Below are 66130 nucleotides of genomic sequence, written 5' to 3'. Positions count from 1 at the left end.
TGTCCTGCTCGGGACAGTTCCTCACGACATGCCCCTCGCTCCCACACCTGAAACACTTCATGGACTCCGAAGTAGCGAACACGACGTAGTCGGTATTGTCGATCTTAAATTTAAAAATGACGTTAAGATCCTCATTGATGTTATTGAGGATCATATACAGCTGCCTTCGGAAGGACACGACGTGTTTCAGTTGCGGGGCTTTGCAGCCCAGCGGGACCCTCTTAATGCCGGACATCAGCTGCCCGAGCCGGTGCGGATGAACGGAGGGACGTTAGACAGCGTTACCTTCCGGGCAGGAGCAGCGAGCGGCAACACCGGGGTGAAAGTGTCGTCTAACACTGTGCCATTAGCCACTAGCTGATTGAGCAGATCAGTGGTTTTTAAGAAGATAACAATGGCAGCAGACTTGATATTTTCACACCCTGCTACCTCCCCAACCGCTAACACACACTGCTCTAGGGGGCAGAACTGCACCGGAGCGATCTTGACTCCATGGCGTCGGGTCAGTTTTTCAAAAGACGCATTCAGGGGGTCCGACCCCCCGACCCGGGAAGAACTACCGGTACTCCCCCCTCCCCTCCCCTGTTCCCCCACAATAAGAAAAGCACTGAAAACAGAAGACAAAATAAACAAACTGAAAAAAGTAAAGCAACAAAAAAACGCAGCCAAAGGACAGAGCTCTCAGCAGCACTCCCGCTCACTGCAGACCCCTCCCACACACTCCCAGCTGAGAGAGAGAGAGAGAGAGAGAGAGAGAGAGAGAGTTAGTGTCTGTCTGTCTCTCTCTCTCTGTAGATGCATCATAGGGAACATATGTAACAATCTCTCTTTTTGTTTACCAAAAATGAGAATGAACGTATTTCAAGTGGGTGTTGCCTTGGTTGGAAACGTTTTAAGATTATTTATGAAGTGTAAAGTGGATTTGTCTCAGTTCTCCGTAGTTTTCAATGTATGTGCCATTCAGTAGCGTTCATGTTACAGATGTGCCCTATGCAGTGGTAGGGTCAATAAAATGTCAGTAAAACTTTATTTTAGCAATTATGGAGGGGAAGAACTGCAAATAGCGGGTCCCCACTAATTATCTAACTTACCAACAACGTTTAAAATTAGGTCTTGCGAAGCTGCCAAATAATGCTGTATAATCGTATGTGTCTTCATACACCGGCTGCTATAGTCTGATAGCTTTGATTATATATATATATATTTTCTCGTGAACCACAAATGCTATTTGCTTGATTTTTACAGAGTATGTTATAAATACCATTGTTATGAAGCCTGACAAATTGTATGCTGTAATTATGAATATTTTCAAATCATTTGTTTGTTTTTCCTAACATGTTACAAATGTTCCCTATGTGAAAGATGCATTATATCTTAATAACGTCTAAACAATTAAAGATATACAGATTATTATTTTCGGTAAAGTTATAACACATTGCTATTAACTATGTGTGTCAGTAAAAGTTTAAAAAATCCTAATAATTTTTTATTGATCCTGCAAAATAGGTGTTTAGGGAACATTTGTAACATTAGGGTTACGATTTGCCATAGACGCGGAATGAGTTTGATTGTGATGTTAAATGGGGTTTAAAGACGCAGTCGCCTCGGTGCTGATTACTATTGCTGTGTTTCTCCACTTCTACTCCATGCTTGGGAACGCCCACATCCAGTGACGTCAAAACCGGTGGAAAAGCGGGCCGGTTCAAAAAAGATCAGCTGGATCCCAGGCCGAGCAGCAGCTCCGGCTCCAGCACCGGCACCATGTCGCTGGAAAAGCGCTAAGTGAGCTCACAGTGAGCTCAGTGTAATGTCTGCTCTGGTGAGCTCACAGTGTGACCTAGTCGTGAGTTCACGTCTTCACTGGGTAGTCCATGACAACTTAATTGACTCAATTCTTGGGCTTAATTGGTCAAAATGACCATTGGTTGAAGGTACTCAGGGACTGATGTGTAGAGAGACTTATTAAACCTGCAGGATTGTGGTTTTCCCAGAACAGAATTAACCAGTGTAGCGTTATGTTGGGTGTATTCTGATAAGAGCATTTTAGCTCTGAGCTGAAGCACTGATCTAAAGAAGACCTCTCCCCCCCAAATTTATCAGATTTACTTAACTCATCAGCATGTGAACTGGTTTACATCAAAGTGACAGTCTTGGGAGGATGGCACCGAGAATGGGCCAAATAGCTTGGAATCCCTGCTGTGAGATGTCTGGGGAAGGGGGCCTGTAGGAAATAAAAACTCTTTGAAATGGACGAGAGCCGAAATCCCAACACAGAGCTACGAACCCGTGCCAACCGGCATTTCCAAAAGATGGCATGGATTGACATCAGTCATAAATCAAGCCCCCCTCCAATAGGACATTGGGGGCTGAAGCCGAAATCCAATCTCACAAACTAAAGAACCAATCACCTATTGATCTGACAGGTGTATAAAGGGTAACGCATGGCATCTCTCTCTCTCTCTCACCTAAACCAGTAACTCGCTGCCACAGCTCAACTTGTATCTCTGTTGCCAGAACCGGAACCAGAAACCAACTAAGTCTTTACCAGCAACAGAAGGGTTAAACTGGGAGAAGGAGATTGAGCCGTACGAAGAATTCTTTTAAAGGACTTTATTAAATAAAGAACTTTACAGACTGCGCTGCCCGCCTGTGCCCAGCCATCCAGCTGGACAATTGACTAAGTCGACTGAATACGAAAGTCATTTAAATAGCTATTTGAGTCTTAAGAAACTTGACCCTTGGAACGAACAGGGCCCTGCTTTCCTCAAAGACTTTGTCTTCAAGTAACTACGGTGGAACCCTGCTTACAAAGAAGATTTTGTGCACAACCTTGGAGCCTTCAAACCAGTGGAAAATCTGTTTGGAAAAGACTCTACATTCGCGAAACCCCAACTTCCAGGTGCATCGACTGAGTGGAAGTTCTTGGACAAAGCCGAACCGGACTGCCTTTGTTCCAAACCACACGGACCTCGTGCCGTGTGCTGTTATCTGAGCCCGAAGGCAGAGAGGCCTCTCTGTGACGAAGTTCACATAAGTTTAACAGTTTGGAGTTTGTTATTCATGACATTTGAGAAATGTTAATCTGTGATTCATAACTCTAGAATGTGTTATATCATTTAGTTTTCTTAAATATAAATGTGTGTTGCATTCAACTGTTTTGTTGATAATTTTAGAAATAAAATCTGTCAACACCGAGAAATATCTTCTCATTCCTGTTTAACTGTTTAGTCTGAAATTGACACAAGTTAATAGACACCAGATTATAGGTGGCCCTGCCTATCCTTAATCATTGAATAATAATCAGTTAAGGGAAATTGTGGTAACAAGTAATGATAGGATCTTTCTCTCCACCTAAACGTTAATGAGACTGATATATATATAACGAGAAGTTACCTGACATAAATACTAACCTGCATAGTTATTGAATGTCTGACTAACAATACTAATGAGAGACTCACCTTCGTCTTACTAACCGGTATTGTAGTCAATGTGTTTATAACCTTTTTTGTTTAATGATTTGTGTGTTATCATATGCGATCCCATGGTCTTTGATTTGGTCACGGAAGTGATTTGTCTTTGATTTGTTGATCTAGAGTTGAATTTTAATTAGTTTTTCCCTTTTGTATAATTAATGTAGTGCTACATTTAGTCTTTGTTTTTGAATAAATTTGACAATTTATATCTTTGGAATTGGTGTCTGCGTCCAATTATTACAGAAATTGAGTTCTACAAGATTCCAGGATTCGTGATAAGGTGATACTATAAATTCACTTCTTTAATTGAATTTTATAAGTGTACCTTACGCTACACCTTTGACCACCACGTCTTCCTCCTCCCACTGCTTGACCTCTATTGTGACCTGGATCACCTGCCGGCTCCATGTTATCGCTGTGTTGTTGAGGTGGATAGCACTCATTTCACTCGATACTCGTACCACAATGTGAAATCAATCATCAATAACCAGTTGGCAGTATTGGAAAAGCAATTACAAGGGCCTGCATACATACAGTAATGTCAAATCTGATGTGGAAGAACAATTCCTTTATCCCTCTGTTCTCCACCAGGGTTGTGCTGTTCGCCTCGATTGGCAAGTTTGCAGTGTGAGGAGTGGATCCATGTCGTCGTTCCTAGGCACTTCACAGCTGTGTGGGTGGTCAGGAGCACCTGGTAGGGCCCTGTCCACCTGGGCTGTTGGGAGGACTTTCTCTTGTGTGCTTTGATATACACAGTCACCTTGCTGGAAGGGGTGGTAAACCTGCTGGGATGGTTCAGTCTGGGCGGCTTTCATCTGTGAATGGACAGCTTCGAAAGCACGTGTTAGTCCCATACAAAAAGACAACATAGCATCATCCATCAAGTGGATGTCCATTTCCCTTACAGACAATGGAGGAGTGATGGAGAGTCTCATAAGTCATCCCATAATAATCTCACACGGAGAAAGACCTGTTTTTCTCAATTTGCTGACGATTTCATTGTCATTAGGACTATAGGAAGGGGATCTGGACGTTTGAGTCCTGTTTGTTTGCATATATTAGACAGCTTATTCTTTAATATCCCATTTTGTTTCTCCACTGCTCCAGCTGACTGAGCCTGATGGGGCAGTGAAAATGTTGTTTACCTCGCAGGGCTTTGCATAGTTCCTGCACTATTGTCCCAGTGAAGTGAGTGTTCCTATCACTGGAAATTTCCCTGGAATGCGAAATCTACATATAACATCCCTTAACTGTATTTTTGCTACTTTTACTACTTCAGCCTTCCTACGGGATAGGCTTCAACCCATTTAGAACACCTATATATTATTACAAGTATATATTCATATCCACAACATTTAAGCTTTTGAACACAATCTATTTGCATATTGCAGGATTATGAGCTTGACAAATGTGGCAAGTTCTACAATATTGCTAAGCTGTTACTATAAAACCTGGGGCAAACCAATTTAAAAGACTGATGCACACATCCCCCCTTTGCCCGTGTGGCCAACACCATGCGCCACATGGGCAAACCAGGGAAAGAGTGCCTGTGAGGCAACCAATGCATTAGCAAATGTTTGAGCTCTCTTATGGAAGGTGCAGTGGCCAGTTGCAATTTCCTGGAGCTTTTACAGTGCATCTCAAATTAAATTTCATCCAGCCCCAGGTCATAAAAGTCAAACCCTAGTTACGACATACATAACACATACATTTTGTTGCTTCAAAGAGAATACAAAAGTCAGCAAAACATTCTTTTTTACAAATTCAGTTTGTAAACTGTATTGTACATATATTTGTTGCGTTTTGATTTATAAACATTATACATTGTACAAATCTTAAGTGAAGGGCAATGGACTGATTCTGACTTCATGGCTGTCATTCTATTCATTTGAATAATGTGACATCTCCACTAATAGTACATTATAAATTAAACTATCAATAGAAGAATATGTGCTACTGCGGACGTCATCTGAGCAGTTTCACAATATATTGTAGATTCCTATAATCTGGAAAACCTTTAATTATAGTATTTTAACTTATTTCTCCACTGAGTCAAGCATCACTTCAGCGTAGTGGACCTCAGCATTGGTCTGTTCAAGTTGCTGTGAGGCTGTCTTTAAAGCCGCGCCCTCGGCCTACTGTGTCTCAACAAGAACACCAGCATCTTCTCCATATGGGTCAGACATCGGTTCCTTCAGGACACGATTCATAATATGCATATCTGCCATGTGGAATAAATCAGTCTGAAGACACAATGTGTGGTTCACACAACATCAGAGATCGTCCTTATAAAAGGCATCTCTATCACATTAGTTGACATTCGCACAATCTATAAGGTTTCTAGTAAAGGGACAATTCAAAATAATAATAATCTTGATTCCAATTTATCTCATTTATCAAATTATTTCAGTACAGCACTCAGCTGTCGTCAGCAGCATCATATCTCCTGTGTTTATTGAATCAGCTTTACTTCCTAGTGTAGATACTCTTTTTGTGTGGAGTTGTCAAAGTTTCAAAACAATGTGCTTATCTTTGTCCTTTTATCTAACTTAAATACCTGAGAACATTACAATAACGATTACAGCAGCTCCTTCAACACCATAGTTAATAGTAGTTGGGTAAATGATGGCAGTTATTAATCTTTGTTTCTCAATTCATTTTTTACCAATAAACCATAATTTGAAATTATTTCCATACTCCTATTATTCCTATTTTCATTATTATTAGTTTTATGCGGTTGTCATCTAGTATGTGATGTATTCGTCTGTATCAACATCAATATTATTATCATTATTAATACAAGCAGTGTAAATTACCATTCATTACACTCTTGCTCTGTTTGTAATAAGTTATGAACCCTTACACGTACTTACAGTCTCTGCCTTGTCTCTGACTTCTCTCTCTCTCTCTCTCCCTCTCTCTCTCATCTCAGGCTGCTTGTCTGCTCAGGCGAACAGGGGGAGCAGAGGAGCACATACGGCCCTTGCCCCCTGCCCCCCTCTTCCTAATTGATAGGGTATTTCTGTTTGTGAAAGGACTATTTCCAAACAGTTTTATAACTTGCCATGACTATGTTTCATTAAATTAGTTATGTTACACCTTTAGTTATACCTGTAGTAACTTCATTATTTTCCCTCATATTCCAGTCAATCACCATCAGAGTCTCTCGTGGCAGTACATTTGTCTCACACAGAACAAACTCTCCTTTCTCAACCGCTTTCAATTTTGGATAACATCGCACTGCATCCCAACAGCTGTTCTTTCTCCTATTCCTAATTTCTTACAAGAAAATGCAAGTTATATTTGATCGATTTGTATTATTACTATTTATATACATTTCACTACATTATTGTAGTTAATGAATGTATTTAATCTTTGGAAAATAAGCCTTTTCATTGATCTCAATAATGATGTCCAGGTACTTCAGGAAAGCACATTTTCAAAAAATGTGTCCAGTCAATGATTTCCCCAACTAAGAACCTGCGTGGGCACTAAGACTGTCCTCCTGCGCGGCTCATGTCTTTATTGTGTCACTTCCTCCTATTGAAGTCCAATCTACACCAGTACAGGTTCAGAAGAACTGTTCCCGAATCCAGATTGAACTGATCAATAGTTAATTTCTTACCTACACATTGTATTTAGGGATCTATTTCTAGGGATTTAAAAACTCTTCATTGTGGAACTCATAGCTTCCAAATGAGCACATCGTTAATTTCCTGGAGTATCTGGTTATCTATTTATCAATATGTAAGAAACCTTCACCGAATGTTTGTGGTTGCCTCGGATTCCTATTTCTAAATTTGGCTCTAATTCCATTTCTAACATGTTACTTTTAACTTCTGTATTCGTAAGACCTATTTAAATAACTTAATTTTGTATTATTATTTCTGTTTGCAATAGCATTCTGTGTACAGTTAAATGCTGACTTTCTTGTAGGTCTGTTATTACAACATATTTAACTGGCGTTTTTTAGCTATCATTCTGTAACTATTTGTGACTTATGACTCTCTTAGTCATATTCTGGACTATACAGTACATGAAAAAGTCAAAATATGGACATTTACCTTGCGCAAACTGAAAACGTACAAACATACAAAGAGACACATATTAATTTATATCCATAGTAAATTCAGATACCATGGTTTTGGTTGGCATGTTATATTGACCTGCAGTGTCTCAAACTACCCTTATTTATTACTTATCTAGTAATTTTCCTTCAGTATCTTGAGGACTGTCATTTATACTGAAAAACATATATATATATTTTTAATTTGTCTTCGGGGCATTCAGATTGAATTATGCCTGTTGTCTTTTCTTTCTTTTCTCTAACAAATGTTTTAAGATAGCTAGCTTTGGTTTCTCATTTCTTAATGCTTTGTATTCCTATTTTGCAAAACCGTTTTTAGGTGCTCAAGTCTATCTGAATCAAAAGTCCCATCTTCTGGAAACCTTAATTTTCTGTCACCTATTGTCCAGTCAAACGCACCGCTTCACTCCATAGTTATCATACATGTACCTTACATGTGTACCTTTAAGTGGCGGGTCGCCCGTCTTACTAGAGCTGTTCCCACACAGTAACACGTTTTCCCATTTTCTATGTATCGTTTTGTACACAACAACCAAGGCGTGCAAGCCCGCAAAATAACAATAAACGACAGGGGAGAAAACATAGCAAAAAACAAGAAAACACAAATAATACTAAATCCTATATAGGAATAACAACAAACATGCTTTTCAATGTTTGCATTTATAGAACTTGTATATAACTTAATGACTTTTCTTCATTTACCATAAACACTATAAACTTCTATAAACTATAAACACGTTATTTTATATTATCACCGGCGTATCAGATATTGAACAATTAATTAGCGCTCCTTTTTTTTTTTTTTTCTAATAGTAGGTCAAACCTACGCTGCAGTTTACAAACACACTTAAGCCTGCGGGAACCCAGACAGGAAAACACAGTCCTGTTCCTTCACAAACAAGAAGACACAGTCAAGTCTATGGTAACCCTAAGAAACCATGCTCCTCGGTTATTGGTGTCAATGGATCTCATTATCCTGAAACTTTCATGATCGAAACATGGAATACTGTTTGTCAGTTTCCATAAAACTATGCATTAAGAGTAATGCAACAGTCACTTATCATTTTGAGCAGCTGTATCAATTGATAGTTAGATCTTTGTAATGAAATGAATAGACAGTGATCTCAGATGTAATGTGTGAATTGCATTTTGAAATGGTAATACTTTGATGTTAAGTTGTGTCATTTTAGTTCAATGAACAAATGATCTGAGGTTGATGTGTATTGTATCCAAGCAATTGTAAAAAAGTGTTAGAGTTTTGAAAAATGTGCATTTTGATCATCGGGTGTGAGTTTAGTGTCTAGAGTTTTGAAAAATGACATCAAGGTTCTGAAATGAGTGCCAAAGTGATTGTAAAAAAGTGTAATATCAGGGGACAGTGGCTATTAGTGATCTGGCCTTCCGTGGCCTCTGTATTAATGTAACAGGTCACATTGTATGTGTACACTGATACTTGATAGTATAATATAGTACAAGTAAAAAACATACATAGGTATCATAGAAGTATTTTGCAGAAATGATTATGGATAGTTATCAAAATGGAGAGGAAATGCTAAATCCAGTCTCCCCAGGCTGAGCTTCTATTGCTGCACCTGCTAAGTGGCTGCTGGCCCCACTATATGGATAGAGCCACACCAAGTACAAGAGTCTCCCCATTGCTATTTATATCTCCCTATCCAGTCTTCTATAGGTGTCAGGGTGGGGTGCCTATTCCCCTGCATGCTTTGAAACCTATAGCACCTGGGACGCACACTTGGGATCCGGTTCCTCTGCCCCTCACATACACATGAGGAATCCCAGGTGCTCAATACGTCATACTGTCTCTTTCATCTCATGTGTAAACTATGGACAAATACATGACTAAACGTGTTTAGTTGCTTTTCCCAGAATGCTTTGCGATATGCAAATAACGGGGATTATGATTGGCTCCCTGACATTACCCACACTGCGACTGATGCTACCCATTTCACTACCCAACAAAGACCCATAATATGCGTGTGTCTGTCTGTCTGTCTGTCTGTCAAAGTATGTGTGTGTGTGTCTGTGTGTGTCTGTGTCTGTCTGTCTGTCTGTGTGTGAAAGTGTGTGTGTGTCTGTCTGTCTGTCTGTCATGTAACTTGCACATCTGTGAGGGCACCACTAATGCCGAAAGAGATGTACACATATTGTTTATTTTCCATATATATGTATGTATGTATGTATGCATGTCCAATTGCTTTGACAATACAAATGAATTGAATTGAGAGGGAGAGAGAGAGAGAGAGACACAGACAGACAGACAGACAGAGAGACACACATACACACACACACACACACACACACACACAGAGAGCCAGCCAGCCAGCCAGCCAGCTCAGTGATGACATGACGAGCCTCTCTCAGCTTACTGCTATGACAGCACAGAGCACGTACATTCCGTTTAACAAATCGTTAAACAAAAAAGGTTATAAACACATTGACTACAATACCGGTTAGTAAGACGAAGGTGAGTCTCTCGTTAGTATTATTAGTCAGACATTAAATAACTACGCAGGTTAGTATTTATGTCAGGTAACTTCTCGTTATATATATATCAGTCTCATTTACGTTTAGGTGCCGAGAAAGATCCTATCATTACTTGTTACCACAATTTCCATTAACTGATTATTATTCAATGATTAAGGATAGGCAGGGCCACCTATAATCTGGTGTCTATTAACTTGTGTCAATTTCAGACTAAACAGTTAAACAGGAATGAGAAGATATTTTTTTCTATTTATTCTATTTATTTCTAAAATTATCAACAAAACAGTTTAATGCAACACACATTTATATTTAAGAAAACTAAATGATATTACACATTCTAGAGTTATGAATCACAGATTAACATTTCTAATTGATTTCTCAAATGTCATGAATCACAAACTCCAAACTGTTAAACTTATCTGAACTTCGTCGCAGAGAGGCCTCTCTGCCTTCGGGCTCAGATAACAGCACACGGCACGAGGTCCGTGTGGTTTGGAACAAAGGCAGTCCGGTTCGGCTTTGTCCAAGAACTTCCACTCAGTCGATGCACCTGGAAGTTGGGGTTTCGCGAAAGTAGAGTCGTTTCCAAACAGATTTTCCACTGGTTTGAAGGCTCCAAGGTTGTGCACAAAATCTTCTTTGTAAGCAGGTTTCCACCGTAGTTACTTGAAGACAAAGTCTTTGAGGAAAGCAGGGCCCTGTTTGTTCCAAGGGTCAAGTTTCTTAAAACTCAAATAGCTATTTAAATGACTGACACTTTCGTATTCAGTCGACTTAGTCATTTGTCCAGCTGTAAAACTCCACTGATCAGGTGGGCACAGGCGGGCAGCGCAGTCTGTAAAGTTCTTTATTTAATAAAGTCCTTTAAAAGAATTCTTTGTACGGCTCAATCTCCTTCTCCCAGTTTAACTCTTCTGTTGCCGGCAAAGACTTGGTTGGTTTCTGGTTCCGGTTCGGGCAACAGAGCTACAGGTTGAGCTGTGGCAGCGAGTTACTGGTTCAGGTGAGAGAGAGAGAGAAAGAAAGGCCGTGTTTGTCCTTTATAGTCTGTCAGATCAATAGGTGATTGGTTCCTGAGTTCTTGAGATTGGATTTCGGTTTCAGCCCCCAGTGTCCTATTGGAGGGGGGCTTGATTTATGACTGATGTCAATCCATGCCATCTTTTGGAAATGCCGGTTGGCCTGGGTTCGTAGCTCTATGGCGGGATTTCGGCTCTCATCCACTTCAAAGAGTTTTTATCACCTACAGGCCCCTTTCTCCAGACATCTCATAGCAGAATAACAAACTATTTGGCCTCTTCTCGGTGCCATCCTCCCCAAAACTGTCACTTTGATGCAAACCAGTTCCAAGCTGATGAGCTAAGGAAATCTGATAACTTTGGGGGGGAGAGGTCTTCTTTAGATCCGTGCTTCAGCTCAGAGCCCAAATACTCTTATCCAAATACACCCAACATAACGCTACATACCCCCTTTCTTGAATGGGACTGAGGTCGACTAGGACGTTATCCCCTTCAAGACAAAATAAGACGTTAAGCATTTATCTCAAAGTTATGTAACAGAATTCAACAGTGGACTTCACCATTCATGACCCCGAGAAATCAAAGAAAACAAACTAATAGTTCATTATTTAAGCAGAATGTATTCCAATCAAATTGACAATCCTATACTAGCACATATACAGGTTACATATTATAACACAAGTACATTAAAACAAAAAAACAATTGGTATTACTCAGTATTGAGTATGGTTACTGACGGTAACCAATAGGTGGAAGTTGATTAACAGAGGGAGGTGACTGGGAATTCAGGTGTTATTCAGGCACCTGACCTTCACTATGTCTATAATAGTTGGTAGGGACCTGGGTTCGAATGGTTGGCTTACATGGTAAGCCGGTGCCCCCTTTAGGGACATGCACAAAAAATGGTCTCATTGGGAAGTTGTACCTTGGTGGCTGTATCATATCTGTCATTCAATTCCACTGGCTTTGGTGATTCAACTTGAGCCCACAACCTGTTCAATAGATCCTGACCAATGATCAACTTCTCTGTTTCAAATTTGGAAATATAAACTGGATGAACCAACTTAATCTTCCCAAAGGTGAACTCTAACAATGCCTTTTGAGTGAGCTGTGCCTTAGTCTCTGTGTAACTTGTAATGTTCACACTACAAGCTTCCACTTTCAGTCATTGGTCTGAGGTTTCCATAATTTGTTTCAGGTTGCCCATTGTGGTGGCAGACATTAAACAAATTTCAGCCCCAGTGTCCAACAAGGCTCCTCACTCCCACACATTCTCAATGGTCACTTCTATGTAAACTTGCTTGGCTCTGCCTCTCTGTGTCAGATCACCCAGTAACATCACCAAAGGTTCAGCTTGCCTGCAGGCAACTTCCCCCACTGGGAGGTCCCAGTGGGCTGATGTGTCAGAGAAACCCCCCTGCTGTTCCTCACATCCAATCAAAAACACAGAGGCGGGGACAGGGGGTGGTTCCAGAGCTAGTCATTCCTTAGGTGGCGAGTCCGGCCCTTTACCCTGGCTACTAACTTCCAGTTTGGGAAGAGGGGGCAAAGGGAGCAGAGCTAAGCGTAGCAGTAGCTCAGAAACTGCAACATTGCTCAGAGACTGAGTTAACCCACCTAGGCTAGGAGCAGATTTCTTTTTTTTATTGTAAGCCTGGGTGTCTTGGATTCCATCCTTGGGAGGTTCTTTCCTTCTTTGAATCTCTGTCCCCTCTAACTCCAGTGGAGAAATAGGGCTCTCAGAGCGCCTTGCCAGTACTTGGGTGCTTGAATCTTTACGATCAGAAGTGCTATTGTACTTGCTTTCACAAGCTTTCTGTGCCATTTTTTCGAATTTCAGCTATGTTCATATACATTGCGTCTGCATGTAATATGATCATTTCCTTAATCGTTGGGAACAAATTAGCAACAAACAACCCTTTAAAGCTCACCTCTTCCTCGGCCCCGGGTCGATCTTGACCCGCAAAATAGGTTTTCCTAAGCTTTTCATAGTAATCACGGGGGGACTCATGCTTACCCTGTTTGATCTGGTGTGCGGCAGTCACTGCTGCCACTGGATCAATGAACCTGGAATAGTCCCTAACTAATGCTCTGCACAAGCGTTGAAACCTATCGCAGACCATAGACCCTTGCCTCTCCATCCAAGAATGGACTTGGCGAGAGGTAGTTTTGCGGATTAGGAGAACCTTTTCCTTCTCCGTAGCCTCAGGATAGAAACTCAAAGCATACATAATGTCCTTAATATACGCTTCCACATTTCCTTCCTTGTCTGCTGGGTTAAAGGTTTCACAATCTTTAGCCAGTTCTCTCAACTGGCGCATGTTAACCTTTCGGTCTGGACTCTCGGGAGAGGAAGTTCGTCTGTGCGACGAGCTTCTTACCCTGGGTGGAGAAAGACTACAGGGAGGGGTACGATCAGGACGAGGCAACCCGGGGCCTAAATGTGGAGACGGTGTGCGACTCCGTGCATTGGCCGGTTCCGGCTGTTCCTTTATGCTGTCAGGTGTCAGCTTTGCAGCCCACCAAGAGGCAGCTTTCAGGGCCCCTATTTGTTGCTTGAGACGCTCATTTTCAACTTCAGTTGACTTGAGTTCTCCCCTAAGCACCTGATTTACTCTCCTCATTTCTTCACTGTCCCTTTTTAAATGTATGACCTCGCCTTCGAGTATCTCCATTTTTACAGTGCCCAAATCTTTCTCCCTGACTGTTTTGCAAAGACGCATTTCCAAAACATCCCGGTCCTTCAAAACTATCCTTTCATTTTCAACCGCTTTACATCTGTCATTTTGCAGACCTTTTACTTGGATCAGAGTTGTTTCCAATTCAACTTGACATTGTCTTAAATCATTTCCTAATTGCTCTCTCTGTTCAATTAAGTCCTCTTTTTCAGCATTCAACACAATGACTTGTTTTCCACAAGTATCTAGCTTTCCTTCAAATTCTAAAACCATTCCATGCCGTTTGGCTCTTTCTTCTTTCGCTTTAGCATACTTTTCTCCTAGCTTTTTCAGTTTTTCAAACTTGCTTATGATCCAGTTCACTACCCTTGAGCTCGCAAGTGCTAAGCTAGCCATAACTTTCATCACCTCTATCGACTCTTTTTCGAGTTGCGTCGTAGTGTCGTTTACCAACTGAGTTCGACGCGACTCTACTTCAAAGTCCAAACTGCCTAGGTGTCCAAGGAATTCAGGAATCTCTGTTCCTGGTACCTTAACAATCAATGCTTCACATGGGGACATTTGGGTAATCATTGTTTTGGCTATTCAGTAACAACCCAACAGAACAGTACTCGATTAATCACCTAATGACTCTAATGCCAACGCTTAGGATATCAACAATTTATCACAAGTAACTAAAACAGACTTAATCTTTTGTGACTTTGGATTTATGACTGATGTCAATCCATGCCATCTTTTGGAAATGCCGGTTGGCCTGGGTTCGTAGCTCTATGTCGGGATTTCGGCTCTCATCCACTTCAAAAAGTTTTTATCACCCACAGGCCCCTTTCTCCAGACATCTCATACCAGAATAACAAACTATTTGGCCTCTTCTCGGTGCCATCCTCCCCAAAACTGTCACTTTGATGCAAACCAGTTCCAAGCTGATGAGCTAAGGAAATCTGATAACTTTGGGGGGGAGAGGTCTTCTTTAGATCCGTGCTTCAGCTCAGAGCCCAAATACTCTTATCCAAATACACCCAACATAACGTTACACACCACATCCCAAAGATGCTCTATTGGGTTGAGATCTGGTGACTGTGGGGGCCAGTTTAGTACAGTGAACTCATTGTCATGTTCAAGAAACCAATTTGAAATGATTCGACCTTTGTGACATGGTGCATTATCCTGCTGGAAGTAGCCATCAGAGGATGGGTACATGGTGGTCATAAAGGGATGGACATGGTCAGAAACAACGGGCCGTGGCATTTAAACGATGCCCAATTGGCACTAAGGGGCCTAAAGTGTGCCAAGAAAACATCCCCCACACCATTACACCACCACCACCAGCCTGCACAGTGGTAACAAGGCATGATGGATCCATGTTCTCATTCTGTTTACGCCAAATTCTGACTCTGAAATCGAGACTCATCAGACCAGGCAACATTTTTCCAGTCTTCAACTGTCCAATTTTGGTGAGCTTGTGCAAATTGTAGCCTCTTTTTCCTATTTGTAGTGGAGATGAGTGGTACCCAGTGGGGTCTTCTGCTGTTGTAGCCCATCCGCCTCAAGGTTGTACGTGTTGTGGCATCACAAATGCCTTGCTGCATACCTCGGTTGTAGCGAGTGGTTATTTCAGTCAAAGTTGCTCTTCTATCAGCTTGAATCGAGTCGGCCCATTCTCCTCTGAGCTCTAGCATCAACAAGGCATTTTCGCCCACAGGACTGCCGCATACTGGATGTTTTTCCCTTTTCACACCATTCTTTGTAAACCCTAGAAATGGTTGTGCGTGAAAATCCCAGTAATTGAGCAGATTGTGAAATACTCAGACCGGCCCGTCTGGCACCAACAACCATGCCACGCTCAAAATTGCTTAAATCACCTTTCATTCCCATTCAGACATTCAGTTTGGAGTTCAGGAGATTGTCTTGACCAGGACCACACCCCTAAATGCATTGAAGCAACTGCCATGTGATTGGTTGGTTAGATAATTGCATTAATGAGAAATTGAACAGGTGTTCCTAATAATCCTTTACGTGAGTGTATATGTATGTATGTATGTATGCATGTCCAATTGCTTTGACAATTCAAATGCACTGAATTGAGAGAGAGAGAGAGAGAGAGAGTTGTAGTCCAGACCACTGCAAAATTCCTGCTGAAGTGATCTGGATCACCACACAATGGCCCAAGGACCACTGCAAACTTGGATTTCAATGTATTTGTGTAATCTGTGTTGCAATAGCACCTACCATGTTCCTTTGTGGTGATCTGGTTAATTCTGATCTGGGAAAACCACAATCCTGCAGGTTTAATAAGTCTCTCTACACATCAGTCCCTGAGTACCTTCAACCAATGGTCATTTTGACCAATTAAGCCCAAGATTTGAGTCAATTAAGTTGTCAAGGACTACCCAGTGAAGACGTGAACTCACGACTAGGTCACACTGTGAGCTCACCAGAGCAGACATTACACTGAGCTCACTGTGAGCTCACTTAGCACTTTTCCAGCGACATGGTGACGGTGCTGGAGCCGGAGCCGCTGCCCTTAGCCGGTGGCTAACCCACCTCTATGTTACAAATGTTCCCTAAACACTTATTTTGCAAGATCAATAAAAATCCTTTAGGAAATTTAAACTTTTACTGACACACATAGTTAATAGCAATGTATTATAACTTCACCAAAAATAATAATCTGTATATCTTTAATTGTTTAGACGTTATTAAGATATAATGCATCTTTCACATAGGGAACATTTGTAACATGTTAGGAAAAACAAACAAATGATTTGAAAATATTCATAATTACAGCATACAATTTGTCAGGCTTCATAAGAATGGTATTTATAACATACTCTGTAAAAATCAAGCAAATAGCATTTGTGGTTCACGAGAAAATATATATATATATAATCAAAGCTATCAGACTATAGCAGCCGGTGTATGAAGACACATACGATTATACAGCATTATTTGGCAGCTTCGCAAGACCTAATTTTAAACGTTGTTGGTAAGTTAGATAATTAGTGGGGACCCGCTATTTGCAGTTCTTCCCCTCCATAATTGCTAAAATAAAGTTTTACTGACATTTTATTGACCCTACCACTGCATAGGGCACATCTGTAACATGAACGCTACTGAATGGCACATACATTGAAAACTACGGAGAACTGAGACAAATCCACTTTACACTTCATAAATAATCTTAAAACGTTTCCAACCAAGGCAACACCCACTTGAAATACGTTCATTCTCATTTTTGGTAAACAAAAAGAGAGATTGTTACATATGTTCCCTATGATGCATCTACAGAGAGAGAGACACAGACAGACACTAACTCTCTCTCTCTCTCTCTCTCTCTCTCTCTCTCTCTCTCTCTCTCTCTCTCTCTCTCTCTCTCTCTCTCTCTCTCTCTCTCTCTCTCAGCTGGGAGTGTGTGGGAGGGGTCTGCAGTGAGCGGGAGTGCTGCTGAGAGCTCTGTCCTTTGGCTGCGTTTTTTTGTTGCTTTACTTTTTTCAGTTTGTTTATTTTGTCTTCTGTTTTCAGTGCTTTTCTTATTGTGGGGGAACAGGGGAGGGGAGGGGGGAGTACCGGTAGTTCTTCCCGGGTCGGGGGGTCGGACCCCCTGAATGCGTCTTTTGAAAAACTGACCCGACGCCATGGAGTCAAGATCGCTCCGGTGCAGTTCTGCCCCCTAGAGCAGTGTGTGTTAGCGGTTGGGGAGGTAGCAGGGTGTGAAAATATCAAGTCTGCTGCCATTGTTATCTTCTTAAAAACCACTGATCTGCTCAATCAGCTAGTGGCTAATGGCACAGTGTTAGACGACACTTTCACCCCGGTGTTGCCGCTCGCTGCTCCTGCCCGGAAGGTAACGCTGTCTAACGTCCCTCCGTTCATCCGCACCGGCTCGGGCAGCTGATGTCCGGCATTAAGAGGGTCCCGCTGGGCTGCAAAGCCCCGCAACTGAAACACGTCGTGTCCTTCCGAAGGCAGCTGTATATGATCCTCAATAACATCAATGAGGATCTTAATGTCATTTTTAAATTTAAGATCGACAATACCGACTACGTCGTGTTCGCTACTTCGGAGTCCATGAAGTGTTTCAGGTGTGGGAGCGAGGGGCATGTCGTGAGGAACTGTCCCGAGCAGGACAGGGAGCGGGAGGAGGAGCGGGGCGACGCGGGGAGGAATAGAGACACCGGCCCGCAGCCACAGATGCAGCGGGCAGACAGAGATCGAGCCCCGGCGGAGGAGACAGTCGCCGGTCGGACCGATGGTACCACTGATGCCGTGACGGGGGAAGAGCTGCCCGGAGGCGATGACGCACAGCTGGGGGACGGGGTCGAGGCAGCGGGGGATAGTGACGACCGAGACGCCGGGGGGAGATGGTGTTGAGGCGGTGCACGGGGCGCTGGTTAGTGACGAGGAACAACCTCAGCAGCCAGCAGACGGGCGGACAGACACACAGGGTGTAGCCGAGGAGGAGGCAGGGCCAGGCTCGGCGGTACAAGCCGAGGCGCCGGGTGGAAAAAACGCACTAAGAAGGTGCTGGGAGGGAGCACGGACGGTGTTGGTAAATAGTGGCAGTAAAAGAAGTGGTGGCACAGTAGTGAAGCTGGGGTAGCGAGCGGCTTGGTGGGGAAAGGTCCGGCTACACGCTGGAGCATCGCGGCAGCCACCGGGGACGCCTCGGGCTCGGAGTGACAGTGAGGGCGGCTTCACGGATTCCTCTCTCGCCTCCTCGTCCTCGGTGAGTCAGAGCTGCAGTGAAGGATATCAGGAGGTTTTTAGAGAAAACGAAGGGAAAGAGGTCTGTTGTAGTGGAGCAGTTTTTCCCAGATCGTGCACGCCTGCTGGCCTCTATTAAGTTTTTACAGAAACCCTGACCTATCAATTTGTACAACACTCACTGAAAACCATGGTTGGGGTCAATTCCTGTTTTTCAATTCCAATTCCTCCTACAAATCAATTCAAAATTGCAATTACTTTTTGCATTCACAGAATATTCTTTATTGGAATTGAATTGAAAAGGGAATTAAAAATTGAATTGGAATTGACCCCAACCCTGTTGAAAACAAAACAAAAAATACAGATCTGGTTCTTCAAATCTTCACTCTGGTTTCATTCTGTGTCGTAGTTCATTTATCTTGCTGTTAATTGCACCACCAATTACACTCTTTGGGGTACTGGGCAATTTTTTCAAGGTAGCCCCTAAAAAACATGTATCACATAGATTTAATGACTTGCACATAGATATATAAAAATCTTTTAATAAACATACCACATATCTTTGAGAAGGGTTCATTAGTTACATATTGCCACAGTAAATCAACATTTTTGTGTGTGGGTGTATTTAAACGTTTTGGTGTATGCTCTTAAACTTGTCTTACACTAGTTCATAGTAAAATCTGTACTTGGCGAAGCAGCTATGCAAAGGCAGTCTTTTCTCCATTAATACCTTGCTTAAGCATTACATTGATGTGGCACAACTGGACTGAAATGTGAAGTATTTGCTCAAAAGTCAAATTTAAATGAGACATGAAAGTTTATATTGTCAAGGATCCCATGGCACTATTAATTATTATTATGTATTAATATGTCTGAAGCATTAATCCAAGGTGATTTACAAGGTGTTGTTGAAAGAGTGACGTGGCTGAATTCTAAGTCAGGCTTCCCTCAATCAGGTCCAACAAATTTGTTATGACTCCACCTTTACTGCTGTGTAGTAATCTGCTGGTACAAAATGGCTGCACCCCAGAGGGTGGTGGGTGAAGTGAGTCTGTAGAGCACTTTGGGATCTTTCCAGCTGCTACATGTAAGGTATTATTATTTATTAATAAATTAACTCTAGTCTCTGAAACTAAAACAAAGGCCAAAGGAACATTTCAAATGCTAACCCTTTGTGTTCTATACAGTTAAAAAGGAGAGTTAGAAATTTTGTACAACAGCATTTACATACCATATATGGCTTCCACCTTTAAGCGATCCAGAGGTGTCTTTTTCTCCGAAGTTGGATCTCTCTTGCTGCCACCACCACGAAGATTGCTCTTTAGTAATGTTGGAAAGTCAAAGACAGCAACCGTCAGGGTTCTTGCATATGACGTATTCGTGCTGCACCTCTCTGCAAGGATCCAGGACAGTTTGTCAATGTAAACTCCAGTGCCTGGGAATATTTCCACCTAAAAGACAATGGTAAATAAAAAACAAGTTTATCCCCAAACTATTCTTATATTATGTTAAGTGGAATACATTATCAGTAAGGCTGTGATTTTGTTACAGAAATGTGTTATTAAAGACCACAGTATGTCTCAATTCTAAGTTTATTAATTTACAGACATAATAAAGTCAGTGAATCTGTGACACCCACAATTCAATTACATTCTTATTATCAACTATAACTATGAATATAACTGATAATGTAGCATCATTAGATTGTTTACAACCAATATTTGTTTTCAATATATATATTTTTACCTTGTCTTTGTAATATTGTAGACCAAGAGTGTTATACCTGTTTTGGTGATTCTTTGTCAGATTCAGAACAATTTGCTGTGGGGCTGTCAGAACCACTTGATGGTGACACACTTTTGTCTTCATTGCTGATAAATGTGGCTTTTGTTACAATTTTTTTCAGATTGTCCAAAAGGTCTGGAATCTCTGGAGAAAAAAACCTTTGTATTAAATGATAATCATTTCTAGTAATATATTTAATGCAAAGTGAAAACAAAACCATCAATGCCTGCAATTATACTTGAGAGACTTGCTCTATGTTATTGGCAAACTGACCTTTTTGTGGGTCATTAACATTAGCTACGAAAAAAATAAAAAAGATAAAATACAAGAATTTCCAGGTCTAATGTAATGCATATAGTCATTAATGTAGGATTATGAAGTTATGTTGAAAAACTTTATTTAATAATCAGTATTATTAAACTATTAGACAGTGCACATTAAGAGTCTGTATTGTGGTTCTAGATTACTTCAGTATGATCAACTATAATACATTACTCTGGAATCTAAATTACTGAAGAATAACATTTATCAAGGTAAGGAATTATTTGCTATAAATAAAAAAACTTACCATCAACCATACGGTTTCGAAGACATTGGTTTTCATTTTTAAGTCTTGTGTTTTCCTTTTCGAGCTGCTTAACGTTTTGCTGTAGCTCAACTTCACTGGACTCTTTAAATGTCTGTAGAATATGACGGGATCTAATTCTTGAAGCTCCATCGGTTTTCTTTCTTATTTTGTGCTGTATTCAGAGAGGAAAAGAGTTTAAAATGAAAATATATATATATATATATGAATATGATTAAAAAAAAACAATCCTGCAATACATTTATTTAATATTTGCAGTAATTATCTCACCGGTAACTGTGGTTCATCAAGGTCACTATCATCTGAAATTTGAAGTTTTTTGTTTGGTTTAGGTACTCTCTTCATTTTAGGACAGGGCATTTTTGTTAGGTCATTAAGTTTTCTTCTTAGTTCGCCTTCTTTTCCTAAAATAAAAATAAAATAAATAAAACCCTGCATTATGTCCACAGATATTTGGGGATTATATTTATTTGTCATAAAAATACTGTGCTTTGACCATACAAATTAAGATGAACAGCCAACACTGAATCAAAACTGAAGTTAAATTATATCTGGTTTAATTTACTTTGTGATTTGGGGGATTTTATTGTAAAGCACAACACACAATAAATCGTTCTTACAAATGCCAGTCAAGTATGACGAGTTTTTAGCGCCCTCACCACCATCTACCATGTTATAAGAGTATGTTAGAAGTACAACACATTAATAACTTAAACATTCATTTCAAATATACTGTGATTGTATATATCAAATAGCATGTAAAGACTTTAATGTTTTTTTTTTTTAAATAAACATTGTTACCAGTCATAATGATCTGCGCTTCATGGACAGGCCATCCACCTTTTGGAGGTTTGTTCGTGTCTCTCCACTCTGCTCTGAAGTTTCGAGTCGTCTCTTCGTCATCATCAGCAATGCTGAATAAATCAAAATTGCGAAAGCAAGCAGTGGGAATCACGCTGTAAGAGTCTTTGTCGACCCCGCTTTCCCACTTCACCAACGCGTGCATCACCGCCATACTACCTTCACCTTCTCGTCCGTTTTTTCTGCGCCTTTTTCCCCCGACAAGTCACGGCACAAAAAACAGTCCCGCTCTGCATTCTGGTACTTGGCGTTCTTAATAACACCAACAGGGTGTAATCGCATAGACCACTCGAGTATAAAGTACTACATATCCCATCTGTTACAGTTTTTTTTCTTCTTCTGAAACTGCAAGCGCACTACATAAAGTTTGGCAAATGAAGAAATTTGGATGATGAGTTTACAATCTTATAAACAGTATTTAAGTAAACCTAGATATGCAATTCCAAAAAGAACAGCATCGAGATGGAGAAACAGGATACAAAAATAATAATACAATGTTTATACTTTTTGTATTTTAATTACAGTATGTAATTATTGCCTTTTGATTTACATTTACAGAAAAAGAACGGCGGCAAACGTGGACTACCCAACAAGAAGCAACAAAGTTACTAAAATATCAGATTCTCAGGTAAGCTTCATGCAGCCATACATGTATAATTATAAAATCAATCCAAAAAATAGACCTTGTTTACCCTACAACTGATTTGAGTGTTAATTCTATTTAAGATATAAAAAAATATTTTATTTTCTGAACTAATAATCTGTGAACATTCTATTATCTCTATAATTTTAATTAATACATTTATTTTATTATTGGTGGAACATTATATTTTTCAGCTCAGATGATTTCACGTACCATCAATTTTTCTGTTAATAAATGTGCAAAAACAAATCAGATGGATAGGCCCCTACATATGAACATTAAGTTAAAGGCCTAGAGTGAGTGTTCTTCACTTCCAGTCATGGCGGGCCACAATCCCGCTCTTTGTAACTCATCAACAACCAAAGACCTGGGAAAAGGGTTAAATGGCTTCAGTTAAGCCAATTAGGTAATTAAGAGCTCAACTGGAAAAAAAACAGCAGGCATAGGGGTACTTTAGGACCACAGTCACTGATATAACCTACAATGTTGTTGTAATGAAAATCAGCAGACAGTGGGCCTCCTCCAGGACTAAGGTTGAGAAGCACTGGTCTTGAAGACCACAATAACAATCGACCTCAAGGGCTAGGGATATTCGAGGTGATGCTAAACCAGTCCTGAATGTTTAAATATAATGTTATTTTCTTGTAGTGTGCCGTTGCTGTTAATGCAACCAGTTATATTGAGCCATCAAATACAGAAGCTGACGAAAGACATCAACATGTAAATTTAGTTGTAAATTTAAAGTGTGTGTGAAAAGTATTTTGTATATGGAGATTAACCCATAGTTTCACAGATACATTGTGGACCAGTGATATTCAGGATCTTCAAAACAAGTCCTGAATGCTCAAACTTAACACTTCTTTTTTTAGAGTGTCGTTGCTGTCAATCCAGCCAGTGATGTGGAGCCATCAGATACAGAAGCTGATGAAAAACAACATGTAAATTTCCTAAATTAATATGGTGCATCAAAATACTTATTTAGCACTTTCAACTGTTTCTTTGTGATTCCTAAAATTACTTTACAGGCTGGGGCTGGGGGAAGACACTGTGCCCGCCTGGAGAAGCCTGTACAAGCCCCCCTCAATAAGAGAGCTGGCAATCTGCAGTGGAGGGTGTTACACACCATTATTGCTGTCAATTCTTTTATTACTGTTCTTAACCCTGCTGTGTCCGACGCCTGCCCATTCTGTGCTCAGAGAGAGACCGTGTTTCACTGTTTCAGCACTTGCTCTCGGTTGTCACCCATTTTTAGTCTTTTAACTCGTCTTTTTACTGATCTTAACCTGATTTTTAACACAAAGGTTTTTATTTTAGGGGCGCGATACACCAGAAAGACCAAACATGTGGACCAGCTGGTAAACTTCTTGCTGGGCCAGGCTAAAATGGCCGTCTATAAGACTAGGAAGAACAGAGTGTGTGGGGAGGGCAGTGAGGATGCAGTGAGAGTGTTTGCCATGCTGGTCAAGTGCAGAGTCAGACTAGAGTTTAACTATTACAGGCTGATGAATGATTTGGAGAGTTTTGAACAGGTCTGGTGTATTAATGATGCCCTTTGTGAATTGTATGACGGGGAGTTGGTTTTTATTATGTAATTCATTTATAGGGTTTAGTATTTGATGGTTGTTTTGTTGTGTGTATTGGGTTGCTTTCTTTAAAAGTGTACAGATCAGTGGCGGAGTTAATGCTTGTTGGGGGGAGACAAACAAAGGGGAACACTATTTTTTATTTATTTATTTATTTTCTTTTGTATGAATTATTGCGTGTTGCAAACAGGCAATGAAGTCTGATAAAAGTCAAAAAGTCTCTCTCTCTCTCACACACACACACACACAGCCAGCAAGACACACAGAGCCAGCCAGCTCAGCGATGACATCACAAACATCTCTCTCAGGTGACTCCTATGACATCACAGAGCACGTACATTCCGTTGCTTGCCGTCTGTCAACCACTCAGTCACTGCCAGCCAGACTGGCTGGCTGACTGGATGGTGGGGCTGCTTGCTGCTGCTGCGTACCTTAGCAAGCTTATTTGCTTGACCGGCCTTCCTCCTCCGCCCACATGCCCACCTATGTCCGATCTGCTGTTCACCTGGATCACAGCTCCGCCCCAACAAGGCAGAGCCTCCCAAGAATGGTACAAACTCACCCACGATCCCCTCCACGGAAAGCTATAGCAAAAGGCAAAAGCATTATACGTAATGAAGAGGAACCCGAGTCCAAGACGCATCCGACCAGCCATACATATTTGTGTGTATTAAAGATCACATTTTATTACATTTAGATTTTCTGTACTTTATTACATCTTTTTGTGATTTTTAAATGTATTGTTTCTTTTCCTTATATATGTATGTATGTATGTATGTATGTGTGTGTGTGTCTGTGTGAAAGTGTATGTGTTTGTGTGTCTCTGTGTGAAAGTGAGTGTGTGTGTGTCTGTCTCTGTGTTTGTGTGTCTGTCTCTGTGTGAAAGTGAGTGTGTGTGCGTGTGTCTGTCTGTGAAAGTGTGTGTGTGTGTGTGGGTGTGACAGTGTGTATGAGTGTCTGTCTGTCATGTAACTCGCACATCTGTGAGGGCACCATTTTTGCAGAAAGAGATGTACACATTTTGGAGCAACATATGCTGCCATCCAGACATCGTCTTTTCCAGGGACATCCCTGCATTTTTCAGCAGGATAACGCCAAACCACATTCTGCCCAGATTACAAGCGCATGGTTGCGTAGGCAGAGAGTGCGGGTGCTAGCATGGCCTGCCTGCAGTCCTGACCTGTCTCCGAATTGAGAATGTGTGGCGCACTATGAAGTGCAAATTAAGACAACGAAGGCCCTGTGCAGTTGCGCAGCTGAGGAAATGCATAATGGATGAATGGGGGGAAATCCCACTTGCTAAACTTAACCAAGTGGTGTCTTCAGTGCCCAAGTGCTTAATAAGTGTTATTAAAAGAAAAGGTGATGTTACATAGTGGTAAACAGTCGACTGTCCCAACTTTCTTGGTTTCTTTTCACTGCTAATGAGATGCTGTAGAGTGAGTTAGTTATATTGCTTTCAGGAGCTCTAATCGTATTGATGAGTTCATGCAGCATTTGTAATTGAATTTCAAAAAGAAATCCTTGCTGTCTGGCCTGTGTGTATGAGATGTACTCTGTCAATCTTTGGCTAACAACTGAAACATTGGTAGAACAGAAATGGCAACATAAAAAAGAAAAGTACATTTTAAAAGAGCACATTAAATAGGATGAATATACAGTTTTTTACAATCACTTTGTCACTAATTTCAGAACCTTGATGTCATTTTTCAAAACTCTAGACACAAAACTCAAAACGGTCATCACTTGTAACACAGGCTGTCCAATGTTCAAAACATTGCATTGTGCATTCATATCTTTAAAGAAACCTTGCACTTGCAGACTTGTTGGTTCAAATAATTCATTTATCATGAAATACCATAGTAACATTTATTTAGATCACCCACACAGAAGATACCGATAGTTTCACTGTGTAGTTGTTCGTACAATCATTAAATATTGTAGTACAAAATATGTGATACATGTTTCATTATGGTACTACACATAAATACATCACTGTAAAAGGACTAGTAGAGAGAATACTACAGACACAGTGGAATCATTGAACAAAATCTGAAATGTATTGATGCAATACAATCAAATCACACCATAGGTTTCTTTGAAGCCATGCAACAATAATTAGCTACAAAAAAGAACAAAACTACAGTAAAATGTCAACTGCAGTGTTCCTCACCTGGCTTAGTGTAAAACAAAGGATTGATTACTGTACTTCTGAATTTCCATCAGCCCTGTGTTCAGGTTCAGGTTCTCACAACCATTTTTCACAAGAGGCATCTTGAAACTGAACATACCTGAACATACTCAGTCATCAGCTGCTTCACTCTGTCTGCATTTCTTTCAAAAGGCACACTATACTCTGTGCTACACATTGGTATGCAGTATACAGTCATTTGACAATTGAGAGTAGCCTAATGTTTAGTGCATGCTGAAGACTTGCCGCTTCTCAGTACGGAAATTTCTGATGATTGAGGCCACAGTTGATCCTGAGTTGATTCTGAGGTTTGATTGAATCATTGTAGCTGCCTCAGTCATGGTCATGCCATGATTTACAACATGCTCTACAACTATTTCTCGGATTTCACTGGACACTATTTGCTGTTGCTGCCGCTGTCTGGTCCGTGGCCTTGTCCTCTACCACGTTCCCCCAACACCTCTCAAATGAGGCCCATGGCTGCCTCTCTGGTGAGGCCTAAGCCCTCCTCTATGACGAGGCCCACGACCACCTCTCAGAAGGGGTGCATGTCCCCTTCCATTCCTTTGACCACCACGTCTTCCTCCTCCCACTGCTTGACCTCTATTGTGACCTGGATGACTTGCCGGCTCCATGTTATCACTGTGTTGCTGGGGTGGATAGCACTCATTTCACTCGATACTCGTACCACAATGTGAAATCAATCATCAATAACCAGTTGGCAGTATTGGAAAAGCAATTACAAGGGCCTGCATACATACAGTAATGTCAAATCTGATGTGGAAGAACAATCATCTTCAACCAGGTTGGAGCGTTAGTTGCAATGCCTTTAATACACGCAGCGTGGAGAGGAACAGTGACTCAAGTAGATCCCAAAGTCGCTCTGCCTTCATTTTAACAGTCAGAGCTTTTATACACAAAAATCAAAGAGCTGGTTATAATCAGAAAGTCATTACTATGTTATCTTAAAAGTTAGCTAAGCAGAATTTATATCATTATAGGACAGAGTTCATAGATCAACACATGGATTAGGGAGCAGGCACTTCAATCATACTGTTTGACATTGTCTCCAAGATTCTCATCGTAAATAACAAACAGAAATCAAACTACCTTCTGGCCTGACCTTCTAGCTTGACCTTATCTTTCTTAAGTATACAAGAGAGAAAAACAGGTATTAGAGAAAGAATTTCTAACTTTCCTTCCACACTGCAAACATGGTGTGGAAAAGTGCTACATGATGATGAATGATGATGAAATATTACATCCATAGATAATGTAGTCCAACTGGTTCATGCTCCTCGGTTATTGGTGTCAATGGATCTCATTATCCTGAAACTTTCATGATCGAAACATGGAATATTGTTTGTCAGTTTCCATAAAATTATGCATTAAGAGTAATGCAACAGTCACTTATCATTTTGAGCAGCTGTATCAATTGATAGTTAGATCTTTGTAATGAAATGAATAGACAGTGATCTCAGATGTAATGTGTGAATTGCATTTTGAAATGGTAATACTTTGATGTTAAGTTGTGTCATTTTAGTTCAATGAACAAATGATCTGAGGTTGATGTGTATTGTATCCAAGCAATTGTAAAAAAGTGTTAGAGTTTTGAAAAATGTGCATTTTGATCATCGGGTGTGAGTTTAGTGTCTAGAGTTTTGAAAAATGACATCAAGGTTCTGAAATGAGTGCCAAAGTGATTGTAAAAAAGTGTAATATCAGGGGACAGTGGCTATTAGTGATCTGGCCTTCCGTGGCCTCTGTATTAATGTAACAGGTCACATTGTATGTGTACACTGATACTTGATAGTATAATATAGTACAAGTAAAAAACATACATAGGTATCATAGAAGTATTTTGCAGAAATGATTATGGATAGTTATCAAAATGGAGAGGAAATGCTAAATCCAGTCTCCCCAGGCTGAGCTTCTATTGCTGCACCTGCTAAGTGGCTGCTGGCCCCACTATATGGATAGAGCCACACCAAGTACAAGAGTCTCCCCATTGCTATTTATATCTCCCTATCCAGTCTTCTATAGGTGTCAGGGTGGGGTGCCTATTCCCCTGCATGCTTTGAAACCTATAGCACCTGGGACGCACACTTGGGATCCGGTTCCTCTGCCCCTCACATACACATGAGGAATCCCAGGTGCTCAATACGTCATACTGTCTCTTTCATCTCATGTGTAAACTATGGACAAATACATGACTAAACGTGTTTAGTTGCTTTTCCCAGAAAGCTTTGCGCCACGAAATGCAAATAACGGGGACTATGATTGGCTCCCTGACATTACCCACACTGCGACTGATGCTACCCATTTCACTACCCAACAAAGACCCATAATATGCGTGTGTCTGTCTGTCTGTCTGTCAAAGTATGTGTGTGTGTTTCTGTGTGTGTCTGTGTCTGTCTGTCTGTGTGTGAAAGTGTGTGTGTGTCTGTCTGTCTGTCTGTCATGTAACTTGCACATCTGTGAGGGCACCACTAATGCAGAAAGAGATGTACACATATTGTTTATTTTCCATATATATGTATGTATGTATGTATGCATGTCCAATTGCTTTGACAATACAAATGAATTGAATTGAGAGGGAGAGAGAGAGAGTAAGAGAGAGAGAGAGACAGACAGACAGACAGACAGAGAGACACACACACACACACACACACACACACAGAGAGCCAGCCAGCCAGCTCAGCGATGACATGACGAGCCTCTCTCAGCTTACTGCTATGACATCACAGAGCACGTACATTCCGTTTAACAAATCGTTAAACAAAAAAGGTTATAAACACATTGACTACAATACCGGTTAGTAAGACGAAGGTGAGTCTCTCGTTAGTATTATTAGTCAGACATTAAATAACTACGCAGGTTAGTATTTATGTCAGGTAACTTCTCGTTATATATATATCAGTCTCATTTACGTTTAGGTGCCGAGAAAGATCCTATTTGTTACCACAATTTCCCTTAACTGATTATTATTCAATGATTAAGGATAGGCAGGGCCACCAATAATCTAATGTCTATTAACTTGTGTCAATTTCAGACTAAACAGTTAAACAGGAATGAGAAGATATTTCTCGGCGTTGACAGATTTTATTTCTAAAATTATCAACAAAACAGTTTAATGCAACTCACATTTATATTTAAGAAAACGAAATGATATTACACATTCTAGAGTTATGAATCACAGATTAACATTTCTAATTGATTTCTCAAATGTCATGAATCACAAACTCCAAACTGTTAAACTTATGTGAACTTCGTCGCAGAGAGGCCTCTCTGGCTTCGGGCTCAGATAACAGCACACGGCACGAGGTCCGTGTGGTTTGGAACAAAGGCAGTCCGGTTCGGCTTTGTCCAAGAACTTCCACTCAGTCGATGCACCTGGAAGTTGGGGTTTCGGGAATGTAGAGTCGTTTCCAAACAGATTTTCCATTGGTTTGAATGCTCCAAGGTTGTGCACAAAATCTTCTTTGTAAGCATGGTTCCACCGTAGTTACTTGAAGACGAAGTCTTTGAGGAAAGCAGGGCCCTGTTTGTTCCAAGGGTCAAGTTTCTTAAGACTCAAATAGCTATTTAAGTGACTGACACTTTCGTATTCAGTCGACTTAGTCAATTGTCCAGCTGTAAAACTCCACTGATCAGGTGGGTCTGTGAAGTTATTTATTTAATAAAGTCCTTTAAAATAATTCTTCGCTCAATCTCCTTCTCATAGTTTAACTCTTCTGTTGCTGGCAAAGACTTGGTTGGTTTCTGATTCCGGTTCTGGCAACAGAGCTACAGGTTGAGCTGTGGCAGCGAGTTTCTGGTTCAGGTGAGAGAGAGAGAGAGAGAAAGACTGTCCGCTGTTCCTTATAGTCTGTCAGATCAGTAGGTGATTGGTCCCTGAGTTCTTGAGATTGGATTTCGGTTTCAGCCCCCAGTGTCCTATTGGAGGGAGGCTTTATTTATGACTGATGTCAATCCATGCCATCTTTTGGAAATGCCGGTTGGCCTGGGTTCGTAGCTCTATGTCGGGATTTCGGCTCTCATCCACTTCAAAGAGTTTTTATCACCTACAGGCCCCTTTCTCCAGACATCTCATAGCAGAATTCCAAACTATTTGGCCTCTTCTCGGTGCCATCCTCCCCAAAACTGTCACTTTGATGCAAACCAGTTCCAAGCTGATGAGCTAAGGAAATCTGATAACTTTGGGGGGGGAGAGGTCTTCTTTAGATCAGTGCTTCAGCTCAGAGCCCAAATGCTCTTATCCAAATACACCCAACATAACGCTACATATGTATGTATGTATGTATATATGTGTAGAAGGAAAATTAGAAATTATTTTCTTACACCTGTTTTTCTCTCTTGTATACTTAAGAAAGATACGGTCAAGCTAGAAGGTCAGCCCAGAAGATAGTTTGATTTCTGTTTGTTATTTACGATGAGAACCTTGGAGACATTGTCAAACGGTATGACCTACGTGCCTGTTCCCTAAAACCATGTGTTGACCTATGAACTCTGTTCTATAATGATATATGTTCTGCTTAGTTAGCCTTTAAGATAACATAGTAATGACTTTCTAGCATGTATGGATGTATGTATGTATGTATATATATATATATATATATATATATATATATATGTATGTATGTCCAATTGCTTTGACAATACAAATGAATTGAATTGAGAGGAAGAGAGAGAGAGAGAGAGAGAGAGAGAAAGAGAGAGAGAGAGACAGACAGACAGACAGACAGCTCAGCGATGACATCACGAGCCTCTCTCAGCTGACTGCTATGACATCACAGAGCACGTACATTCCGTTGCTTGTCGTCTGTCAACCACTCAGTCACTGCTAGCCAGACTGTCCCTAAGACAAAGTGTACAATACTTCAATTATATCTCCTCCAGACAGATAAAGAGTATTAAGAGCTACGATGAAGATACCCAGGAGACGTAAAAAGCTTGCATCACCTGGTATTTCCTGGAGGTCACCCATCCAAGTACTAACCAGGCCCTGGCCCGTTTAGTTTCCAAGGTCTGACGAGATCGGGCACGTTCAGGACGGTGTGGCCGCAAGCCGAGATGCCTGGCTGCATGATGTCTCTTAAAGGCTGGCGGGTATTGACGGAATTTCCAGCAAAAAATAAAAAATAAAAAAATAAAAAAATGGAGGGAAAAATAACAGTGCAGGAAAGGGTGTTGAAAGTAGCCGGGAACGTGTACAATTCTTCAATTATATCTCCTCCAGACAGAAAGAGAGTATTAAGAGCTACGATGAAGTTACCCAGGAGACGTAAAAAGCTTGCAGCACCTGGTATTTCTAGGAGATCTCCCATCCAAGTACTGACCAGGCCATGCCCCGTTTAGCTTCTGAGATCTGACGAGACGGGGTGCGTCCAGGACGGTGTAGCCGCAAGCCGAGAGGCCTGGCTGCATGATGTCTCTTAAAGGCTGACGGGTGTTGACGGAACTTCCAGCAAATAAAAAAAGAAAAATGGAGGGAAAAATATCAGTTCAGCAAAGGGTGTTGAAAGTAGCCGGGTACGTGTACATTTCTTCAATTATATCTCCTCCAGACAGAAAGAGAGTATTAAGATCTACGATGATGTTACCCAGGAGACGTATAAAGCTTGCAGCACCTGGTATTTCCAGGAGGTCACCCATCCAAGTACTGACCAGGCCCTGCCCTGTATAGCTTCCGAGATCTGATGAGATCGGTCGCGTTCAGGACGGCATGGCCGCAAGCCGAGACGCCTGGCAGCATGATGTCTCTTAAAGGCGGGCGGGTTTTGACGGACCTTCCAGCAAAAAAAAAAAGAAAAAAGAAAAATGGAGGGAAAAATATCAGTGCAGCAAAGGGTGTTGAAAGTTGCCGGGTACGTGTACATTTCTTCAATTGTATCTTCTCCTGACAGAAAGAGAGTATTAAGAGCTACGATGAAGTTACCCAGGAGACGTAAAAAGTTTGCAGTACCTAGTTTTTCCAGGAGGTCACCAATCCAAATACTGACCAGGTCCTGCCACGTTTTGCTTCCTAGATCTGACAAGATCGGGCGCGTTCAGGACGGTGTGGCCGCAAGCCAAAAAGCCTGGCTGCATGATGTCTCTTAAAGGCTGGCGGGTATTGACGGAACTTCCAGCAAAAAAAAGAAAAATGGAGGGAAAAATACCAGTGCAGCAAATGGTGTTGAAAGTAGCCGGGTACGTGTACAAATCCTCAATTATAACACCTCCAGACAGAAAGAGAGTATTAAGAGCTACAATGAAGTTACTCAGGAGACTAAAAAGCTTGCAGCACCAGGTATTTCCAGAAGGTCTCCCATCCAAGTACTGACCAGGTCTTGCCCCGTTTAGCTTCCGAGATCTGATGAGATCGGGCGCGTTCAGGACGGTGTGGCCGCAAACCTAGAGGCCTGGCTGCATGATGTCTCTAAAAGGCTGGCGGGTATTGACGGAACATCCAAGAAAAAAAAATAAAAAAAAAAATAGAAAAATGGAGGGAAAAATATCAGTGCAGGAAAGGGTGTTGAATATAGCCGGGTACGTGTACAATACTTCAATTATATCTCCTCCAGACAGAAAGAGAGTATTAAGAGCTACGATGAAGTTACCCAAGTGACGAGAAAAGCTTGCAGCACCTGGTATTTCCAGGAGGTCACCCATCCAAGTACTGACCAGGCCCTGCCCCGTTCAGCTTCCGAGATCTGACGAGATCGGGCGCGTTCAGGACGGTGTGGCCGCAAGCCAAGAGGCCTGGATGTATGAAGTCTCTTAAAGGCTGGCGGGTATTGACGGAAGTTCCAGCAAAAAAAAAAGAAATAAGAAAAATGGAGGGAAAAATATCAGTGCAGCAAAGGGTGTTAAATGTAGCTGGGTACGTGTACAATACTTCAATTATATCTCCTCCAGACAGAAAGTGAGTATTAAGAGCTACGATGAAGTTACCCAAGTGATGTAAAAAGCTTGCAGCACCTGGTATCTCCAGGAGGTCTCCCATCTAAGTACTGACCAGGCCCTGCCCCGTTTAGCTTCCGAGATCTGACGAGATCGTGCGCATTCAGGATGGTGTGGCCACAAGCTGAGATGCCTGGCTGCATGATGTCTCTTAAGGGCTGGAGGATATTGACAGAACTTCCAGCAAAATAAAGAAGAAAAAGAAAAATGGAGGGAAAAATATCAGTGCAGCAAAGGGAGTTGAAAGTAGCCGGGTACGTGTACAATTCTTCAATTATATCTCCTCCAGACAGAAAGAGAGTATTAAGAGCTATGATGAAGTTACCCAGGAGACGTAAGAAGCTTGCAGCACCTGGTATTTCCAGGAGGTCTCCCATCCAAGTACAGAATAGACACTGCCCCGTTTAGCTTCCGAGATCTGATGAGATTGGGCGCGTTCAGGATGGTGTGGCCGCAAACCAAGAGGCCTGGCTGCATGATGTCTCTTAAAGGCTGGCGGGTATTGACGGAACTGCCAGCAAAAAAAAAAGAAATAAGAAAAATGGAGTGAAAAATTTCAGTGCAGCAAAGGGAGTTGAAAGTAGCCGGGTACGTGTACAATTCTTCAATTATATCTCCTCCAGACAGAAAGAGAGTATAAAGAGCTACGATGAAGTTTCCCAGGAGACGTAAAAATCTTGCAGCACCTGGTATTTCCAGGAGGTCACCCATCGAAGTACTGACCAGGCCCTGCCCCATTTAGCTTCCGAGATCTGACGAGATCGGGCGCGTTCATGACGGTGTGGCCGAAAGCCAAGAGGCCTGGCTGCATGATGTCTCTAAAAGGCTGGCGGGTATTGACGGAACATCCAAGAAAAAAAAATTAAAAAAAAATAGAAAAATGGAGAGAAAAATATCAGTGCAGGAAAGGGTGTTGAAAGTAGCCGGGTACGTGTACAATACTTCAATTATATCTCCTCCAGACAGAAAGAGAGTATTAAGAGCTACGATGAAGTTACCCAAGTGACGATAAAAGCTTGCAGCACCTGGTATTTCCAGGAGGTCACCCATCCAAGTACTGACCAGGCCCTGCCCCGTTCAGCTTCCGAGATCTGACAAGATCGGGCGCGTTCAGGACGGTGTGGCCGCAAGCCGAGAGGCCTGGCTGCATGATGTCTCTTAAAGGCTGGCGGGTATTGCCGGAACTTCCAGCAAATAAAAAAAAAAAAAGAAAAAAAGAAAAACGGAGGGAAAAAAATCAGTGCAGCAAGGGGTGTTGACAGTAGCCGGGTACGTGTACAATTCTTCAATTAAATCTCCTCCAGACAGAAAGAGAGTATTAAAAGCTACGACGAAGTTCCCCAGGTGACGAAAAAAGCTTGCAGCGCCTGGAATTTCCAGAAGGTCTCACATTCAAGTAATGACCAGGCCCTGCCCAGTTTAGCTTCCGAGAGCTGACGAGATGGGGCGCGTTCAGGACGGTGTGGCCGCAAGCCAAGAGGCCTTGCTGCATGATGTCTCTTAAAGGCTGGCGGATATTGACGGAACTTCCAGAAAAAAGAAAAAGAAAAATGGAGGGAAAAATATCAGTGCAGCAAAGGGTGTTGAAAGTAGCCGGGTACGTGTACAATTCTTCAATTATATCTCCTCCAGACAAAAAGAGAGAATTAAGAGCTACGATAAAGTTACTCAGGAGACGTAAAAGCTTGCAGCACCAGGTATTTCCAGGAGGTCTCCCATCCAAGTACTGACCAGGTCCTGCCCCGTTTAGCTTCCGAGATCTTACGAGATCGGGCGCGTTCAGGACGGTGTGGCCACAAGCCGAGAGGCCTGGCTGCATGATGTCTCTTAAAGGTTGGCGGGTATTGACGGAACTTCCAGCAAAAAAAAAAAAAAAAAGAAAAATGGATGGAAAAATATCAGTGCAAGAAAGGATGTTGACAGTAGCTGGGTACGTGTACAATACTTCAATTATATCTCCTCCAGACAGATAGAGAGTATTAAGAGCTACGATAAAGTTACCCAGGAGATGTAAAAGCTTGCAGCACGAGGTATTTCCAGGAGGTCTCACATTCATGTACTGACCAGGTCCTGCCCCGTTTAGCTTCCGAGATCTGACGAGATCGGGCGCGTTCAGGACGGTGTGGCCGCAAGCCGAGATGTCTGGCTGCATGATGTCTCTTAAAGGCTGGCGGGTATTGACGGAACTGCCAGCAAAAAAAAAAAAGAAAAATAGAGGGAAATATACCAGTGCAGCAACGGGTGTTGAAAGTAGCCGGGTACGTGTACAATTCTTCAATTATATCTCCTGGAGACAGAAAGAGAGTATTAAGAGCTACGATGAAGTTACCCAGGAGACGTAAAAAGCTTGCAGCACCTGGTATTTCTAGGAGGTCAGCCATCCAAGTACTGACCAGGCCCTGCCCCGTTTAGCTTCCGAGATCTGACGAGATCGGGTGCATTCAGGACGGTGTGGCCACAAGCCGAAAGGCCTGACTGCATGATGTCTCTTAAAGGTTGGCGGGTATTGTCGGAACTTCCAGCAAAAAAAAAAAAAAAAAAAAGAAAAAAGAAAAATGGATGGAAAAATATCAGTGCAGCAAAGAGTGTTGACAGTAGCAGGATACGTGTACAATACTTCAATTATATCTCCTCCAGACAGAGAGAGAGTATTAAGAGCTACGATAAAGTTACCCAGGAGACGTAAAAGCTTGCAGCACTAGGTATTTCCAGGAGGTCTCACTTTCATGTACTGACCAGGTCCTGCCCCGTTTAGCTTCCGAGATCTGACGAGATCGGGCGCGTTCAGGATGGTGTGGCCGCAAGCCGAGATGCCTGGCTGCATGATGTCTCTTAAAGGCTGGCGGGTATTGACGGAACTGCCAGCAAAAAAAAAAAAGAAAAATAGAGGGAAATATACCAGTGCAGCAAAGGGTGTTGAAAGTAGCCGGGTACGTGTACAATTCTTCAATTATATCTCCTGGAGACAGAAAGAGAGTATTAAGAGCTACGATGAAGTTACCCAGGAGACGTAAAAAGTTTGCAGCACCTGGTATTTCTAGGAGGTCTCCCATCCAAGTACTGACCAGGCCCTGCCCCGTTTAGCTTCCGAGATCTGACGAGATCGGGCGCGTTCAGGATGGTGTGGCCGCAAGCCGAGATGCCTGGCTGCATGATGTCTCTTAAAGGCTGGCGGGTATTGATGGAACTGCCAGCAAAAAAAAAAAAAGAAAAATCGAGGGAAATATACCAGTGCAGCAAAGGGTGTTGAAAGTAGCCGGGTACGTGTACAATTCTTCAATTATATCTCCTGGAGACAGAAAGAGAGTATTAAGAGCTACGATGAAGTTACCCAGGAGACGTAAAAAGCTTGCAGCACCTGGTATTTCTAGGAGGTCTCCCATCCAAGTACTGACCAGGCCCTGCCCCGTTTAGCTTCCGAGATCTGACGAGATCGGGCGCATTCAGGACGGTGTGGCCGCAAGCCTAGAGGCCTCGCTGCATGATGTCTCTTAAAGGTTGGCGGGTATTGACGGAACTTCCAGCAAAAAAATAAAATAAAAAGAAAAATGGATGGAAAAATATCAGTGCAGCAAATGGTGTTGACAGTAGCTGGGTACGTGTACAATACTTCAATTATATCTCCTGGAGACAGAAAGAGAGTATTAAGAGCTACGATGAAGTTACCCAGGAGACGTAAAAAGCTTGCAGCACCTGGTATTTCTAGGAAGTCTCCCATCCAAGTACTGACCAGGTCCTGCCCCGTTTAGCTTCCGAGATCTGACGATATCATGCGCGTTCAGGACGGTGTGGCCGAAAGCCGAGATGCCCGGCTGCATGATGTCTCTTTAAGGCTGGCGGGTATTGACGGAACTTCCAGCAAAAAAAAAAGAAAAAAGAAAAATGGAGGGAAAAATATCAGTGCAGCAAAGGGTTTTGAAAGTAGCCGGGTACGTGTACAATTCTTCAATAATATCTCCTACAGACTGAAAGAGAGTATTAAGAGCTACGATGAAGTTACCCAGGAGACGTAAAAAGCTTGCAGCAGCTGGTATTTCTAGGAGGTCTCCCATCCAAGTACTGACCAGGCCCTGCCCCGTTTAGCTTCCGAGATCTGACGAGATCGGGCGTGTTCAGGACGGTGAGGCCGCAAGCCAAGAGGCCTGGCTGCATGATGTCTCTTAAAGGCTGGCGGGTATTGACGGAACTTCCAGCAGAAAATAAAAAATAAATAAATAGAAAAATGGAGGGAAAAATATCAGTGCAGGACACGGTGTTGAAAGTAGCTGGGTACATCTACAATTCTTCAATTATATCTCCTCCAGACTGAATGAGAGTATTAAGAGCTACGCTGAAGTTACCCAGGAGATGTAAAAAGCTTGCAGCACCTGGTATTTCCAGGAGGTCACCCATCCAATTACTAACCAGGCCCTGCCCAGTTTTTCTTCCGAGATCTGACGAGATCTTGCGTCTTCAGGACGGTGTGGCCTCAAGCCAAGAGGCCTGGCTGCATGATGTCTCTTAAAGGCTGGCGGATATTGACGGAACTTCCAGAAAAAATAATAAAGAAAAAGAGAAATGGAGGGAAAAATATCAGTGCAGCAATGGGTGTTGAAAGTAGCCGGGTACGTGTACAATACTTCAATTATATCTCCTCCAGACAGAAAGAGAGTATTAAGAGCTACGATAAACTTACCCAGCAGACGTAAAAAGCTTGCAGCACCTGGTATTTCCAGGAGGTCTCCCATCCAAGTACTGACCAGGCCCTGCCCCGTTAGCTTCCGAGATTTGACGAGATCGGGCGCGTTCAGGACGGTGTGGCCGCAAGCCAAGAGGCCTGGCTGCATGATGTCTCTTAAAGGCTGGCGGGTATTGACGGAACTTCCAGCAAAAAAAAAAAAAATGGAAAATGGAGGGAAAAGTATCAGTGCAGCAAAGGCTGTTGAAAGTAGCCGGGTACGTGTACAATACTTCAATTATATCTCCTCCAGACAGATAGAGAGTATTAAGAGCTACGATGAAGTTTCCCAGGAGACGTAAAAAGCTTGCAGCACCAGGTATTTCCAGGAGGTCTCCCATCCAAGTACTGACCAGGCCCTGCCCCGTTTAGCTTCCGAGATCTGACGAGATCGGGCGTGTTCAGGACGGTGTGGCCGCAAGCCAAGAGGCCTGGCTGCATGATGTCTCTTAAAGGCTGGCGTATATTGACGGAACTTCCAGCAAAAAATAAAAAATAAATAAATAGAAAAATGGAGGGAAAAATATCAGTGCAGGACACGGTGTTGAAAGTAGCCGGGTACATGTACAATTCTTCAATTATATCTCCTCCAGACTGAATGAGAGTATTATGAGCTACGCTGAAGTTACCCAGGAGATGTAAAAAGCTTGCAGCACCTGGTATTTCCAGGAGGTCACCCATCCAATTACTGACCAGGCCCTGCCCAGTTTTTCTTCCGAGATCTGACGAGATCTTGCGTCTTCAGGACGGTGTGGCCTCAAGCCAAGAGGCCTGGCTGCATGATGTCTCTTAAAGGCTGGCGGGTATTGACGGAACTTCCAGCAAAAAAAAAAGAAAAAAGAAAAATGGAGGGAAAAATATCAGTGCAGCAAAGGGTTTTGAAAGTAGCCGGGTACGTGTACAATTCTTCAATAATATCTCCTACAGACTGAAAGAGAGTATTAAGAGCTACGATGAAGTTACCCAGGAGACGTAAAAAGCTTGCAGCAGCTGGTATTTCTAGGAGGTCTCCCATCCAAGTACTGACCAGGCCCTGCCCCGTTTAGCTTCCGAGATCTGACGAGATCGGGCGTGTTCAGGACGGTGTGGCCGCAAGCCAAGAGGCCTGGCTGCATGATGTCTCTTAAAGGCTGGCGGGTATTGACGGAACTTCCAGCAGAAAATAAAAAATAAATAAATAGAAAAATGGAGGGAAAAATATCAGTGCAGGACACGGTGTTGAAAGTAGCTGGGTACATCTACAATTCTTCAATTATATCTCCTCCAGACTGAATGAGAGTATTAAGAGCTACGCTGAAGTTACCCAGGAGATGTAAAAAGCTTGCAGCACCTTGTATTTCCAGGAGGTCACCCATCCAATTACTAACCAGGCCCTGCCCAGTTTTTCTTCCGAGATCTGACGAGATCTTGCGTCTTCAGGACGGTGTGGCCTCAAGCCAAGAGGCCTGGCTGCATGATGTCTCTTAAAGGCTGGCGGATATTGACGGAACTTCCAGAAAAAATAATAAAGAAAAAGAGAAATGGAGGGAAAAATATCAGTGCAGCAATGGGTGTTGAAAGTAGCCGGGTACGTGTACAATACTTCAATTATATCTCCTCCAGACAGAAAGAGAGTATTAAGAGCTACGATAAACTTACCCAGCAGACGTAAAAAGCTTGCAGCACCTGGTATTTCCAGGAGGTCTCCCATCCAAGTACTGACCAGGCCCTGCCCCGTTAGCTTCCGAGATTTGACGAGATCGGGCGCGTTCAGGACGGTGTGGCCGCAAGCCAAGAGGCCTGGCTGCATGATGTCTCTTAAAGGCTGGCGGGTATTGACGGAACTTCCAGCAAAAAAAAAAAAAAAAAAAAATGGAAAATGGAGGGAAAAGTATCAGTGCAGCAAAGGCTGTTGAAAGTAGCCGGGTACGTGTACAATACTTCAATTATATCTCCTCCAGACAGATAGAGAGTATTAAGAGCTACGATAAAGTTACCCAGGAGACGTAAAAGCTTGCAGCACCAGGTATTTCCAGGAGGTCTCACATTCAAGTACTGACCAGGTCCTGCCCCGTTTAGCTTCCGAGATCTGACGAGATCGGGCGCGTTCAGGACGGTGTGGCCGCAAGCCGAGATGTCTGGCTGCATGATGTCTCTTAAAGGCTGGCGGGTATTGACGGAACTTCCAGCAAAAAATAAAAAATAAATAAATAGAAAAATGGAGGGAAAAATATCAGTGCAGGACAGGGTGTTGAAAGTAGCCGGGTACATGTACAATTCTTCAATTATATCTCCTCCAGACTGAATGAGAGTATTAAGAGCTACGCTGAAGTTACCCAGGAAATGTAAAAAGCTTGCAGCACCTGGTATTTCCAGGAGGTCACCCATCCAATTACTGACCAGGCCCTGCCCAGTTTTTCTTCCGAGATCTGACGAGATCTTGCGTCTTCAGGACGGTGTGGCCTCAAGCCAAGAGGCCTGGAAGCATGATGTCTCTTAAAGGCTGGCGGGTATCAACGGAACTGCCAGCAAAAAAAAAAAAAGAAAAATAGAGGGAAAAATATCAGTGCAGGACAGGGTGTTGAAAGTAGCCGGGTACATGTACAATTCTTCAATTATATCTCCTCCAGACTGAATGAGAGAATTAAGAGCTACGATAAAGTTACCCAGGAGACGTAAAAGCTTACAGCACCAGGTATTTCCAGGAGGTCTCCCATCCAAGTACTGACCAGGCCCTGCCCCACTCAGTTTCCGAGATCTTACGAGATCGGACGCGTTCAGGACGGTGTGGCCGCAAGCCGAGATGCCTGGCTGCATGATGTCTCTTAAAGGCTGGCGGGTATTGACGGAACTGCCAGCAAAAAAAAAAAGAGAAATGGAGGGAAAAATACCAGTGCAGCAAAGGACGATGAAAGTAGCCGGGTACGTGTACAATTTCTCAATTATATCTCCTCCAGACAGATAGAGAGTATTAAGAGCTACGATGAAGTTTCCCAGGAGACGTAAAAAGTTTGCAGCACCTCGTATTTCCAGAAGGTAACCCATAAAAGTACTGACCAGGCCCTGCCCCGTTTAAATTCCGAGATCTGACGAGATCGGGCGCGTTCAGGACGGTGTGGCCGCAAGCCGAGACGCCTGGCTGCATGATGTCTCTTAATGGCTGGCGGGTATTGACGGAACTTCCAGCAAAAAAAAAAAAAAAAAAAAAAAGAAAAAGAAAAATGGAGGGAAAAATATCAGTGCAGTAATGGGTTTTGAAAGTAGCCGGGTACGTGTACAATTCTTCAATTATATCTCCTCCAGACAGAAAGAGAGTATTAAGAGCTACGATAAAGTTACCCAGGAGACGTAAAAGCTTGCAGCACCAGGTATTTCCAGGAGGTCTCACATTCATGTACCGACCAGGTCCTGCCAAGTTTAGCTTCCAAGATCTGACGAGATCGGGCGAGTTCAGGATGTCGTGGCCGCAAGCCGAGACGCCTGGCTGCATGATGTCTCTTAAAGGCTGGCGGGTATTGACGGAATTTCCAGCAAAAAAAAAAAAAAAAAATAGAAAAATGGAGGGAAAAATATCAGTGCAGGACAGGGTGTTGAAAGTAGCCGGGTACATGTACAATTCTTCAATTATATCTCCTCCAGACTGAATGAGAGTATTAAGAGCTACACTGAAGTTACCCAGGAGATGTAAAAAGCTTGCAGCACCTGGTATTTCCAGGAGGTCACCCATCCAATTACTGACCAGGCCCTGCCCAGTTTTTCTTCCGAGATCTGACGAGATCTTGCGTCTTCAGGACGGTGTGGCCTCAAGCCAAGAGGCCTGGCTGCATGATGTCTCTTAAAGGCTGGCGGGTATCAACGGAACTGCCAGCAAAAAAAAAAAAGAAAAATAGAGGGAAAAATATCAGTGCAGGACAGGGTGTTGAAAGTAGCCGGGTACATGTACAATTCTTCAATTATATCTCCTCCAGACTGAATGAGAGAATTAAGAGCTACGATAAAGTTACCCAGGAGACGTAAAAGCTTGCAGCACCAGGTATTTCCAGGAGGTCTCCCATCCAAGTACTGACCAGGTCCTGCCCCGTTTAGCTTCCGAGATCTTACAAGATCGGGCGCGTTCAGGACGGTGTGGCCGCAAGCCGAGAGGCCTGGCTGCATGATGTCTCTTAAAGGTTGGCGGGTATTGACGGAACTTCCAGCAAAAAAAAAAAAAAAAAAAAAGAAAAATGGATGGAAAAATATCAGTGCAGCAAAGGATGTTGACAGTAGCTGGGTACGTGTACAATACTTCAATTATATCTCCTCCAGACAGATAGAGAGTATTAAGAGCTATGATAAAGTTACCCAGGAGACGTAAAAGCTTGCAGCACCAGGTATTTCCAGGAGGTCTCACATTCATGTACTGACCAGGTCCTGCCCCGTTCAGCTTCCGAGATCTGACGAGATCGGGCGCGTTCAGGATGGTGTGGCCGCAAGCCGAGATGTCTGGCTGCATGATGTCTCTTAAAGGTTGGCGGGTATTGACGGAATTTCCAGCAAAAAAAAAAAAAAAAAAGAAAAATGGATGGAAAAATATCAGTGCAGCAAAGGGTGTTGACAGTAGCCGGGTACGTGTACAATTCTTCAATTATATCTTCTCCAGACAGAAAGAGAGTATTAAGAGCTACGATGAAGTTCCCCAGGAGACGTAAAAAGCTGGCTGCACCTGGTATTTCCAGGAGGTCTCACATTTAAGTACTGACCAGGTCCTGCCCCGTTTAGCTTCCGAGATCTGACGAGATCGGGCGCGTTCAAGATGGTGTGGCCGCAAGCCGAGATGCCTGGCTGCATGATGTCTCTTAAAGGCTGGCGGGTATTGACGGAATTTCCAGCAAAAAAAAAAAAAAATAAATAGAAAAATGGAGGGAAAAATATCAGTGCAGGAAAGGGTGTTGAAAGTAGCCGGGTACGTGTACAATTCTTCAATTATGTCTTCTCCAGACAGAAAGAGAGTATTAAGAGCTACGATGAAGTTCCCCAGGAGACGTTAAAAGCTGGCAGCACCTGGTATTTCCAGGAGATCTCCCATCCAAGTACTGACCAGGCCCTGCCCCGTTTAGTTTCCGAGATCTGACGAGATCGGGCGCGTTCAGGACGGTGTGGCCACAAGCCAAGAGGCCTGGCTGCATGATGTCTCTTAAAGACTGACGGGTATTGACGGAACTTCCAGCAAAAAAAAAATGGATAAAGAAAAATGGAGGGAAAAATATCAGTGCAGCAATGGGTGTTGAAAGTAGCCGGGTACGTGTACATTACTTCAATTATATCTCCTCCAGACAGAAAGAGAGTATTAAGAGCTACGATGAACTCACCTAAAGGATTATTAGGAACACCATTCTAATACTGTGTTTGACCCCCTTTCGCCTTCAGAACTGCTTTAATTCTACGTGGCATTGCTTCAACAAGGTGCTGAAAGCATTCTTTAGAAATGTTGGCCCATATTGATAGGATAGCATCTTGCAGTTGATGGAGATTTGTGGGATGCACATCCAGGGCACGAAGCTCCCGTTCCACCACATCCCAAAGATGCTCTATTGGGTTGAGATCTGGTGACTGTGGGGGCCAGTTTAGTACAGTGAACTCATTGTCATGTTCAAGAAACCAATTTGAAATGATTCGACCTTTGTGACATGGTGCATTATCCTGCTGGAAGTAGCCATCAGAGGATGGGTACATGGTGGTCAAAAAGGGATGGACATGGTCAGAAACAATGCTCAGGTAGGCCGTAGCATTTAAACGATGCCCAATTGGCACTAAGGGGCCTAAAGTGTGCCAAGAAGACATCCCCCACACCATTACACCACCACCACCAGCCTGCACAGTGGTAACAAGACATGATGGATCCATGTTCTCATTCTGTTTACGCCAAATTCTGACTCTACCATCTGAATGTCTCACCTCTTTTTCCTATTTGTAGTGGAGATGAGTGGTACCCGGTGGGGTCTTCTGCTGTTGTAGCCCATCCGCCTCAAGGTTGTACGTGTTGTGGCTTCACAAATGCTTTGCTGCATACCTTGTTTGTAACGAGTGGTTATTTCAGTCAAAGTTGCTCTTCTATCAGCTTGAATCAGTCGGCCCACTCTCCTCTGACCTCTAGCATCAACAAGGCATTTTCGCCCACAGGACTGCCGCATACTGGATGTTTTTCCCTTTTCACACCATTCTTTGTAAACCCTAGAAATGGTTGTGCGTGAAAATCCCAGTAACTGAGCAGATTGTGAAATACTCAGACCGGCCCGTCTGGCACCAACAACCATGCCACGCTCAAAATTGCTTAAATCACCTTTCATTCCCATTCAGACATTCAGTTTGGAGTTCAGGAGATTGTCTTGACCAGGACCACACCCCTAAATGCATTGAAGCAACTGCCATGTGATTGGTTGATTAGATAATTGCATTAATGAGAAATTGAACAGGTGTTCCTAATAATCCTTTAGGTGAGTGCATATGTATGTATGTGTATGTATGTCCAATTGCTTTGACAATACAAATGAAATGAATTGAGAGAGAGAGAGAGAGAGAGAGAGAGAGAGAGAGAGGAATATGAGCTCCTAAAAAACATTTGTTTTTATACATAAGCGGATTTAATTTGTGATTTACAAATGAATATATAGCACTATAAACATACACAGAAGACATGGAATAGAAATTCAGAAGAAAAAGTATTAAAAAAATAATAATTTTAAGAGAAACACAAAAAGAAGAAAGCAGAGAGACAGTTCAGGAAGAAAAGTCAGAAAAGAAAAGCTGAAGACAAGAATTGGAGGTAAGAGACAAATAATTAAACAAAAAAATATGTATTAATAAAATAAATAAGCATTCTCAGTAGTTGACTCAGCCAATGAAAATGCAGAGCTCCGATTTGAATAGAGTGACAGTAGGAGAGAGCCCAACTGCCACTGAGACTGATAGAAATCTATCGAACAGCAGTCTGACTGCAGAGCTGCCTTTTGAAATCCGATACCCTGAAGACATTCGCTCTGCACAGGCTAAGAAGGACTACAAACAAGCTGTGATGAGAGCATCTCCTTAGACCCTCATCCTAGACTACACCGGTAAAGGAGAAAACAGGGTCAAGAACAATCTACTGTTCTACACCGCCTTTCACAAAACCCTGTGCCAGACATACCCCAATAACAACAAGAGGGGCATTAGCAGAGGCAGGCAGATCTCAGTGCTGGTAGAGAAAGACACAGACAGTGTGATGCTCACTTTTAATGTATACCACAACGGGACCATCATGGTGCAGGGCAGCGAGAGCAGCCTGGACCAATTAGCTCTCGGCTTCCACACCTCAAAGCAGCAGACTGAGGTAGAGAAACAAGAGCCAGAGCCGGCCACCCTGCAGTCTGCCCCCAGCCACACGGAGCCAGACAGTGCCCCATCTCCCACAGACTGCCCCCCTGTCTCCCCAAAACTCTCCAGCAACATTAAAACACTAAAGGAATGCCTATCAGTGCTGGAGCTGGAGTTTGCGGAGTTCAGGGAGCAGACCTTGAGCACCCTGGCCCAGACCTCCTTGTGCGATCAGCTCCGGGATGAGATGCACAGACTAAAGATGCAGCACAAGGCTGAGATCCATGAGCTGAGAGCAGCAGTGAGAGACCTGGAGGAGCAGAGCCAAACCCTGAGGACGGAGCTGCGCAGAGCGAGGGAGGAGCTGACCAGGACACCCCAGCACAGCCAGCTAAGGAGCCTGCAGAGCCAGCTGGAGGAGCTAAGAGAGGAGCTACACATCACTGGAGCACAGAGACTGCACTGCACTGACCCCACAACACCTCCAACCCCTGACGCACCCACTGATCCACCCACACTCCCCACCACTCCTGACACACCCACTATCACCAGACCTGCCACTAATACACAACCCCCTGAAACGCCACTCCCCCAAAACACACCCGCTGCCCCCACCACTCCCGACGCAAACCCGGAGTGGCAGGTCAACGCAGAGGTGGTCATTCTGAGCGAATCCAATGGGAAGTTCCTGGTTGAGAGGCGCCTCTTCCCTGGGCGAAAAGTGAAAAAGCTTTGGTGCTCCACAGCACAGAGAGCCCTGGAGCTGCTCTCCAAGAGGAGGCTTTGCCAAGTCAAACACATCCTCATCCACACCGGCACTAACGACCTGAGTGCCCGCAGGGGCGATGTGGCCTCAGCCCTGAGACAGGTAGCAACGAAAGCCACAGAGGAATTCCCAACTGCCAAAATTTCCATCTCCACACTGCTGCCCCGCACAGACGTGCCCCTGCACATCATCCAGGCCATCAACGCAGAAGTGTCCCGAAGATGTGCCCTCCTCCCCAACGTCCACCTGGCACACCACTGAGACATCCAGCCACATCACCTGTATGACCACGTCCACCTCAACAAGACGGGTGTGAGGATCATCTCAAAGGTCCTCAAGGACACAACCCTGGGCCGAAACCCCACACACCCCCACCTCGAGACCAGGAGCAAACCCCCCAGCCCCCGGCCACATCCCCAGCCACCGGCTCCACCCCAGCCCCAGCCCCTGAGACCCCGCGGCCCCATTCCCCACCCCCCCATCCCCAGAGGGCCCGTCCAGCACAGCAGAGCGGACAGCCGGGGACCAGCACAGCCACACAGCCACGCAGCAGCGGCTTCCAGAGCCTGGAGGCCCGATGCTGCCCAGCTGGCCCAGATAAGGCAACTCCTCAGTGTCATCTGTTCCACACTGCTGAGTTAACTGAGCCTCAACACACATATATATGGTTGTGGAGATGGAGAGTAAGAAAAAATGTGATTTAATTATTCTGATATTTTGATGCAAAGATAAAATCTTTGAGTGATTATTATGTATATCCATATATAATTATTAATAGTAATATAATATCAGTTGTAGACCACAAATTAAACTTTCTTATGTAGAAGAGACAAGTATAATAAAATATATTAACATGTCCTTTAAAATAAGCAGTTGGAATATGCAGGGTTTACGCTCCTCAACTTTTGGAATGAAGAGCACAGGCCCTGAACTGATCAACACTGTAAATAGTTCAGATGTTTTCATTCTTGTAGAGACTTGGTGCTGTGCAGATATGTCTATACACTGGATGGATACAATGGATACAGGGAGCTGATTGTGCCCTCCTATAAAAAACCCAAAGTCAGGTGTGGCAGGGCCTCGTGGGGGATTATCGTGTGGTACAGGGAGGAGCTCCGAGCAGCCCTATGCCCAGTACAGAGAGGAGACACACACCTGTGGATGAAAATCAGAAAAGACACCCTACAAAATAACACAGATATATACCTATGTGCAATTTATATGCCACCCGCAGACTCCCCCTACTATAATGAGGAAGGCTTTCATGAGCTTCAAAACGAAATCTGCCACTTCCAGACCCTGGGCTCTGTACTGCTGTGTGGCGATCTCAATGCCAGGACTGGCAGAGAGATGGACTACATCAATACAGAGGGGAACACACACCTGTTCGGAGACTCCCCGCTGTGCCACACACACACCTCCACACTGACACAGCCACGACAGCGTGGTAAACAAGAGCAGGAAGCAAGTAGTGCGCCTATGTAAAAGCCTGGGTCTATATATCATCAATGGCAGGACCAGGGGGTACTCTCTGGGGAGATTCACATACTGCTCGGCTCTGGGCAGCAGTGTGGTGGACTACGCCATAACTGACCTGGACCCACAAGCCAACAATGCGTTTATAGTCAGACAACAATCTCCACTATCAGACCACAGCCAAATAACACTTTACCTAAAAAGATCAGCGCAGCCACAAGTCAGAGCCAAACTTCCCACTAAACTGGTCTCCCTGCCACCCAGTTAGAGATGGTCAGAGCCCAGCACAGAGAACTACACAAGAGCCCTGAATAGTGATGAGATTGAAAACATGTTAGACAGATATCAATCCTCACACTATCAAATAAACCAAAACGGAATAAACTCAGCCACCAAAACACTGAATGAAATATTTGAGAGACTGGCTTTAAAATCAAACATTAAAACAATTAAAAACCAAAATATGAAATCGTCTAAAAGAAAAAAAGAACAGTGGTGTGACCAGGAGTGTGAAACTTCTAGGAAACACCTGAGACATCTCTCCAACACTAAACACAGAGAGCCCGACAACCAGGAGGCTCGCCTCAGCTACTGCCAGGCCCTGCGGCACTACAAGCAACTCCTCAGTAAGAAAAAAGACCACTATATGGGCAGAATAAATACCCCAAAAACAAAAAATGAAATACCAATTCAAAATGGAGAAATCTGGAAAACACACTTTGAAAAACTTTACCAAAATGTTGAAAACAATCCAAAGCCAGAACAGGTTAAAATATTAAAAAACCTAAATAAATTGGAAGAAATCATTAAGAATAACCAAAATCCCTTAGATAACCCATTTACAATACAGGAACTAAAACATCAACTCAAAATCCTCAAACCCAGGAAAGCCAGCGGCCCCGACAGCATCAGCCCTGAGATGCTGAAGCACAGCAGCCCGCAGCTGCAGGAGGCTCTGCTCAAACTCTTTAACCTGGTGCTGAGAGCCGGGTGTTTCCCTGAGGTCGGGAATCAAGGATTGATCACCCCGATTTTTAAAAGTGGAGACAAATTAGACCCCAATAACTACTGGGGCAGCTGTGTGAGCAGTAACCTGGGGAAGGTGTTCTGCAGTATCATCAACGCCCAGATACTGGCCTTCCTTACCAAGCACAGTGTCCTGAATAAGAGTCAGATTGGCTTCCTACCAAAACACCGCACAACCGATCATATTTACACTCTACACACCCTCATAAATAAATATACCCAAAACAATAAAGGAAAAATATTTGCCTGTTTTGTAGACTTTAGAAAGGCATTTGACTCAATCTGGCACAAGGGATTATTTTATAAACTTCTACAGAGTGGTGTAGGGGGTAAAGTTTATGACATCATTAAATCAATGTATTCTGAAAACAAATGCGGAGTTCAAATTGGCAACTCAAGAACAGAGTTCTTCACTCAGGGGCGGGGAGTGAGACAGGGCTGCAGTCTGAGTCCAACACTGTTCAACATCTACATCATCGAGTTGGCCACAGTGTTGGAGCAGTCTGACGCCCGCAGCCTAACTCTCCATGACACAGAGATCAAGTTCCTGCTCTACGCAGACAACCTGGTGCTGCTGTCGCCCACAGAGCAGGGGCTTCAGCAGAACCTGGCGCTGCTAGAGCAGTACTGTCAGAAATGGGCCCTGGCAGTCAATCTGGACAAGACCAGAGTTATGGTTTTCCAGAAAAAAGCCCCATCTCAGGGAAACAGGTACCGCTTCACTCTGGGCAGCACTGGATTAGAGCACTGCACCAGATACAACTACCTTGGCCTGACCATCAGTGCGTCAGGGAGCTTCAGCCTGGCTATAAACGCATTAAAAGACAAGGCACGCCGGGCATTTTATGCCATAAAGACACAATTTGGGAAAACAACAATACCAATAACTATTTGGATTAAAATATTAAACTCCATCATCCAACCAATCCTGCTATATGGGAGCGAAGTGTGGGGTCCCCTCATGAACCTCAATAACAACAATTGGGACAAAAGCCCCATGGAAATATTCCACCTAGAATTTAATAAAAACATCTTACACGTACACAGAAACGCCCCCATGGCTCTGAGGCTCACAGAGCCCGAACACACAATGACCAAAACAACAACAATTGGGAAAATTGACATGTACCTGAAAAGCAAATACACAAAAGATTAGAGACACGAATTAGAATTACAAAACAAATTGGAATGCTACCGGGCCCTGAATAGAAACATTACATTGGCTGAATACTTAAAAATCCAAAATATAAAAGAGAGACAAAATCTAACTAAATACAGGCTCAGTGACCACAGCCTCGCCATTGAAAAAGGCCGCTACAGAAAATTCTGGGTTGCCAGAGAAGAGCGGCTGTGCAGCCAGTGTGACCTAGGGGAGGTCGAAACACAGGCGCATTTCCTGCTGTCCTGCCCTAAATACACAAAAATCAGGGAGACATACTTTAAAATATTAAAAATGCATATCCCTGAGTTCAGCATGATCCCCGATTGCTGCAAACTCCCCGTCCTGCTGGGAGAGGAGGAGCGCACTGCCTTCTTAGCAGCGCAATATGTATCCACCTGCCACAGCCTGCGAGACAGTGTGTAGACACCAGCCTGTGGCACTCCATTTGCAAAACAAAATAAAAACAGTGATTTTTCTGATGTCATGACACAAATTTTGATACAAACAACAAATATGGTTTATATCCTACTTAATTTTATTTCAATGTGTACTATATTTGTTCCACTGAATCTTGTATTGCAATGTTTTGTCTTGATTGATAGAACATTTGTATCTGCTTTGGCAATATTGTGATAGATCATGCCAATAAAGCACCTTTGAATTGAATTGAAATGAATTGACAGACAGACAGACACACGCACACACACACACACAGAGCCAGCCAGCCAGACAGCCAGCCAGCTCAGCCATGACATCACGAGCCTCTCTCAGCTGACTGCTATGACATCACAGAGCACGTACATTCCGTTGCTTGCCGTCTGTCAACCACTCAGTCACTGCCAGCCAGACTGGCTGGCTGGCTGGATGGGGGGGCTGCTTGCTGCTGCTGCGTATCTTAGCAAGCTAATTTGCCTGACCGGCCTTCCTACTCCTATTCCCAAATGCCCACCTAAGCCCGATCTACTGTTCACCTGGATCACAGCTCCGCCCCAACAAGGCAGATCCTCCCAAAAATGGTACAAACTGATCCACGTTCCCCTCCACGGAAAGCTTTAGCCCAAAATAAGGGACACATTCTGTAACAACATAACGAATGCCCACCCAACCTGTGACAAAACTGAGAAAAAAGAAAAACGCTCAGTCCTCCTGGAGGAGGGACACACAGCCACCCTGGCTGCCCAATATGTCAGCGCCTACCACAGCCTGAGGGACACAGTGACACACGAGCACCGGCTGTAAATATAATGTAAATACTCGTTTGTAATGCATGTCATTGTATTTCAAAAAGGAATCTGGAAATAGTAAACCTATTTTCTTTATTTGAATGTATTAAAGATCACATTTTATTACATTTTCTTTTTCTGTACTTCATTACATTATATTGAGATTCATAATTCTATTATTTATTTTCCGTATGTATGTATGTATGTATTATTGTATGGAAGGAAAGTTAGAAATTATTTTCTCAAACCTGTTTTTCTCTCTTGTATACTTAAGAAAGATAAGGTCAAGCTAGAAGGTCAGGAGGCCATAAGGTAGTTTGATTTCTGTTTGTTATTTACGATGAGAACCTTGGAGACAATGTCAAACGGTATGACCTACGTGCCTGTTCCTTAAAACCATGTGTAGATCTATGAACTCTGTTCTATAATGAAATATGTTCTGCTTAGTTAGCCTTTAAGATAACATAGTAATGATTTTCTAGCATGTATGTATGTATGTATGTATGTATGTCCAATTGCTTTGACAATACAAATGAATTGAATTGAGAGGGAGAGAGAGAGAGAGAGAGAGACAGACAGACAGACAGACTGACAAACACAAACAGACACACACACACACACACACAGCCAGCCAGCCAGCCAGCCAGCCAGCTCAGCGATGACATCACAAGCCTCTCTCAGCTGACTGCTATGACATCACAGAGCATGAACATTCCGTTGCTTGCCGTCTGTCAACCACTCAGTCACTGCCAGCCAGACTGGCTGGCTGGCTGGATGGGGGGGCTGCTTGCTGCTGCTGTGCAACTTAGCAAGCTTATTTGCTTGACCGGCCTTCCTACTCCTCTGCCCACATGCCCACCTATGCCCGATCTGCTGTTCACCTGGATCACAGCTCCGCCCCAACAAGGCAGATCCTCCCAAAAATGGTACAAACTGATCCACGTTCCCCTCCACAGAAAGCTTTAGCCCAAAATAAGGGACACATTCTGCCCAATATGTCAGCGCCAACCACAGCCTGAGGGACACAGTGACACACGAGCACCGGCTGTAAATATAATGTAAATACTCGTTTGTAATGCATGTCATTGTATTTCAAAAAGGAATCTGGAAATGGTATACCTATTTTCTTTATTTGGATGTATTAAAGATCACATTTTATTATTTTCTTTTTCTGTACTTCATTACATTATATTGAGATTCATAATTCTATTATTTATTTTCCATATGTATGTATGTATGTATTATTGTATGGAAGGAAAGTTAGAAATGATTTTCTCAAACCTGTTTTTCTCTCTTGTATACTTAAGAAAGATAAGGTCAAGCTAGAAGGTCAGGAGGCCATAAGGTAGTTTGATTTCTGTTTGTTATTTACGATGAGAACCTTGGAGACAATGTCAAACGGTATGACCTACGTGCCTGTTCCTTAAAACCATGTGTAGATCTATGAACTCTGTTCTATAATGAAATATGTTCTGCTTAGTTAGCCTTTAAGATAACATAGTAATGATTTTCTAGCATGTATGTATGTATGTATGTATGTATGTCCAATTGCTTTGACAATACAAATGAATTGAATTGAGAGGGAGAGAGAGAGAGAGAGAGAGAGACAGACAGACAGACAGACTGACAAACACAAACAGACACACACACACACACACACACACACACACACAGACACACACACAGCCAGCCAGCCAGCCAGCCAGCCAGCTCAGCGATGACATCACAAGCCTCTCACAGCTGACTGCTATGACATCACAGAGCATGAACATTCCGTTGCTTGCCGTCTGTCAACCACTCAGTCACTGCCAGCCAGACTGGCTGGCTGGCTGGATGGGGGGGCTGCTTGCTGCTGCTGTGTACCTTAGCAAGCTTATTTGCTTGACCGGCCTTCCTACTCCTCTGCCCACATGCCCACCTATGCCCGATCTGCTGTTCACCTGGATCACAGCTCCGCCCCAACAAGGCAGATCCTCCCAAAAATGGTACAAACTGATCCACGTTCCCCTCCACAGAAAGCTTTAGCCCAAAATAAGGGACACATTCTGCCCAATATGTCAGCGCCAACCACAGCCTGAGGGACACAGTGACACACGAGCACCGGCTGTAAATATAATGTAAATACTCGTTTGTAATGCATGTCATTGTATTTCAAAAAAGGAATCTGGAAATGGTATACCTATTTTCTTTATTTGTATGTATTAAAGATCACATTTTATTACATTTTCTTTTTCTGTACTTCATTACATCTTATTGTGATTCATAATTCTATTATTTATTTTCCGTGTATATGTATGTATGTATGTATTGTGACAAACCAAGGGGCAGGGTCATACATGGCAGATATGTCAGGCCAGGTCTGCTGCAAGGTGTGTACTCTAGGGTAGAATACCGACCCTAGGCAACTACACTCCCCAGAAACCCTCAGGCAGCCATTCTAGCACCTAATGTGGTCACTTGGTGTTACTTCCTCAATTATTCACCAGGTATATAAGGCGGGCCTGAGAGAGAGAGAAGTGAGAGACAATAGGGTGAGTTATCTGGCAAACAGAGGTAGCTCATAAGGAGAAAGCCAAGACTTATTTATTCCAGACTTTGTTTAAAATAGAATGATTATGTAAGATTAGTTACAACTCCAGTGTGAGTTAGGTTTTGTTTTCAGATTTGTTTTGTTTGAAGTAAACATACAGGCACAGCCCTGTATTTGCAACCTCCTCCCTGGGTCATGACTGGTTTTTACTCCTAAGAAGATCACAGAGAAGACCCGCACATGTGTACAGCCAAGGCGTTTTGTCACATTTGGTGTAGAATGCGGGCAGCACCTCATGAAACCCAGACTGGCTGAGTGAATTTTTTTATCCCAAAAAAAAAAAACTACAGGCTGTAATAGCCCAACAGGAAGCGACCAGGGTGCAGCAGGTGGCTCACCAGGATGCTATGCGGATGCATCAGGAAGCACAGCAGGTCCAGCATGATACAAATAAAATGTTTAGAGAAGAGCAGGAAAAGGTGACTAAAGAGCTGAAAGAGAGTGTTGAAGCACTTGCAACCAGGATTGGGCCACAGGGGGCTGCAACCCATTCCACTCCCCGCACCAATCACTTTCTGCAGAAAATGACAAAACAGGACGATGTTGAGGCCTTCCTTATGACCTTTGAGAGGACAGCGGAAAGAGGGATGGCCAAAAGATTCCTGGGCAGGGCTTGTGGCACCTTATCTGGCAGGGGATGCACAGAAAGCGTACTTTGATCTGGAGCTGAAGGACGCCCAGGACTATGATAAATTGAAAGCGGAGATAATGACCCGATTGGGCGTGACCACCGCAGTGAGGGCACATCGGTTTCAGCAGTGGGCCTACCAACCAGGACAACCAATCCGAACGCAGATGTTTGATATGATCCATCTGGCCAGGAAATGGCTACAGCCAGAGGTCCATTCATCAGCCGAGGTGGTGGAGGCCATAGTCCTTGACAACTACCAACGCTGTTTGCCCAAGGACGTTCGACGCTGGGTTGGCCAGAATGAGGTGCTGTCCGCTGACACCTTGGTGGCCATTGTAGAGCGGTTCTATACAGCCGGAGCAGCAGAGCATGTACCGGAGGTTAAAAACTCGTTCCCCAGGCCATGACGAACCAGCGGACCGGGTAAGATGGTTCCAAAGTACTCTGGGAAACATGACGCGCTGGGTTGGAAGAAAAGAGCAAGACTGGGGGGGGCAAAGGTGGGGCCTAAAGCCGAGACTAAGGGTTATAGGGGGTCACCATCACAACCAATTGTCTGCTACAATTGTGACAAAGTAGGACATATTGCGGCCCACTGCCCAGGTAGAGAGGAACCAATGCAATGTAATGTGTGTGATATGGGGAAAGAGAAACCGGTATTTTATGCCTGCCCTGTTGGGACGGATGTTTTCATAGGCGGAGTACCTAATCCAAAACACATGTGTACAGTGATAGTCGATGAGAAAGAAGTGGCTGCTCTACTCGACTCTGGCAGTATGGTTACACTGGTCACAGAAAAATTAGTAGCGACCAACAAGCTGGATAGACATCAGGAGCTCAGTATCACATGCACACATGGTGACACACGCCCCTATCCCACAGCCCTTGTAAACATACAGACAGAGGCCGGGAAACTAGATTACGAAGTCGGTGTGGTACCCAACATGCCATATGATGTGATACTGGGACGATATTTTCCTAATTTTGGAAAACTAGATAGAAAACATAGTAAATTGGAAATGCACACTGAAAACTGTAAGCCAGAAGTTGCCTCGATCCCACAACTAGAGCTAAAAGTAGACCTGGTTCCAGTTGAGTCGACAGTGAAGGTTTTGGTTGGGGAAAATTAAACTGAAAACATAGGGGTGGAATGTAGTGACGTAGATGACCCTATGGAGGGTGAGGAACCCAGCACTAGCAGGGTGGGTGAGAATCCATTCATAGAGACCCCTGAAGCTGACAATGTAGAAGTGTCAGTGTTAGAGGGACTCCCCACTGATTTTGGCAGCGCACAGGTGCGAGATCTCACTCTACACTATGCTAAAGAAAATGTGAAGGTAGTAAATGGGACCCCTATGACTACTGCAGAACCGCCAACAGCTTATCCTTATTTTATGGTAAAAAATGACCTATTGTACCGTGTAAATAAGATAGGGGTGGACATTGTGGAGCAATTGCTAGTTCCCACCCCATTCAGACGAACAGTTCTCAATCTGGCACATGGGCATATCCTGGGGGGACATCTGGGGATGGACAAAACCAAGGATAGACTCCTGAGGAGGTTTTACTGGCCAGGCGTACATGCAGACGTGACAGAACATTGTAGCTCATGTCCTGAATGTCAACTACATGCTCCTAAACCAGCCTTCAGAAGCCCATCATAGAGACCCCCTTTGCTAGGATAGCTATGGATGTGGTGGGACCTCTCCCGAAATTAGCCAGAGGGCATCAGTATATACTGGTTATTTTGGATTATGCCACCAGGTACCCAGAAGCCATTCCACTGCGGACCATGGCTTCAAAAGGTATTGCAAAAGAGCTAATGTTGATGTGTAGTAGGGTGGGGATACCGAGGGAGATATTAACAGATCAGGGCACACCCTTTATGTCTAAGGTTATGACCGATCTGTGTAAATTGTTGCAGGTTAAGCAGTTGAGAACATCAGTCTACCACCCACAAACAGATGGGTTGGTTGAGAGATTTAATAGGACCCTGAAGTCCATGCTAAGAAAGGTAATCGATAAGGATGGGAAAAATTGGGAATTCATGCTGCCCTACTTGATGTCTGCCATTAGGGAAGTCCCACAGGCTTCCCTGGGCTTTTCGCCTTTTGAACTGTTATATGGGAGGCACCCCAGGGGGATATTAGACATAGCCCGTGAAACGTGGGAACACGAGTCCACTCCTTTCCGGAGTGTAGTCGAGCACATCAATGCTATGCAAGAGAGAATAGCCACAGTCACTCCCATTGTGAGAGAGCACCTAAGGCAGGCACAGGAACACCAACAATTCGCCTATAATCGTCAGGCTACACTGAGGGTGTTCCAGCCTGGTGATAGGGTGTTGGTGTTGGTTCCCACTGTAGAATGTAAATTTCTGGCTACGTGGATGGGACCTTATGAGATTATAGAGCGAATACGGGAAGTGAACTATAAGGTTCAGCAACCCGGCCGCCGACCCCCAGAACAAATATATCATGTCAACTTAATAAAAGCCTGGAAGGACAGGGAAGTGTTGATGTTGACTTACCCCCCTCAGCCACTAGGGACACCGAAGGTGAATATTGCAGCTGCCTTGTCACCTGACCAGTTGAAGGAGGTGAACGACTTGATAATACGTAATAGGGAAGTTTTCTCAGGCATACCGGGGCGTACCCATTTAGTCTCTCACAACATTGTGTCTCTCCCAGGAAAGAAGGTAAATATGAGGCCTTACAGGGTACCAGAAGCTCGCAGGAACACTATTAGAAATGAGGTTAAGGAAATGCTGGAGGCAGGGGTTATTGAAGAATCCCACAGTGAGTGGTCCAGCCCTATAGTCATGGTTTCCAAACCTGATGGCTCCTGGAGATTCTGTAATGATTTTAGAAAGGTTAATGAAATTTCAAAGTTTGATGCATACCCAATGCCCCGAGTAGATGAATTGTTAGAGAATATTGGGAATGCTCGCTATATTTCAACTATTGACTTAGCCAAGGGCTACTGGCAGATTCCCTTGACCCCGGGTGCCAAAGAAAAAACAGCCTTTGCAACCCCAGATGGTCTGTTTCACTACACAGTGATGCCCTTTGGCCTGCATGGTGCTCCTGCCACCTTTCAAAGGTTGATGGACCACATACTTAGACCACACAGGACGTATGCGGCAGCATATTTAGATGATGTGGTCATTCACAGTCCAGATTGGGAATCACATTTGTCTCAGCTCCAAGCGGTATTGGATTCAATACATGCAGCAGGCCTGATGGCTAATCCAACCAAATGCAATTTGGGGTTGGAAGAGGCCAAATACTTGGGCTATACAGTAGGGAGGGGTATGGTGAAACCCCAAATATCCAAGGTTGAAGCCATAAACTCTTGGCCTAGGCCTGTCAATAAAAAGCAGGTTAGGGCATTTTTAGGGTTAACTGGGTATTACCGGAGGTTTATTCCCAACTATGCTACCTTAGCGGCCCCTCTGACTGATATGACTAAGGCTACAGAACCCAATATGGTTAGATGGGGTGATACAGCAAACCGGGCTTTCCGGAGCCTACAGGAGGCGCTCTGCCGCAACCCCGTTTTAATGGTACCTGACTTTCAGAAAGAATTTATAGTCCAGACGGACGCCTCTGAGGTGGGGATCGGAGTGGTTTTGTCCCAAAGAATGGGTGATCACGAACACCCGGTGTTGTTCCTTAGCAGAAAGTTGGAATCCAATGAAATAAATTATTTGGTAGTTGAAGAAGAATGTTTGGCAGTGAAGTGGGCTTTGGACAGTCTTCGATACTATTTGTTGGGCAGGCACTTCACCCTGATCACTGACCATGCCCCCCTCACTTGGATGCATCGTTCGAAAGACAGGAATGCCCGTGTGATGAGGTGGTTTTTGAGTCTCCAACATTTTCATTTCACCCTGCAGCACAGGCCAGGGAAGGCCATGGGGAATGTTGATGGGCTGTCCCGGGTGCATGCTTTTTTGCGGCTGTCGCTCGACCTATGGGGTCGCAGCTGGGGGGGAGGATGTGGGACAAACCAAGGGGCAGGGTCATACATGGCAGACATGTCAGGCCAGGTCTGCTGCAAGGTCTGCACTCTAGGGAAGAAAACCGACCCTAGACAACTACACTCCCCAGAAACCCTCAGGCAGCCTAATGTGGTCACTTGGTGCTACTTCCTCAATTATTCACCAAGTATATAAGGCGGAAAGATAGAGTCAAGCTAGAAGGTCAGGCCAGAAGCTAGTTTGATTTCTGTTTGTTATTTACGATGAGAACCTTGGAAACAATGTCAAACGGTATGACCTACGTGCCTGTTCCCTAAAACCATGTGTAGACCTATGGACTCTGTTCTATAATGATATATGTTCTGCTTAGTTAGCCTTTAAGATAACATAGTAATGACTTTCTAGCATGTATGCATGTATGTATGTCCAATTGCTTTGACAATACAAATGAATTGAATTGAGAGGGAGAGAGAGAGAGAGAGAGAGAGAGAGAGAGAGAGACAGACAGACTGAAAAACAGACAAACAGACACACACACACACACACAGACATACACACACACACACAGAGCCAGCCAGCCAGCCAGCTCAGCGATGACATCACGAGCCTCTCTCAGCTGACTGCTATGACATCACAGAGCACGTACATTCCGTTGCTTGCCGTCTGACAACCACTCAGTCACCGCCAGCCAGACTGGCTGGCTGGCTGGATGTGGGGGATGCTTGCTGCTGCTGCGTACCTTAGCAAGCTTATTTGCTTGACCGGCCTTCCAACTCCTCTGCCCACATGCCCACCTATGCCCGATCTGCTGTTCACCTGGTCACAGCTCCGCCCCAACAAGGCAGATTCTCCCAAAAATGGTACAAACTGATCCACGTTCCCCTCCACGGAAAGCTTTAGCCCAAAAGAAGGGACAAATTCTGTAACAACATAATGGATGCCCACCCAACCTGTGACAAAACTGAGAAAAAAGAAAAACGCCAGTCCTCCTGGGGGAGGGACACACAGCCACCCTGGCTGCCCAATATGTCAGCGCCTACCACAGCCTGAGGGACACAGTGACACACGAGCACCGGCTGTAAATATAATGTAAATACTTGTTTGTTATGCATGTCATTGTATTTCAAAAAAGGAATCTGGAAATAGTAAACCTATTTTCTTTATTTGTATGTATTAAAGATCACATTTTTTTACATTTTCATTTTCTGTACTTCATTACATCTTATTGTGATTCATAATTCTATTATTTATTTTCCGTGTAGATGTATGTATGTATGTATGTATGTATGTATGTATGTATATGTATGTATGTCCAATTGCTTTGACAATACAAATGAATTGAATTGAGAGGGAGAGAGAGAAAGAGAGAGAGAGAGAGAGAGAGAGAGAGAGAGAGAGAGGAATATGAGCTCCTAAAAAACATTTGTTTTTATACATAAGCGGATTTAATTTGTCATTTACAAATGAATATATAGCACTATAAACATACACAGAAGACATGGAATAGAAATTCAGAAGAAAAAGTATTCAAAAAATAATAATTTTAAGAGAAACACAAAAAGAAGAAAGCAGAGAGACAGTTCAGGAAGAAAAGTCAGAAAAGAAAAGCTGAAGACAAGAATTGGAGGTAAGACCTTTCACCTATAGAGACAAATAATTAAACAAAAAAATATGTATTAATAAAATAAATAAGCATTCTCAGTAGTTGACTCAGCCAATGAAAATGCAGAGCTCCAATTTGAATAGAGTGACAGTAGGAGAGAGCCCAACTGCCACTGAGACTGATAGAAATCTATCGAACAGCAGTCTGACTGCAGAGCTGCCTTTTGAAATCCGATACCCTGAAGACATTCTCTGCACAGGCTAAGAAGGACTACAAACAAGCTGTGATGAGAGCATCTCCTGAGACCCTCATCCTAGACTACACCGGTAAAGGAGAAAACAGGGTCAAGAACAATCTACTGTTCTACACCCAGTACCCCACCGCCTTTCACAAAACCCTGTGCCAGACATACCCCAATAACAACAAGAGGGGCATTAGCAGAGGCAGGCAGATCTCAGTGCTGGTAGAGAAAGACACAGACAGTGTGATGCTCACTTTTAATGTATACCACAACGGGACCATCATGGTGCAGGGCAGCGAGAGCAGCCTGGACCAATTATCTCTCGGCTTCCACACCTCAAAGCAGCAGACTGAGGTAGAGAAACACGAGCCAGAGCCGGCCACCCTGCAGTCTGCCCCCAGCCACACGGAGCCAGACAGTGCCCCATCTCCCACAGACTGCCCCCCTGTCTCCCCAAAACTCTCCAGCAACATTAAAACACTAAAGGAATGCCTATCAGTGCTGGAGCTGAAGTTTGCGGAGTTCAGGGACTAAAGATGCACCACAAGGCTGAGATCCATGAGCTGAGAGCAGCAGTGAGAGACCAGGAGGAGCAGAGACAAACCCTGAGGACGGAGCTGCACAGAGCGAGGGAGGAGCTGACCAGGACACCCCAGCACAGCCAGCTGAGGAGCCTGCAGAGCCAGCTGGAGAAGCTAAGAGAGGAGCACAGAGACTGCACTGCACTGACCCCACAACACCTACAACCCCTGACGCACCCACTGATCCACCCACACTCCCCACCACTCCTGACACCCCCACTATCACCAGACCTGCCACTAATACACAAACCCCTGAAACGCCACTCCCCTAAAACACACCCGCTGCCCCCACCACTCCCGACGCAAAACCCGGAGTGGCAGGTCAACACAGAGGTGGTCATTCTGAGCGACTCCAATGGGAAGTTCCTGGATGAGAGGCGCCTCTTCCCTGGGCGAAAAGTGAAAAAGCTTTGGTGCCCGACAGCACAGAGAGCCCTGGAGCTGCTCTCCAAGAGGAGGCTGTGCCAGGTCAAACACATCCTCATCCACACCGGCACTAAGGACCTGAGTGCCCGCAGGGGCGATGTGGCCTCAGCCCTGAGACAGGTGGCAAAGAAAGCCACAGAGGAATTCCAAACTGCCAAAATCACCATCTCCACACTGCTGCCCCGCACAGACGTGCCCCTGCACATCATCCAGGCCATCAACGCAGAAGTATCCCGAAGATGTGCCCTCCTCCCCAACGTCCACCTGGCACACCACTGAGACATCCAGCCACATCACCTGTATGACCACGTCCACCTCAACAAGACGGGTGTGAGGAAGGTCCGTTTTTAGTGTTTCTCTGAACACATCCAAGCTTACCTAGGCGCTACATATTATTTTCAATTACCCGTAATTCTGATCTGTATTTTGGCTTGTTAATAGAAGTTATTGAAGTTGGACTCCTAATTCAAAATAACCAATATGTATCTCAACGTAATTTACTGACAGACATCACTCTTTATCACTTTCACTTTTGAAGGAACTGCTTTGTATTCTGTGTATTGTTTTATTGTAGTGCTGCTTCCTTTCTTGGCCAGGTTTTACTTGCAAAAGTGATTTTATTCTCAATGTAAGCTCAAAGTCAAATAGTTTAAATAAGAAAACAATGTATTGAAATGAGAACATCATGAACCTGTGTAATTGTGCTGAAGGACAAGCACTGAAAGCAGAGAGAATTTTGTGTTTGGCATTGAATAGCCTTAAAGAAAACTATGCCGTTTTTGGAAACTTTCATATTTAAGTTGAATGTAGGCAAAAACATTCCAGTCACTCTGAAGAGAGAATACAGTTTACTGTTCGAATAAGTAGCCCCTGAATTGAAGATAAAAATCAAAAGTGCTGTTCGTAATTAGTTTACACTTTTACATCAGATGTCTTGTTTTTGCATTCCAAATTGAGGAGTTGTGGCATATAATGTAAATGAAGTTACTTCACTAGTAGTGCGATTTCTACGTTGTGTATGTGTGTTTGTATATATGAACTCATACATTTTTTAAAGATTGTATTTGGAAAACAAATTCAGGTATAGCACGTGTCCCCCTTTTGAATGGGTTCTATATATAACATTTTAAAACGAATGGTTCTGTGTAGAACGCTATGTTTGGGGGTTCTTCATGTAACCCCTTTGAAGGGGTTCTACATAGAACCATAAAGGGATCCACCAGAGCGATTACTCGAGGAACCCTTTATGGTTCTGTGCAGAACAATTTCTTCTAAGAGTGTGGAGTGTCGCCACACAATTTCTCTCAGAGGGCTTTTGACCAATGGCAATCCAATCCTGAATGACGTCACCACTATCCTGTTGTACTTTATGGGAGAGATGTATTAAGTAGTTTATAATGAGAAGAATAACAATAATCACCTGTTTTTCATAGGTTTTGTATCCATGGTCTCCTTCATATTAGGAAAGGAAGTTGATCCATAGCCTACTCAGAGACAACTGAGAGTTGGTCTCTGAGCAGCAGCACAAAGGGGTCGAGTCTCTCAATGTCCGTGTGTTGGAGATATTCCACCATATTGGTCCCAGCCTTTAAAACAATGTTAAAGAAGATGTTAAAGATATTGTAGAAATATATTGCAGAAGAGCAGAACTACAATCACACTTTTTCAATGCTATTGCTGTTTTCTACCTCCCTGGTGAGGTACCAATGCGGGAAGTTTGAGAGAGTATTTCTAAAATGTGTATGATCCAATACACACAGTTATTTAAAAAGCTGACGTCTTGTACATGCTCACCAGAACCAAGCCTAATTAAATAACACATTTAATATTAAATAAGTACATGTGCAGTAGCCACTTGGACAATTACAGATCCCCAGGTCAAAACACAACAGAAAGACATGGAAGATCGTATTTTCAAATCACATCTGTGGCCCCCATAACTGTAATTTGGTATTAGTGGGTCAAAGGATTTATTTGGTTCAAGTGATAATAAGATCATATTTTGAAATGAAACACTACAGGATGTCATATTTAAAATGACTGTGAGTACCTTTCTTTAGTGACGGTTCTGAGGGGGGCAGGGATTAGTTGAGTGTGCTAATTGGAGCTGTGAAGTGTGCAGAGAAAATACAAATGTTTTCTTTTAATATGAAAACAAAGAACTTTTTTTTAACACCGACCTGGGATTGTGTTTCTTTCCAAGTTTCCTTATTGTTTCTGAGAAGAGACTGTTCACTTGCAAAGTGAACTGGACCCGTGTGACTCGCAGGTAAGGAGAGCCCGTGTTGAACTAAGATGGCTACAGTGAGTTTTCCTGGACAAAGCTCGGGCAAAGGATAGCGCAGAGTGCACCTGCACCTGAGATTGTGTTGAGAAGCTTTGTGATAAGAGCAGGTAAAGAGGGAAAAGAAACACAAGTCAGCAGCAATAGTATTTTCTTTCTTTGAAGCACACATTTTGTTTTAACTGAAACGGGACTACAACTTTTGAAAGGGAAATAGTTGCTAGTGCACTGTATTTGTATTGAGTTTATTAGAAGAAAAAAAGCTTATATTTTGGACAGAACGAACTCGTTTGGCATGCAACTAGCAGCAAACGATGAGAAGCAAACAAAACAGCAAGTTAGCAAGTTACAGGCTGTCCTAGGTCCGGGGGTGCTTATGGTTGTTTATGGGTTCCCTTACCTTAGCCAGTGTCATGTACGGGTGTCCGTACCTTACTAGAGTGTTTGTTTTTATTATATATATATATATATATATATATATATATATATATATATATATATATAATATATAATAATGTAATATTTCAGATAAATCGTCACAATGAGTGACACCAGCATTATTGGTTTTTTGAGAAATAAAAAAACAGAATGTAGAGAAGAAAATGTTGGAAGGAAGTTGGGAGAAAGACTGGTCTCCGAAGGAGCACCGGGACTGGTGGAAGCAACAACAACCAGATAAGACAGAGAAAGGAATTGTGATATTGTGTCAGGTTGGTGAGAATCAAGAAAAGAAAATAACAGAAATGGAAGATCATCATAAACAGTAATGTGAATTGAGAGCAGAAGTTGTGAAAAATACGATAGAATTAATAGAACTACAAGGCAAATTAGAAGGGCAAGAAAAGTGGTCAGAAAAGGTGAAGGTGTAGGTGCGCGATGTGCTGCCGTGTTAGGAGCGCGTCGCGACACAGATCACTCCGAGGACGACAGGCCCGATTGGGATGATTTAGATCGCAAAGCATGGGAATATGAAAAAGGAGGTTTTGCTAGCGCTCCTCCCCCATATAATCCGGAATATAAATCAATCACTGATTTTGGTTATAATAATACATTGTATCCAGATCTGACCGCTCTGAAAACGGTCCCAGCTGCACCCATGCAAGTCAAAACTAGACAGAGTAAAGAGGAAGGTCAATCAATAGTCTATACGACTAAAACCCATGTCCCCTTCTCCCCAGGAGAAAAAGAAATGATATGGGCGTCCCTCCCAAAATTAAAACCAAACCAGGGTAACACAACTTTTTGGGATATTCTAGATGAAAAGATGGTTATTCACCTCCTTCACCCGCACGATGTACACATCATCGTGAAGGCTAAATGTCCGCCCAACATTTGGATACAGTTACTACGAGAATATCAGACCGGGGAGTGGGCTAATGTAGCCTCTACAGATGAGGAGGAAATAACAGAACTTTTTCACAATGGATCAAGAAAACTGAGATAGTGAAATAATGAAATAATCGAGTGGGATTATTTGACATTTTATTCTAAATAATCATAAGCTTAAATAATAAGTTATAAGGGCTGTTTGAGACACTGCAGGGTCAATAAAACATGCCACAGATCGGATATCTGAATTATCTTTAGATATCAATGTGTATGTGCTTTGTGTGTTTATGAATATGTATAGTTTGAAGGTGATATAAGGTAAATGTCTATGTTTTGGCAATCATTTTAGAATTATATTTAAAAATGTAACAACAGATTTATCATATTCATGAGGATCTTTGGCTCTATACAGAGTGCCTCAAGCATCAGAAATCAGAAAGAAAGACTATTATAAGAAAAGTAATCCAAAATATACATTGAATAAACAGATGGATAATAATAGTAATACATAAATAGTCATGGTGTCTCCACAAGAAGAACCAGAATTTGTTTGTTAAACATCATGTTATGGACAAGCTCTGTCAAAAGTCAAATTCAAGGAAACGAAAGGCTAGAAGAGAGCCTGGTGCAGCCCTGACAGCCTGTGAAAGCAGGAGAATGTAAACAGTCTGGTGACATGTTACAGTCTTTCAGAAAATGTTTGGTTATTGGTGCCTAGCATATAATACCTGAAATGAAAGTCAAAGTAGACCATGGTTTTAAGATGAGTGATGTAGGAAAAGGGTAAGATACCGCAGAAGTATAAGATTACAACTATAGAATAAGTAAGCTCAAGTAATATAAAATGCTTTACAGGAGAAAAGGAAGAATGGAAAGGAAGAGTAAAAGAGAAGGTGTCCTAGGATTATGGGAATCATTATTGAGATCAATGGCCTATTGGCTAATATTTTGTTAGGTACATATATGACTTCAATAAACGAATAATGGAGTGACATCTGTATAAATATAAATAAAACATATTGATAAAAAAACCTGAATACATTTCTTGTAAGAAATTAAGAATAGGAGAAAGAATAGCTGTTAGAATGCAGAGCAATGTTAACCAAAGTTGAAGAGGGTTTGAGTAAGTTGACGAGGGTCTGAGTAAGTTGATAAGGCTTGGGAAGCAGGAAAAGGTGAGTTTGATGTGTGTGAGACAAATGTGCTGCCACTTTTAGCACAGAGAGCTTCTGATGGTGATTGAATGAAACGTGGGAAAATAAATAAACTTGATGTACGATAAATGAATAAATAATTGAATGAGATATGAGCCGCAGAGACCTCCCACATTGGAAAGTGGACTACAGCAGATAATCCTCTCCTCTCCCAGGGCAGGGTGATTAAGTGGGGACGCGTGTGAAGAGTGCAGGTGGACCCAGGTGAGTTGTGAAAGAAAGAAGAAACAAAAATAATAAGGCATGCGTGCAAACAATCAAAATAATACTAAGTGAATAACAAATTAAACAATAAAGTGAAAGATAATCAACACACAAAATAATGGCAATATAGAACCAAACAAAATACACAAGCCATATTGCATAAAGTGAAGTGAAATATAAATATAATAAGTAATGGTGATTAAGGAGCTAATTAACACCGTCCGTGACATTTACATTGGTTGGGTGTGTGGATACCAGTAATAATTTTTGTTTTATTGAAATACAAAATAATTCTATTTTTCCG

The 66130-nt window shown here is 43.1% G+C and overlaps 11 non-coding genes and 25 pseudogenes across 11 annotated transcripts; all 36 read right to left on the bottom strand.

Annotated features, from left to right (window-relative positions):
* Positions 1 to 24443: 24443 nt before the first annotated feature.
* LOC136733983 (U5 spliceosomal RNA) lies at positions 24444 to 24558 on the bottom strand. The gene has a single exon (XR_010810363.1). It is a non-coding gene; the product is annotated as a U5 spliceosomal RNA (small nuclear RNA).
* A 6507-nt stretch (positions 24559 to 31065) lies between these two features.
* LOC136734230 (uncharacterized) lies at positions 31066 to 31184 on the bottom strand (annotated as a pseudogene).
* A 221-nt stretch (positions 31185 to 31405) lies between these two features.
* On the bottom strand, positions 31406 to 31524 carry LOC136733892 (uncharacterized; annotated as a pseudogene).
* A 209-nt stretch (positions 31525 to 31733) lies between these two features.
* On the bottom strand, positions 31734 to 31852 carry LOC136734021 (5S ribosomal RNA). The gene has a single exon (XR_010810400.1). It is a non-coding gene; the product is annotated as a 5S ribosomal RNA (ribosomal RNA).
* A 216-nt stretch (positions 31853 to 32068) lies between these two features.
* On the bottom strand, positions 32069 to 32187 carry LOC136733959 (uncharacterized; annotated as a pseudogene).
* A 205-nt stretch (positions 32188 to 32392) lies between these two features.
* On the bottom strand, positions 32393 to 32511 carry LOC136734079 (5S ribosomal RNA). The gene has a single exon (XR_010810457.1). It is a non-coding gene; the product is annotated as a 5S ribosomal RNA (ribosomal RNA).
* Positions 32512 to 32732: 221 nt separating this feature from the next.
* On the bottom strand, positions 32733 to 32851 carry LOC136733964 (5S ribosomal RNA). Its single transcript, XR_010810344.1, has one exon. It is a non-coding gene; the product is annotated as a 5S ribosomal RNA (ribosomal RNA).
* A 215-nt stretch (positions 32852 to 33066) lies between these two features.
* On the bottom strand, positions 33067 to 33185 carry LOC136734182 (uncharacterized; annotated as a pseudogene).
* A 215-nt stretch (positions 33186 to 33400) lies between these two features.
* Positions 33401 to 33519, bottom strand: LOC136734487 (uncharacterized; annotated as a pseudogene).
* A 215-nt stretch (positions 33520 to 33734) lies between these two features.
* LOC136734337 (uncharacterized) lies at positions 33735 to 33853 on the bottom strand (annotated as a pseudogene).
* A 220-nt stretch (positions 33854 to 34073) lies between these two features.
* Positions 34074 to 34192, bottom strand: LOC136734071 (5S ribosomal RNA). The gene has a single exon (XR_010810449.1). It is a non-coding gene; the product is annotated as a 5S ribosomal RNA (ribosomal RNA).
* Positions 34193 to 34415: 223 nt separating this feature from the next.
* Positions 34416 to 34534, bottom strand: LOC136733937 (uncharacterized; annotated as a pseudogene).
* Positions 34535 to 34742: 208 nt separating this feature from the next.
* Positions 34743 to 34861, bottom strand: LOC136734024 (5S ribosomal RNA). Its single transcript, XR_010810403.1, has one exon. It is a non-coding gene; the product is annotated as a 5S ribosomal RNA (ribosomal RNA).
* A 214-nt stretch (positions 34862 to 35075) lies between these two features.
* Positions 35076 to 35194, bottom strand: LOC136734398 (uncharacterized; annotated as a pseudogene).
* A 210-nt stretch (positions 35195 to 35404) lies between these two features.
* LOC136734003 (5S ribosomal RNA) lies at positions 35405 to 35523 on the bottom strand. The gene has a single exon (XR_010810383.1). It is a non-coding gene; the product is annotated as a 5S ribosomal RNA (ribosomal RNA).
* A 224-nt stretch (positions 35524 to 35747) lies between these two features.
* Positions 35748 to 35866, bottom strand: LOC136734441 (uncharacterized; annotated as a pseudogene).
* A 210-nt stretch (positions 35867 to 36076) lies between these two features.
* Positions 36077 to 36195, bottom strand: LOC136734007 (5S ribosomal RNA). Its single transcript, XR_010810387.1, has one exon. It is a non-coding gene; the product is annotated as a 5S ribosomal RNA (ribosomal RNA).
* Positions 36196 to 36406: 211 nt separating this feature from the next.
* On the bottom strand, positions 36407 to 36525 carry LOC136734090 (5S ribosomal RNA). Its single transcript, XR_010810465.1, has one exon. It is a non-coding gene; the product is annotated as a 5S ribosomal RNA (ribosomal RNA).
* Positions 36526 to 36741: 216 nt separating this feature from the next.
* Positions 36742 to 36860, bottom strand: LOC136733909 (uncharacterized; annotated as a pseudogene).
* Positions 36861 to 37075: 215 nt separating this feature from the next.
* On the bottom strand, positions 37076 to 37194 carry LOC136734244 (uncharacterized; annotated as a pseudogene).
* A 221-nt stretch (positions 37195 to 37415) lies between these two features.
* On the bottom strand, positions 37416 to 37534 carry LOC136734406 (uncharacterized; annotated as a pseudogene).
* Positions 37535 to 37750: 216 nt separating this feature from the next.
* On the bottom strand, positions 37751 to 37868 carry LOC136734210 (uncharacterized; annotated as a pseudogene).
* A 213-nt stretch (positions 37869 to 38081) lies between these two features.
* Positions 38082 to 38200, bottom strand: LOC136734432 (5S ribosomal RNA). The gene has a single exon (XR_010810497.1). It is a non-coding gene; the product is annotated as a 5S ribosomal RNA (ribosomal RNA).
* A 221-nt stretch (positions 38201 to 38421) lies between these two features.
* On the bottom strand, positions 38422 to 38540 carry LOC136734470 (uncharacterized; annotated as a pseudogene).
* Positions 38541 to 38755: 215 nt separating this feature from the next.
* Positions 38756 to 38874, bottom strand: LOC136734148 (uncharacterized; annotated as a pseudogene).
* Positions 38875 to 39095: 221 nt separating this feature from the next.
* On the bottom strand, positions 39096 to 39214 carry LOC136733894 (uncharacterized; annotated as a pseudogene).
* A 216-nt stretch (positions 39215 to 39430) lies between these two features.
* Positions 39431 to 39548, bottom strand: LOC136734208 (uncharacterized; annotated as a pseudogene).
* Positions 39549 to 39767: 219 nt separating this feature from the next.
* Positions 39768 to 39886, bottom strand: LOC136734154 (uncharacterized; annotated as a pseudogene).
* A 221-nt stretch (positions 39887 to 40107) lies between these two features.
* On the bottom strand, positions 40108 to 40226 carry LOC136734469 (uncharacterized; annotated as a pseudogene).
* A 210-nt stretch (positions 40227 to 40436) lies between these two features.
* Positions 40437 to 40555, bottom strand: LOC136734391 (uncharacterized; annotated as a pseudogene).
* Positions 40556 to 40764: 209 nt separating this feature from the next.
* LOC136734370 (uncharacterized) lies at positions 40765 to 40883 on the bottom strand (annotated as a pseudogene).
* A 563-nt stretch (positions 40884 to 41446) lies between these two features.
* Positions 41447 to 41565, bottom strand: LOC136734468 (uncharacterized; annotated as a pseudogene).
* A 209-nt stretch (positions 41566 to 41774) lies between these two features.
* LOC136734085 (5S ribosomal RNA) lies at positions 41775 to 41893 on the bottom strand. Its single transcript, XR_010810463.1, has one exon. It is a non-coding gene; the product is annotated as a 5S ribosomal RNA (ribosomal RNA).
* Positions 41894 to 42111: 218 nt separating this feature from the next.
* Positions 42112 to 42230, bottom strand: LOC136734378 (uncharacterized; annotated as a pseudogene).
* A 216-nt stretch (positions 42231 to 42446) lies between these two features.
* On the bottom strand, positions 42447 to 42565 carry LOC136734405 (uncharacterized; annotated as a pseudogene).
* A 219-nt stretch (positions 42566 to 42784) lies between these two features.
* Positions 42785 to 42903, bottom strand: LOC136734228 (uncharacterized; annotated as a pseudogene).
* Between the last annotated feature and the right edge of the window lie 23227 nt (positions 42904 to 66130).

Source organism: Amia ocellicauda, unplaced genomic scaffold (assembly GCF_036373705.1).
Source record: "Amia ocellicauda isolate fAmiCal2 unplaced genomic scaffold, fAmiCal2.hap1 HAP1_SCAFFOLD_38, whole genome shotgun sequence".
In the NCBI taxonomy this organism is placed as follows: domain Eukaryota; kingdom Metazoa; phylum Chordata; class Actinopteri; order Amiiformes; family Amiidae; genus Amia; species Amia ocellicauda.
Note: the sequence above shows the minus strand (reverse complement) of the source record. Positions and strands in the feature narration are given on the sequence as shown.